Source organism: Scardinius erythrophthalmus, assembly GCF_964197995.2.
Source record: "Scardinius erythrophthalmus genome assembly, chromosome: 15".
NCBI lineage: Eukaryota > Metazoa > Chordata > Actinopteri > Cypriniformes > Leuciscidae > Scardinius > Scardinius erythrophthalmus.
Genome location: NC_138235.1, coordinates 4,220,577 through 4,292,665, shown reverse-complemented (window position 1 = coordinate 4,292,665; position 72,089 = coordinate 4,220,577). Strand labels below are relative to the sequence as shown.

Genomic DNA, 72,089 nt, shown 5'->3' with positions numbered 1-72,089 from the left:
GTATGAGTCACAAACTAGTCTGGGTCCACAGAGCCAGCGTTAGATAGAGATAACTTATGCCTGCAAGGCAGGTACTATAAGTTATAAGGTTTACAGATGCGAACGGAACGGACCAGCCGGCCGCCGCATAAATATCCTGTATAGGTACTGCAATAACTAGTCTGGGTCCATAGAGCCAGGGCCTAGATAGAGAGAATTCGTACCTGCGGAGCAGGGACTTCTGGGTTGTAATGTCTCACAGATGTGGACGAAACGGACTAGCCGGTCATCGCACGAATGTGCCAGAAGGAATGTCAAAACTAGTCTGGGTCCGCAGAGCCAGAGCTTAGATAGAGAGAACTCGTGCCTGCAGAGCAGGAACTTCTAGGTTGTAAAATCTCACAAATGTGGACGGGACGGACAATCCGGCCGCCGCACAAATGTCTTCGATAGGAACACCACTCGACCAGGCCCACGAGGAGGCAACGCCTCTCGTGGAGTGAGCTCTAACACCTATGGGACATGTAAGGCCCAGTGAGGTGTAAGCCAGAGCAATGGCATCCACTATCCATATAGACAGCGTGAGCTTCGTGACGGGAAGACCTTTGGTTCGGCCCCCGAAAAAAACAAAAAGCTGTTCAGACTGTCTGAAAGAGGCTGAACGCTCCAAATAAATTCTCAAAGCTCTGACAGGGCAGAGTGTGAGAGCATCACTGAACTCTTCCGAAGTGGGAAGAGTTGACAGAGAAATAACCTGGGCTCTGAACGGAGTTGAGAGCACCTTAGGAATATATCCATGTCTTGGCCTAAGGATGACCTTAGAGTCATTGGGGCCGAACTCCAGACAGGAAGCGCTAGTAGAGAGCGCCTGTAAGTCACCTACTCTTTTGAATGACGCCAGTGCCAAAAGCAGGGCGGTTTTCAGGGAGAGAGGTTTTAGGTCGGCTTACTGAAGTGGTTCAAAGGGAAGTCCCTTAAGAGCCCGTAGAACCAAAGAAAGGTCCCAGGCTGGGACAGATGGCGGCCGAGGCGGGTTAAGCCTTCTGGCGCCCTTAAGGAAGCGAACTATAAGGTCGTATTTTCCTAAGGAGGCTCCGGCTTCCAATACGTGATGTGCAGCAATGGCTGCTACATACACCTTGAGAGTGGAGGGGGAACGACCCGCATCCAGCATCTCTTGGAGAAAGGATAGCACTCTTGGTACTTCACAAGTGTGTGGGTCGAGGTTTCGAGCTAAACATCAGCTGGAAAACACTGACCATTTTAGGAGATAGAGGCGTCTAGTAGACGGAGCTCTAGCCTCCATAATAGTGTTTAGGACACCTTCTGGGAGATCCTGGGGTACCCGTTGAGTGGCCATACATGTAGGGCCCACAAGTCGGGACGAGGATGCCAGATTGTCCTGTTGGCCTGAGCCAGAAGGTCACACCTCAGTGGAATTGGCCAAGGGTCTGTTACAGACAGTTGCATCAACTCTGGGAACCAAATCTGGGTCCGCCAGAGAGGAGCCACCAAGAGGACCGCGCTTTTGGTGTTCCTGATCTGTTCGGTGACCTGAGGGAGCATCGAGACCAGAGGAAACGCATAGAGAGGGAGGTTGGGTCAGTCGTGGGCCAACGCATCCCTGTTCTTTGAAAAGAATATTGGGCAGTGACAGTTGTCTTCTGAGGCGAAAAGATCTACTTCTGCCTTCCCGAAGACCTCCCAAAGCAGGAGAACCGTCTGAGGGTGGAGAGACCATTCCTCTGGGGGAACTCTGCCCCGAAAGAGCATGTCTGCTCCTGTGTTCTACGTGCCTGGCACGTGAGCTGCCCTGAGCGAGCGCAGGTTGGTGTGAGCCCATAGCAGGAGCTGCGTGGCTATGGCAAGCAGGTTGTGGGACCTGAGGCAGCCCTGGCGATTTATGTAGGAGACCACTGACATATTGTCCGTTCGGACCAAAACGTGGTGTCCAGCCAGGTGAGGGAGGAAGGTTTTTAGGGCTAGAAAAACTGCTCTCATTTCGAGGCAGTTGATGTGTAGGCGTTTCTCTGAGCTCGACCAGAGGCCGGAGGCAGGCCTGCCCTCGTACAGCGCTCCCCAACCTGAGTTGGAAGCGTCTGTTGAAATCACCCTCCTCTCTGAGACCACCCCCATGCTTACGCCCTGCTGGTACCAGCTGGCGTCTTTCCAAGGGGCCAGGGCTTGAACACAGCGCTGGTTTACCTTGATAACCAAGTGGCCTGAATGCCAGGCGTGGGGTGGCACCAGAGGTGCTAGCCACAGCTGAAGAGGACGCATACGCAGTAGGCCGAGTTGGAGTACTGATGATGCGGAGGCCATGAGGCCAAGGATCCTCTGGAACGTTCTGAGGGGTACATAAGAGCCCTCTGTGAGCGATGCTGCGAGCTGCTGAATCGTTAGAGCACGGGCCGGTGTGGGCCATGCTCTCATAAGTACGGAGTCGAGAACTGTTCCCAGGAACGTGATACGTTGGCTGGGCAACAGAATACTCTTGGCAAATTTGACCTTGAGCCCTAGACATTCTAGATGTCTGAGGAGCCAGGCTCTGTGAGTATGTGACTCCGCCTCTGACTGGGTCAATATGAGCCAATCGCCGAGGTAGTTCAGGATGCGCATTCCCCGCTGTCTCAGGGGGGAGAGAGCTGCATCCATGCACTTCGTGAATGTACGAGGTGCCAGTGCCAGTCCAAATGGTAGGACTGTGTACTGGTATGTCTGCCCCTCGAAGGCGAATCTCAAGAATGGCCTGTGGTGGGGGTTCACTTGAATGTGAAAGTAAGCATCTTTTAGATCTATTGAGAAAAACCAGTCGCCTGGGCGAATTTGCGCCAGGATATGTCTGGTCGTGAGCATTCTGAACGGCCGTGACATGAGAGCCTTGTTCAGATGTCTCAGATCTAAAATGGGTCTCAGGCCGCCGTCTTTCTTTGGAACAAGAAAGTAACGGCTGTAAAAACCTGACTCGCTCTGAGAAAGGGGGATCTTTTCGATGGCCCCTTTGGCCAGCAGACTTAACACTTCGTTGCGGAGGACATGACTCAGTGTGCTCCTTACCATGGTTTGTATAACCGCACGGAAACGCGGTGGTCTGCGGGCGAACTGAAGCGAGTAACCGCGCTTTATGATGTTCATTACCCATTCTGAAACTCCGGGGATAGCTTGCCAAGCTAGAGCCCGCAGAGACAGAGACATTATCATATCTGGAACGCCCAGTGTTGGGGGTTCGAACTGACATGTATGTGAGGGAGAAATTTTGCTCGATTTGTACTTTTTGTGGGTCGCTGTTAAAACAGCGTTTGTGTGCAGGGGTGTGTGACAGGTGACGGGCCCATGTTCTGCATTTAATACAGCTCCAACCGCCTGAACCGAAGAGGGGGCTGAGAGTAGCACTCGAGCGATCTTCGGGGCTGGTCCGGCCGCGGCGGGACAATGACCCCTCTTTAAGCCGGTTAGGACGGCTTCTTGGGCTCGTGATCGAGCGTGAGCTTCGGCCGCGGGCCCTGGCGCTTAGGGAACAGGAACCGTTTTGCAGGCTTCATGCGCTGGCTAGTCTCAGCCACTGGGCGGGGCTGGAGGACTTGTGAAGCTACCCTCTCAGGTCGCGGCGTGCTCTTGGGGCGCCGTTGGACCGAACTGGAGCGTTTAGGGAGGAAATGCTTCATGGTGCAATCGAGCGTGAGCTTCGGCCGCGGGCCCTGGCGCTTAGGGAACAGGAACCGTTTTGCAGGCTTCATGCGCTGGCTAGTCTCAGCCACTGGGCGGGGCTGGAGGACTTGTGAAGCTACCCTCTCAGGTCGCGGCGTGCTCTTGGGGCGCCGTTGGACCGAACTGGAGCGTTTAGGGAGGAAATGCTTCATGGCGCTGGAGGCTTTCTGAGCCTCAGTGAAGCGTTCTGCGAAGCCGCTGACAGATGGGCCGAAGAGACCAGATGCTGTGACCGGAGAATCGAGGAAGGCGGTTTTGTCTGCGTCCCTGATTTCTGTCAATGTCAGCCATAGGTGGCGCTCTAAAACTACTAGGCTGGCCATGTTGCGGCCCAGTGCTTGAGCGGTGGTCTTAGTGGCCCGTAGCGCTAGATCTGTCGCACTTCTGAAGTCCTTAAAAGTGTCTGGGTTAGGGCCTGACTCATCCATGTAGCGGAGGAGCTTCGCCTGAAACACTTGGAGGGTCGCCATGGCGTGGAGAGCAGAGGCGGCTTGACCGGCGGCAGCATAAGCGCGGCTGGCAATGGCCGAAGTAGTTCTGCACGGCTTAGATGGGTGCACAGTCTTAGACCTCCAACTTCCTGCAGTGGGAGGGCATAAGTGTGCAGCGACCGCTTCCTCCAGTGGGGGGAGACACACATAACCTTTTTCTTCAGCGCCGTCAACAGTGGAGGGCGTTGAAGAAGCAGATGAGCGCGTTCGCGCTGAAAAGGGCGCGCGCCAGCTTTTAGTGAGCTCTTCGTGGACCTCAGGCAGAAATGGAGTGGCGCGCTGACGAGGGGCCAGTTGGCGCCCCGGCAGGTACCACTCGTCGAGGCGGCTTCTGGTAGGCTCAGCTGGAGAAAAACCAGTAGAGTCCCAGCTCGTTGACAGCGCGAGACATGACGCGGAAGAGTTCGGCGTCGATGTTCGCTCGAGTGTCAGAAGGGTCTAACTGAGACGGGGGGGAGGGGTCCGCGGAGCCCGACCAATCCTCGTTCTCAGATGCCGCCACGGAACTGCGTCATGCATTAACATCAGCAGATCCGTCAAAAGAGACGAATCCCGCCGCTTCAGACAAGGGGCGTTGGTCGCTCTGAGAGAAGAGCGTGGGGGAAGCACGTGGAGAGAAGCCCAGCGTACATCCGGTAAACTCACCGCGTTCAGGACGCCTCATGATCGCGCCGCTTCTTCCTACGGGGCTCGCGGGGCGCCGAAGATGGAAGATGGGCGGGATAACTCACCGACGAAGCGAGAGCGAGTCTCGAGCGGAGAGTAGAAACAGGCATCCCGTCGCAGAGAAGGCAGCCTATAGTGAGCGCTGACTCGGCGTGCTCAGGGCCGAGACAGGCAGCACACAGAGTGTGTGTCTGTAAACACAAGCAGGGGAAACCCGCAGTATTCACAGATAGAGAGCGGCATTTGAATCAACACCGCGCGCTGTGAAAACAGCGAATTTGCTCTTTTAGGATAGAGAGAAAGAGAAAAAGGATACTCGTCGGATGCCATAGGGAAACGCTCAGCTGGCAGATGCCGGGATGCGAAGCTGTTCCGCTGGACGGCTGTTCAACGACGAGCGGCTTCTATCCGGAGAGGATCAGCGACGAGGTGAGTCGAAAGCTGAAGGAGATAAAATCTGTCAAATGGCGGGTTCTCTGTATATTTATACTCTTCTGTCACGTGCAGTTTCGCGCGCTTGACTCTGGCAGAGTGCCAAGCGCCCTGATTGGTCCGCGCTCCTCTGCTGATCTGCCATTGGTTCGTGCAGTTGCTTTGCACAAGCCAATCAGCACGCTCACGCGAGCTTCTAGCTCTCGCATGTGCTGCAGCAATGCGTTTTAAAATAAAGGCTTCAATATTCTCGAGAAAAGGAGTTTTCCCACAGCGTTTGCAACGCAGTACGAGAGAACGTTCTCGTAAGGGAACCCCACAATCACCCAAAACCAGGCCCAACAAGTTAATTAGACAAGAATTATCCCGACAACGTTTTATCTGTACAGAGGTAAAGGGAAGGAGGCCTTCACAGGGGAGAGACTAGTTGGCACTTCAGCACTGCGTTGTCGTCGCGTCCAGGCGAAGGTCCTTCATCAGATCTGGATACGGCCAGGATCCGGCGGACTGCGGTAAACCTCAGGATAAACAGAGAGACTAATATTAGCGTTGACGCCATTCTTCTTATGATTTAACGAGTACATCAGGATTTATGGGAAGTGTTCCAGGTTCCGGCTGACCTAATCTATGCAGCCTAACATTGAATTATAGAAGTCTATAATGTATTATGTGAATGCTAGGTCAAAGAGATGTGTTTTTAGTCTAGCTTTGAACTGACAGAGTGTGTCTGCTTCTGGACAATGTTAGGAAGACTGTTCCAGAGTTTTGGTGCTAAATAGGAGAAGGATCTACCGCCAGCAGTCGATTTTGCAGTCGAACAGCAAAGGTCCTAACACTGAGCCTTGTGGTACGCCATACTGAACTTTTGATCGATACGACATATATGTGATATGATTTAAACCATGCTAATGCAATTCCACTAATGCTAACATAATTTTCGAGTCTATTTAAAAGAATGTTGTGTTCAATGGTGTCAAATGCAGCACTAAGATCCAGTAACACTAATAGAGAGACACAACCACGATCGGATGATAAGAGCAAATCATTTGTGACTCTAATGAGAGCTGTCTCAGTACTATGGTACGGTCTAAATCCTGACTGTAAATTTAGCTTAAAAGTTTTTGGTATGTATCTTAATGACAAAGATGAATTAATGATATTAAGAAGAGGATCTATGACCTCTGGGAGCATCTCTTTCAGTAGCTTAGTCGGTATAGGGTCTAACATACATGTTGTTGATTAAGATGATTTAACGAGTTTAGAAAATTCTTCCTCTCCTACAGCAATGAATGAATACAATTTTTGCTCAGGGAGACTACAATGCACTGCCTGATGCGATACTGTAGTAGATGGTTGCATAGTTATAATTTTCTTCCTGATATTATCAATCTTGTAAGTAAAAAGTTCATAAAGTCATTACTGCTGTGTTGCTTGGAAACGTCTGGGGTTGAAGCTTTACTTTTTTAGGCAAAACTGAGAATTAAAAACAAAACAAAAGGAAGGAAGGAAAGAAAGAAAAGTACGGTGTGGTAGTGTTTTAGTGAAGTAGTTAACCAGGACCAATCAAGAGCTGGGTATATGATATGTAACGCTGTGAAGCACTATATGTATATGACAATAAACTCATAAAGTCTATATCCAGCCTTTCCTTGGGCTGAAGGCAAGGCAAGGCAAGGCAAGGCAAGGCAAGGCAAGGCAAGGCAAGTTTATTTATATAGCACATTTCATACACAATGGCAATTCAAAGTGCTTTACATAGAAGAAATTAAAATAATAAAAGAAATAAGAATAATTAAAACAGTTTAGAAAAATAAAATAAAATACAGTACAAACAGTCGGACGAACATTGGCACAGTGCTCATTCAGTAAATGCATAGTTAAACAGATGTGTTTTGAGTCTAGATTTGAAAGTGACTACTGTAGGAGCACATCTGATCTCCTCTGGAAGCTGGTTCCAGCTGCGGCTGGCATAATAGCTAAAAGCGGACTCGCCATGCTTCGAGTGAACCCTTGGTATTTCTAGCTGATATGATCCTAGTGATCTGAGTGATCTGTTGGGTTTATATTCAGTGAGCATATCTGCAATGTATTGAGGTCCTAGACCATTGAATGATTTATATACCAGTAATAATACTTTAAAATCAATCCTAAATTTAACTGGGAGCCAGTGTAAAGACCTGAGGACTGGTGTGATGTGTTCATATTTTCTGGTTCTGCTCAGAATCCTGAACATATTTAATTCCGTATGTGTGTGTTTGGGAAGTTGCAGTTGCCTGTGTTTTGGCTATTAAAGAAATGTAATTTTGCTTTAGAGAAGAACTTTTACTTTAAAGTGCCCCTATTATGTTATTTTAAAGATTCATAATTTTGATTTGGAGGTCTCCTACAACATGTTTACAAGCATCAAAGGTAAAAAAAAAAAAAACACTTTAATATCTCACCTTATTTCTCAAAGACTCAAAAACGACTTTGTTGTGTTCTCTAAAGTGGGGTTTAATAATGCATTGAGTTAGTGTTCAGTGATGCATAGAGTTTGATTGTGCTGGAAGCATTCTGTTATGCCTGACGAATGTATACGTTCATTTACTTGGGTCTGAAAGGACAGTGAGATTGAAGTAAAAGTTACGATAAGTTGATGCTACTCTCTGTGTCAGTATGATCCTTACCAAACACAACATTTGGCGACGAGGATGGCTGATATCGCACTACCACCTCCTGCTCCTTTTCTCACTCTACCTGGCGAGCCTCCGATTCCCTGGACTCGCTGGTTATAGTCCTTCGAGACTTTCATCTTGGCAGTGGGGCTGACTGACGTGACCACAGCCTGCAAAAAGGCGCTGTTACTGCATTGCTTGGGAGCCAAGGGTCAGCGTGTGCTGGGAACGCTTGAGTCAGGCACCACAAGCGATTATGACACAGCCGTGGAACTACTGACAGCACACTTTGCGGCCCCACAGAGTGCGCTCTTGCGCCGTTTTCTGTTTCACCAAAGACACCAGCTGGGTTCATCAATCTTCTAACTGTATACATACTGGGAACTATATTCTCAGAAGGCAAAGCACTGCTACTTGGGCGGAGTGATTTGCTCGCTGCGCCTGAGAAGCCCCGTGGTGAGGAGCAGAGCCGGATTAACGCAAAGGCAAACTAGGCACGTGCCTAGGGCCCGATTGGCGGGATGGGGCCCAGACAGAAAAAAAAAAAAAAAAAAAAAAAGAAAGAAAAAAAAAATTAAATTTTTTTTTTTTTTTTACAAATGTCCCATCTACAATTTATTTCAATATTTATTAATTAACTAAAAATAGTGACGATGTTTATCTTAACCATAGACTGTTAAGTTACATTACGTCACATTAACGTCAGCCCATGACTGTATAGAGGCGCCAGCCAGTTAAGTACGAGGGGACGTCACGTCACGTCAGCGGCGGTCAGAGCGGGACAACTAAGCTAGAAGGCAGGTGTGTTTTTGACTAGGCTAACATTCAAGAAGATGCTTTCGGGTGCGGCAAAGCGTAAAAAGAGAAAAAATGAAGAGGAACAAAAGAAGAGACAGCGGGGGGCTTTACAGAAGTTTCTGTCGGGCAGCCGTCCGACAGCTGTGAACCTGCTCGAGTCAGCAGAGTCCGAGCCAGGCCCAGAGACACGGCCCGAAGCGGGAAATGCGGCCGAAGTCGCGGCGGGAAATGCGGCCGAAGTCGCGGCGGGAAATGCGGCAGCGCCCGCGCCGTCAACGTCAACATCAGCGCCGTCACAGAAGGACGAGCTGATCATGGAAAAACAGCAGGCAGCCAGAAGTGAGCCCAATATCATTTTGCAGCAGGAGCCTCTAGACCCAGAAAGGGTATTAACAAGCTACCCATCTGATCCTGCAAAGTGGGACCAAATTGATGACAGGATGCGTGAGTACTTTGCACTAAACCATCCCTGTCAAAATATTGGAGATTTCTCTGCATCACAGAGGAAATATGGAGACATTAACCGAAGCTTAACCAAGGAACATTTCTTTAGAAAAAAGCTAAATGGAGAAACCCTGTCAAGAAAATGGTTAGTGTACTCACCGTCTACTGGCACTGTATTCTGTTACTGCTGCAAGTTGTTCCGTATAAGAGACAATCAATTTGTCACTGGATTTAATGACTGGAAAAACTGTGCTAATCGCTTGCATGAACATGAGAATAGTATGGATCATCGTACTGCTGTGCTGAGTCTATCATCACTTGGAAATAAAAATGCACGCATAGATTCAAACATAGTACAGCAACAGGAGTCTGAGAGAGCATACTGGCTCAACATTTTGAAACGTGTAGTGGCAACTATTCAGTTTCTTTCTTCACGAGGACTGCCCTTCCGTGGGGACGATGAGTTAGTAGGATCACCCCACAATGGGAACTTTTTGGGCTGCTTGGAGTTAATTAGTCGCTTTGATCCACTTCTGTCAGAGCATCTAGCCAGATATGGAAACAAGGGCAGGGGACATACCAGTTACCTGTCCTCAACAGTTTGTGATGAGTTTATTCAGCTGATGGCTGAGAAAGTTCTGCGTGCCATTGTAAAAGAAGTTAAAGATGGCAAGTATTTCTCCATCATTGTGGACTCAACACCTGACGTCACACATGTTGATCAGCTTGCTTTGATAATTCGCTATGTCCTGAAGAAAAGTGGTGAGCCTGTCGAGAGATTTTTGGAGTTCATACCATTACATGGTCATACTGCAGAACACATGGAGGAAACACTCAAATCTGAGTTAAAAGAACTGGATATTGATTTGATGGACTGTCGTGGGCAGAGCTACGACAATGCAAGTAACATGGCAGGGAAATATTCTGGACTCCAAGCAAGAATAAAAAATAAAAATCCTAATGCTGACTTCATACCATGTTCTGCACATTCTCTTAATTTAGTTGGTGCATGTGCAGCAGAATGTTGCCTAGAAGCAGTTTCATTTTTTGGCTTCATTCAAAATCTCTACAACTTCTTCTCAGCTTCAACTCGGCGGTGGGAGATTTTAACAGGCCATCTCACAAAATGTGAGCGAGGTCTGACACTGAAGAGCCTTTCCGGCACAAGGTGGTCTGCAAGAGCTGATGCAACAAAAGCTCTGAGATTTGGCTACAAAGCTATACAGGATGCTTTGAACGAAATCAAAGTTGACCATGGAACCCCCAGAGCTGCTCAATATGAGGCGAGTCAATTAATATCAGTGATGGAAACCCTTGAAACTGCAGTTATGACAGTACTGTGGGATGAACTGCTGAGAAGAATCAATTTAACCAGCAAAGCATTGCAACAGGTACAGATTGATGTATGTACTATTCCTATTCTGTACAGTTCACTCATAGAATACATAGGACAGGCCAGAAATGATTTCGATGTCTATGAAGCAGAGGCCAAGACTCTCACAGCGACAGAGGGATACAAAGCAGATAGCAAAAGGAGACGAGTGAAGAAAGTTATGTTTGATGAGACTGCAGGTCCAGAGGTGCAGCGCTCAGGCCGTGAAGCATTCTTGATTGACACACATTATGTCATCTGTGACTGCTTGTCACAAGAATTGAAACAACGCAAAGACGCATACAAAAATGTGGAGGAGAAATTTGGTTTCCTTACTAAAACAAAATCAATGAACATTGAACAAATCCGTGCAGCCACAGAAAAGCTGAAGAAAATATACCCCCAGGATCTTGAGGAGGACTTTACAGCAGAGTTTTTCCAGTTCATCTCAATGGTAAAAGATGAAGAATCAGTCATGGCCATGTACAAGAAGTTCCTAGAGCTAGGCTTGAGGGATGCTTTCCCTAATGTGGACATTTGCCTTCGCATGTATCTGACATTACCGATTGCAAACTGTTCAGGAGAAAGATCATTTTCTTTGTTGAAACGAGTAAAAACATACCGGAGAGGAACAGTAACAGAAAAAAAACTGAATGCCTTTGCCCTGTTGGCAATTGAAAATGGATTCACAACTGCCCTGGATTTTGAAGACATCATCGAGGACTTCACCTCATCAAAACTCAGGAGAAAGCATTTGTAAATGTAAGTTTTCCATTTAAACATCTAAATCTGAATAAGTAAAATGAATATTTAAATCAAATGTAAGATGCATATAAATTAAATGTATAATATAGAGCTATACTTTCTACTATAATGAAATGAAATATGAGAAACAAACCAAGTATATTCAAATCTCAAACAGCTGTCTTATGTTTTTATGATTTCTCCACAAGATTGTGATGATGCCGTCAAGACGTGTTTCTGCTGTGATGGAGGCCTGTGATGCTGGAAGGCTGAAGATTATCCCTGAGTGGAGCATGCTAAATGGTTTCCTTAGTAAATGTTGCTTGTTTTTATTTATTTTTATTTTATTTTTTTCAAATATTTTTATTAATTTTTAAATAATAACAAACATAACAACAAAAAAAAAAACAGAAACATGTATCACTCACACACACATTCACATAATCAGAGACCTGCATGATTATTATATCATATCATCTTTTATTTTCATTTTGAATGAGATTTTCATGTAACTTAAAACTTGACATGGAAATGTTGTTTTACTTTATCTCTGATAGGTTATCAGAGATAAAGTAAAACAACATTTCCATGTCAAGTTTTAAGTTACATGAAAATCTCATTCAAAATGAAAATAAAAGATGATATGATATAATAATCATGTATGGCTCCCATAATTGTACAAAGTCCTTTATTTTACCCTTGGAGATATAAGTCAGCCTTTCCAGTCCAATGCACTCTGAAAGTTCTTTTATCCATTGTTTTATAGAAGGTGCTTCCATGCTCTTCCAGTTCAAAGCAATGGCTCTTCTGGCATGTAACAATCCAATGATTTGTTTTTGCGCCATTAAACATGCTTCAGTTCATTCAAATTCCTCTATTTCTTCTTGAATGTCTTTCCTCCATGCGTTCAATTTGTCTACAGCAGACTCTTTAAATTATAATATTTTGACAATTGGCCCTTTTCACCTCTTTTTCCAATTATTTCCTCAATTAATGACACATTATACATATGTACATAATATCTGTAGACCTGGAAGACATAAAACTTTTAAGCTGTGAATATATAAAAAAAAAAAAAAAGTTTTGAGGGAATCTGGTGTTTATCACACAAATCTTGAAATGTATCCTACTTCTTGAAAAGTATCCTATCCATATACAAGTCTTTAATAGTCTGAATACCTTTAGTTTTCCATAGTTTAAATCCTCCATCCTTATATTTATTATTATTTATTGTTAGACAGTTTCTAAATGGTCTTGATGAATGTGAAGGGGTGCCTTCTTGTTCCTAATTACAACATTTATAAATGTTGTAAGCTATTGCATTTTGCAGAAAATTTTAATTAAATGTGTTGATTAAATGTAAACAGAGCAAATAAACTTATTTGCTCTGTTTACAGAGTTTACCCCCTGGGGGGGGGGCCAAAAAAATGCAGCCTGCCTAGTGTAGTCCATTTATTTAATCCGGCTCTGGTGAGGAGCAGAGAGTTCACTCAGAGTTGGAGTAAATCACTCCGCAGAAGTAGCAGTGCTTCACCTTCTGAGAATATAGTTATATAGTGTGTATACGGTTAGAAGATGACTGTGTCTCATGTGACCTTGTTATTTGTACACGCTGTGACTATACAAATCACAACATGTATATAGGAAAATGTTGGCGTTATTTTGTCACTTATTGGAAGCAGTATGCTAGCTGGAGCCGTTTACCTCCAGTCTTTGTGCTAAGCTAGGCTAGCGGTGGGTGCGTCAGACAGAGTTACGGCACGCACGGAGATGAGAAGTGTGTGTATGGACTTATCTAACTCTGGGGAATACGGTGAATAAGCTAAAGTCCCAAAAGTCGGCATGTTCTTTTAATGCTATAATGGTGCTAATGTTAACTGAGCACTAATGTGAATGTCTGATGCAACATTATAAAGTTTGTAAAACAAATCTTGCTTCATCCTTTATCATTACTCAAAGTAGTAATAACAATAGACAATCTGCACTAATATACAGTTTTAGGTAATAGTGGCCCACAGCTGCTTAGCAGAAGTATTTCAGTAAGACAGTAAAAATGTGAGTTAGCCGGAGACCTACACAATATTAAACACAAAACTACATATTTTGAACACTTTGTAGAAAATATATGCATCAATAATAATCATACTTACAGGTTGTGATTTAGAGGAGCAAGTTGGTTAAAAAAAAAAAGTGGGTACGGTACCATCTTTAATGGATAAGCTTTTTGCAAATCCCAAGTTGACCTGGCAAGCAGTCGTCAGTAAAATAACGGGCAAGCAACAAAAGGTTTCACTGCTGTTGTATCACTGTGGCAATTTTAACCAATGATCATTCATATCCTCATCCTGTGTAAGTGTATACAAAGAGAATTTGATTTGTCGATCAGAAAAAAAGCGTCTTCTCGACATGCACAACACAAGCGATTCTGTCATGGAACAGAAGATGGCAAACACAGGTAAATTCCAAACAGAGTTTATTGAGAGACATAAGGGACTTGAGCAGGAGAGTAACTGGATTGCAGATCAATATGGTGATACTGGCAGGAAAGTGACAGTTCTTATCTGTTGCAGGCAGTGATGAAGAACGAGAGGAAAACCGGAAGACAAGATGATCCCAGAAGATGGATGAAGAGTAGTCAGGTAGGTGTTCAGCGTTGACAATTGTGAAGTGGAGAGTGCCTGCTTATGTGTGAGACTTGAGGAGGTCATCATTCGTGGCAGCTGTGATGATGGCGGACTGTGTGCAGGTGGGGACCAGAAGGGATGCTGGGAAGTGTAGCTCTGTGGTGATTGGGCTGGTGACCTTGTGACAGTTTGGGCAATTCAGAATCAATTCTTTCTTTTAGGAGACAATAGCTTTAATTGATTGTGCAGTGCACTTTGATCTTTATAACTTTGCAGATCTTTTACATTCACAAACAACTATTACACACTGCATGAAAGGGAATATCTGGAACAGCATAATAAGGGCACTTCAAATAAATGTTCATTTAAAAGCTGCCTACTTAAGTGTATTATATTGTCGTATCATCACGCTTAACACTGAGAATTAGAATAATTGTTATGTGACGATCGGGTGCAGATTTCTAAGTCAGAGAAATCATATAGGTTCGGGTGGATGATTTATTTTTAACAGCGGATCCAGGTGATGTTAAAGCTGATCTGCACATCTCTAATCCCAAATTTCAACATATCTAACAAAATAGTAACTGCAACATGTTGCTGCCTGGATTCCAGTTGTTTCTACGAATTGCAGCAATCCATTTGCTTCTCTTTTCTGTAGCTTTTGCAGTCTATAAAAAGATGGCTCTGATTTCTTCTTGAATCTATTTGTACAGTCAATCTCAAAGCTTTTTCTCATTTTAGATGTTTTTATGTGTTTTTTGCAGCATGCAAGCTGAATACCAATGCTGCCACTCAGTCCTTTTGACACTCAGTGGGTGTAACCGCTGTGGCTCCGCCTACTGTGATGTCATGTGCTTACCCACGATATAAAATGTGTATCTCAAACGAGCATACTGTCTGTTTCTTTATTAACTGGAGCTTCTAGCAGCAGCTGCAGTGATGAGATGACTTTAATAATTCACGGAAAATCTCGTTTTGTGTGTGAAGACAGATTACACTGTATCATGCCATGTCACACCACACCATTGACTTTGCCATTGGTTCTCAGCAGAAATTTGAAACACTAATGAGATTAAATCTATAGTGAGGGGAAGATTTGTAATTGATTAGTTAATAATGATTGAAGATTATTCTTCTCAGTGCATCCCAGTACCCAGAGGTGTAAAATACTTGAGTAATTTTACTTGATTACTGTACTTAAGTATTATTTTGGGGGATTTTTACTTTACTTGAGTACAATTAAAAATCAGTACTTTTACTTTTACTTAATTACAATTTTTAAGAAAAAAAAGTACTTTTTACTATTTTATTTACAGTCAAAAAGTACTTCTTTTTTGGAGATAACTTCATTCTATTTTTCCTTGCTATTACCAAACCAATTGATTTGCGCTGATGCCTAGTTTAATTAAGCTTAGTGTCTAGTCTAGTTTAATGAGATTTGTTTTCACATTTCACCAAATTGGTCAGACATGTTCATTGGTCCTTTGGAAGTGACGTCATGTCGCATCTATTACCACAATGCACAGCACCTTGACCTAGATATTAGAGAAATTATAACAGTCATTCTCAGGGGGGCAATCCAGCAGCCGAAGAGCGTACCACCCCCGGGGGCCGCCATTGGCTAACAAGCCATCACCTGCTGTTAGCATTCCATTGACTCCCATTCATTTTGGTAGGGGTGTAACGGTTCACAAAATTCACGGTTCGGTTCGATACGATACACTTGTGTCACGGTTCGGTTCGGTACGGTTCGATACAGCAAAAAAAAAAAAGAAATGCCAGAGAAATTTCCTTGATTACATTTTTTTTTTTTATTAAAACTAACATCATAAAGTATGATATTTTTGTACTTTGAGCAATTCTGGAGCTATAATTGACTCTTCTTAGGAGCATATAAAACAAAACAGCTCCTTGGAAAAAATGAAATTTAATAGTAGTATAGTAGTTAAAATAGTAAAATAATAGTAGTTAAAAACAAAGGTTTATTTTAGTTCAGATTAACATTTTAGGGCAGCAGTTGTATTCATAATGTCAAAATAAAACTGACGTAAGCATTATAGCCACTATTCCTGCCAAACTTACATGGTTGCAGTTTGTTACTACAGTAAATCCATGGTGAATGTTGCTGATCTGTGGACACTGGATAGTTCATTCATGGCACAATGTTTCTTCCTGGTTTCCACGTCAGCGCTGTTTGATCCGTTAATAACGGAGAAATGTGAATGTTTCTCACTAGATCTCGCAGCGATGTTGTTACTTCTGTGGCGAATTCAAATGCTTTTTTACTGGATCTCTTATTAGCGCTGTGTAGTAACAGTGTCGCTTGATCAAGATCGGCTCGCGCTGCACTGGTCCAAACTGATAAACGGCCCTTCAACCACACAATAGCGAGCAGTTTCATTCCGCTTGCATTACATTTGCCATTTGATGTTGGGCATTGTTGTGGTCGCGCCGGCGTCTCTTACATTATGAGCACGCTTGCCACGTGCAACACGCCTACATTTGAAATAACGAAATTTTGGTCGGCAGGAAAAATGGTCCAACGAACCAAACCGTTCTACGAATACGTGTATCGTTACACCCCTACATTTTGGCGTCACTTTGACAGCGAATAACTTTACATCTGAGGCGTTTGAAGACTCCATTTGTCCATTGTTTATGGTCCAAAATCAGCCACAGGATCAAGAGCACCAGTGGCTGTACCTTAGCGAATTCTTTTCTTTTAGTGGTAAAATCATGTTTAGTGGATTGTTTAAAGAGTGTTGCATACAGGCATTAGATAGTAGTATTATAGTTTGATAAATAAATACAATTAAATACAAACAGTTCTAAAGCAGGATAAAACCTTGTATGTGGTTCATTCACTTCATGTTTTTAGAGATTAAAATCTTAAACAAGAATCTCTAGTTTTCATTCTTGCTGTTACTTTTACTTCTTTAATACTCAAGTACAATTTTAATGTAGTACTTTTTTACTTTTACTCGAGTACGAATCTGGCCAGATACTTTTACTTTTAATTGAGTAAAATTTTCCCTCAGTACTTGTACTTTCACTTGAGTAACATTTTTTAGTACTTTTTACACCTCTGCCAGTACCCCCATTTACCCTCAGAATTATCATCTCCTTGTCTGCCAAGTGTGAAGTGCAACTAGCTCTCTAATTTGGTTACACCATCTTTTTAAAAAGCAAGATGAAGCTTGAGCTCTAAAATTAGAGATACCTTCACAGGCTTGTTTATTCTGTCTGAGACGCCAGAGGAGAGAGCGCAGCTCAGCGATGCACCTCAGGCAGCAGCGAACGCAATGATGAGTGCATTGACTGAAACTACTGATAGACATTTGGCACAAATCCAGCCTTATAATGTAGAAGAATCCCTAATTAAGCATCATGTGATGTTGGAAAGCGCCGCTGGCCTCTCTGTGGGCACAGATTCCACTCATCAGCCTAATTCAAATGCGAGGCACGCAAGTGGCGGTTTTATGAAAAGATCCATGGTGACAGCAACATGCACAAAGAGGGAAGGATCATTTTCTCTTCAGATTTAGGATGCTTCCCTTGTGTTTTTACTCCACAAATCCGAATGCAGCAATTGTGCACGCATGCCATTTTATAACCAATCAGAATGATCTATCAGCAGTCAATTATTACCCCACCCCCCCCTCGCGCTTTTTTGCATTCAGCATTACTTTGCTTTGATGCATTACACTACAATCATGAATCAATATCATAGTCACAAATACAGCAATGCTTTTTTAAATGCATGCTAAATTTAAATGCATGCTATATCTCTGACAGAGTCGAGAGGAAAATGCCTTATTTTTGTAAATGTTTTTGGGAGGGGGGAGGGGGTGTGCAGAATTGGAGCTGACATCATCAGCACGTGTAAATTTGCCTTATGTAAAAAGCGAAAAAAAGGGAAGCCTGTCTCCTGAATGAGGACTGAGCTCAGAAACTTGTCCGAAGGCTTGAGCGCATTCTCTCTGGGGCTGGAGGACTGCACGGGCAGAGCCGTGCCTTTGAAGCACATAAACCCTTTACAACCATGAAGAGCATTTTCATACACTTTAGCCAGAGGCAGGTGGTTAGATTAAAAGGGTTTCAATGTGTTAGCTAAAGTACGCCTTTTGTCCAAACCTCTGTATGTAAAAAAAAAAAAAAAAAAAAAAAAGGTCTTGCGGTTTTGTGTCAAATTTGCTGTGTGGATCTTGTTTAGAATTTGCAGAGTAATTTGAGAGTTGAGACTCATTTCAGCCTTAACATATGCTACACTACTGAAGTACTGAAGGATTTCTATTCTTATGCTGTTGTTTGAAGTCCTGTAGTTAGAACTACAGAAGAGACATGCTAATGTTGCTGTCGTCTACAAGAAACACTGATTCAGACCTCCATGTAAACATGCGTCACTGGACAATTGCTGACAGCATTTGCTGCATGTCTGTTCCAGTAGCGGCTGTGTGGCAAAAGTCAGTTTCCATAGTGATTGCGGTGAATGCAGTAGATTAGTAGCACAGTGTAGTGAGGAGAGAGTGCAGACGTTGTGACGTGCTCGCTGTTACACTGTGCCCGTAGTGTTCTGTGCATGACGAACCCTTAAAAACAGAAGTCCGCATTTCAGTGATTCATTCAAAACGATCGATCTCTAATGTTAGCAAACACAGCATGTGTGGTTTGTGCGCATAGATATTTATTAACAATGAAGGGGGAAGTATTTCAATTTTTTGAAGAATAAATGATGAAGCTAATTAAATTCTGGCTTAAACATTTAGGCCTTTCTGTAACTCGAGTGCAATTTTGAAGCCAATTTTTTTTTTTTTTTTTCAAAAACAAAAAATTAAAGTTTACTATTTGCTAATGAAAGGAGACACAAAACCTGAAGATATCAATGGGAGCAAACCCCAGCAGAAACACCAATATAACAAGGAGGCTGAGACCATTTTGCTGTTGCCTAGCAACACTTGAACAAAATTTTAAAATGATTTCGATGCCCCATACTGCTTTGAGGGATGTATATTTTTATATAGCCCTCCTGAATGGTCTGCAGTGCTCACACAGAACCTGGTTCACTTAGATCCCACTGCACGTATAACCGACAATATATTGGTCAAGATTGGCAAACTCAGGTCAGAGACGCTAGAGGGATTGATCACTCTCTTACAGCCAATGGGATTTGCATATTTCATTAGAACAAATTCAAGCCCAAACAAATCAATTATCTCGTCTTTTTTTCTGCAATTGCGCAAACTATGAAGACTTCCTCAATTTACAGAATAACTAAATAATCCACTTAAGATGATCTATACACAAGTCTGATAAACAATAAATAGATATAATAGTTATTTTAGATCATACAATTTAAATGTATTTTTCGGTTTATAATTTACACAATATGAAAGTGTATTTGTCTTGTTATGCTTTGTGATGACATCCAAATGAACAGGATTTATTTATTTTTTTACAACAAAATGACTGAATACACCTGACTGCATTAGGTTACGTCACAGAAAGTCAAATCACGGGTCGACACAATGGTCAAATCAGGTAAAACCATTTTTTTCTTTTCAAAAACACACAACAACAGACTCCAAACTACAGTAAAGTTCATTTGAAATCATTATTTTGAAGACCCTTGACAGGCAGCACTAAGATGATGATCACATATATCTCTCTCTAAATGAGTCCGCCTGGGAATATCATGGGTGTCACCAGCAAGCCAAAAGTACTCAAGCATCCACAGCAGGTGCATAAATATGTCATGTTTTCTCAGCCCATAACCGAGGGGAGATGCAGCCAGATGGAGTGCAAATACTAAATTTCATGTAGTATCATTAGTAGGTTAGTTCACCCCTCATTGGTTCACCATCTGCTTCCAATTGAGTTCTCCAGTCTGAGCCAAGCTCCGAGAGAGGAGGTGAAATCTATACCACTCTGACCCAAATCCCACACTGAGTTCATTCACTTTTCATTAACCAGTGTTTACTGACGTTCACAATTCTGTCCTTTATGGCTTTAGAATAAATCAAAAAGCTAACTAAAAAGTAAGTACTTGACATATATTCTGGATGGAATGTTGAAAATGCTTACCACATATTTCTGGTCAAGACTGCGCTGTGTGCCAGGACATTTATGCGTCCGATAAAAGATAGCGTCCCAGGCTTTCTTCCTCTGATGTGTCCTTAGTTTCAGATGAGGAATGATATTTCCCTGCTCACCTGATGCCGTGTCAGTGGCTTCACCTGTTCTGCTCCTCATCTGCCATATTTATGATGATATATTTTGGCATGAAGTGGGCTGGGTTTGAGGATTGCAAATCTTCTTCAGAATGAGCAGTGAATGCATGAGTTCATTTGTACCTCGTGGCAGACCCAGATGTGTGTGAGCAAATTAACGAAACACGTATTTTGCATTAAATTCCAAAATGTTGGTAATATTCTACTGAGATCAGAATCATTTTCTTTGTGTACGATGTTAACATATGCACATAAAGGTAAAGACTTGCGTGCCTGACCTGAAAATGTGTGTGTGTGTATCCGTTGGGGGGTGTTGACTTTCACATGACATTGACGCTCTGTAAATGTTGAGTAGCTGCTGATCTCAGACAGGATTCAGCACCAGTGGCGTGTGGACAGCTCCCGCAGGACCGCTTTACATGGACACAACACTCGTCTCTGGAAGTTTACAACTCAGAGAGCAATCCACGGACACCTCGCTGCATGACACACGGACACACTGCCTTTGGAAAACAGTCACAATTCACTGTAAGTAGATGGAAATGATTTGAAAATGTTTCACTGATTTGAAAATGTTCAAGTGTGTGTTTATGTGCATGCATTTAAGGGGTATAGCAATAGTAAATACATCAACACATAGACGAAAAAACATAATTGAGAAGCTAGATCGTTCTATCGAAAAGATATATATTTGAATTGACTGTCATGAAAGACAGTTCTGTCTCAGAGACGGCAGGTCTCTTAGTGTTTGTGTGTGTGTGTGTGTGTGTGTGTGTGTCGCCTTCGAATTCAAACCGCGGACTGCGTTTGCAGGGAAAAGCAAAAAAAAAAAAAAAAAAAAACACTGATTTCGTGTGATTCGGTGTCTTCAGGTTAACCGAAACTGTGTCGATCTCGATCGGGGGTTCGTGTGGATCTCTACTGCTGTCTGAAATCAGAGACATGGCGACAAACAACACCAAAAACACCGATGGACAAGTTGTGACGGAACTCAACGAGATCACAACTAACGACAAACCCAAGTCAGAGGACGCCAAACCAGAGAAGAAGAAGAAAGACATTCCGATCAGAGAAACTTGGGGTGGGAAATTTGATTTTCTGCTGTCATGTGTGGGCTACGCCATCGGCCTGGGGAACGTGTGGAGATTTCCTTATCTGTGCGGAAAAAACGGCGGAGGTAAGAGACGCTTCTCCAAGAGTCTGAGTCTGAGATGTTGTGCCAGGGTGTATGTGTGTGTGTGCTTTGTGTTGCTGTGCACAGCCCCACTTGGTGCTTTCATGTATTTCTGTATTGATTCCAGGGGCTTTCTTGATTCCTTATTTTTTGACGCTATTTTTTGCGGGAGTTCCTCTGTTTTTCCTTGAATGCGCTCTTGGACAGTACACATCCATTGGCGGCCTTGGGGTTTGGAAACTAGCTCCAATGTTCAAAGGTATATCATTTCTATTCAGCGAAATACGAGCTGGTTTCTTGAAGTGTGTGAGACCTTCAGTAAATGCAGTAGATGTAAATGCATGGGTCATGTTTTGTAAGTTTGATATCTGTTGTTCTAAAGATGCTCGCAGATCTTCCAGTTTGAAAACAAATGATCTAATAAGGCATCTATAATGCTGGATAAAAGCCGTACTGTATATGCTGGCTTTGACCAGGTGGTTCACATTCTGCTTTGAATGTAAGTTATAACACAATCTGTCATAACTACAGGTGTTGGTCTTGCTGCCGCTGTTCTCTCATTCTGGCTGAACATTTACTACATTGTCATCATTGCCTGGGCCATTTACTACTTATACAACTCCTTTACCACTGTAAGCATTCCTCGCCACGTGTGCTTCCATATATACAGTATATATATATTGGCATGTTTAGGTAATTATTCTGGGGTATTTATTAAATAAAAAATGTAAAGCATTGTTCTGCTCTTTGTAGGAGCTTCCATGGAAAACTTGTAACAATCCATGGAACACAGACAGATGTTATACAAACTACAGCATAGTAGACACCACCAATCTCACCAGTGCTGTCATGGAGTTTTGGGAGTAAGATCTGATGAAAAAATGGATGTGCATGACCTTCTTTGACCTTTGTACATTCAATTGTCTTGTTGTCAAGTGTAATTGTGTTGCATGATGTGCTTATACAGACGCAATGTGCATCAAATGACCGATGGCTTAGAGAAACCTGGTGAAATTCGTGCTCCACTTGCAATAACACTGGCCATTGCCTGGGTCCTCGTGTACTTCTGTATCTGGAAAGGTGTTAGCTGGACTGGAAAGGTGAGATGTCTTTGTTGGTCTGTCTTCAGGGCTTCGGTCTGGAATTTGAGTGAGTTCGTAATAATTTCACTGCATTAATTGTAAAGCACACATGATTGCAATAAACTGTGGATCTATGAGTTTCTTGTCCCGTGAAAGCAATGCACAATATTTCCTGCAGCTTCTTTTTTTTTTTTTTACAAGCATTTACCTGTACATGCTGAACAAATACACGTTGGGAATATCTGATAAAGAAATCAATGTTTTGCAGGTCGTTTACTTCTCTGCCACCTACCCGTACTTCATGTTGTTCATTCTGTTCATCCGTGGAGTGTCCCTGCCTGGGGCTAAAGAGGGAATCTTGTTCTATATCACTCCTGACTTTGAGAAGCTGAAGGAGTCTGAGGTAATTTCACACGTTTAATCATTCAGACGAGATCCAACAGACCCAGTCTAGCCGATAAATAGCTTGATTTTCCATCTTAGGTTTGGCTGGATGCTGCAACACAGATTTTCTTCTCCTATGGTTTGGGTTTAGGATCCCTTATTGCTCTGGGCAGCTACAACCCTTTCAATAACAATGTGTACAGGTATGAATGACGCAGTGACATGATCTTTTTAATAACTTGACCCTGTTTCAGGCCCCTAAACTTTGATTTTACCTCGAGCATTTCTTTTCTGATGCTGTGAATAATGTTTGCTTGAAAATGTGAACAAGCCAGCCTTATAACTGTGACTGACTGTCTTCAGGGAATTTGAGTGAGTTTGTATGAATAGTGAGAATTAATGTCAAATTAAACAGTTGATTCTGGATTTGGCTATATGTCGTTTACATAATCCATCTTCTCCTTAAATGCCAAATTGATGTGCAGCTTCCAGGTCAGGTATGTTTTATAGATGCTTATAGCACATTTGAAGACAGAATCGTTTCCCCCTTTCTTTCTGCAGGGATTCTATCATTGTGTGCTGTATAAATTCCTTCACCAGTATGTTTGCTGGATTTGTGATTTTCTCTATTGTGGGCTTCATGGCACATGTCACAAAGAGACCAATAGCTGATGTAGCTGCATCCGGTAATCAATTTGACATAAAATTTTACAATATTTCACTTTGAAGTACTGTTAAAATCTAGACACTTCTTTCCGATAACTTAAATGCTTTATTTTTTCATGGCTTACACAGGTCCCGGTTTGGCATTTTTAGCTTATCCAGAAGCTGTGACGCAGTTGCCCGTCTCCCCGCTGTGGGCTATTCTCTTCTTCTCCATGCTGCTGATGCTGGGAATCGACAGTCAGGTGAGAATAGCACATATTCAAGCTCTGACCTAGAAACAGAAGTGAACGGGATCTGTTTGGTACTCCCGCATATCCGTGGCGGTGTCCCTGGTGGCCACACAAGGAAACATAAGGAGCATTAAAAGACTTAATTAGCCCTCAGCCCAATCGAATCTTTTGATGCTGATTTCTGCCTTTATGGCTTCAAGATTTTAAACTGATGTTCTTTATCCCTTAAGCTGGAGTTTTGGTATTGTTTAGTGGCAATGTTCAAATAAAACCAAACTGAATCCCAACCCTGTGGCATAAAAAAAAATCCAAAAAATTAGTCAATGAGTTGTGTTGGTTTTTATTGTCGTTAGTTTTTTTTGGGAAGTCATAAAAAAGCTACAATCGAATTGGATAAGCCATGATCAAAGTGTAATAGCTAATACACACACACCTGTGCTCATAGGTTTATTGAATGCAACAACAAAGAGCCATGAAAAAAGTTTGCCATATAAATGCAATATAACAACATCGTTGTTGACACTGTCCTGCAGTTCTGCACAGTGGAGGGCTTCATCACGGCTCTGGTGGACGAGTTCCCACGGGTGCTCAGGAAGAGGAGAGAGATTTTCATTGCATGTGTTTGCGTTGTGTCCTACGCCATCGGGCTGTCCAATATCACACAGGTAATCAGTCTTGGATATGATGAGGAGTGATTGCAGGCTACAGGGACTTAAATGACACGCTTGTGTTTTTCTTGTGTTAGGGTGGCCTCTATGTGTTTAAACTCTTCGACTATTACTCAGCCAGTGGGATGTGTCTGCTCTTCCTGGTGTTCTTTGAGTGCATCTCAATCTCCTGGTGCTATGGTGAGTCCTTTTCCGTCCTGTTACACTTTGTCTGTGTTTTGCATTGTGCTCAACCTTTGCACTGTACAGCATTATAAAGCTGGACACAAATGCTTTGGTCGTCAGTCATAAATAGTCATCAATAATTCTGTCACGACAAAAGTGAATCCAGTGGGACAGGATCACTCTGAACGCAAAATTACGGTACATCAACACCATTACTGTGACAAAAAATGCTTTTGTTTACATTTGCATATTGTATATTTTTGTTAATTGCGTGTTATGTGTGCAAATGTGTGTGTATGAAGTTTTATTTTACCATGACAATAAATCTTGAATTTTGAATAGACCAGCCAATTAATGTGTACAGTTGGTACTCAACCAGAAGAATACTTTTATTATTATTATTATTATTAAAATTTGCGGGTGTGCATTTGCTGCCTTTTATCGCTAAGAGGCGCTACAATCACAGACTTTGAAAAGTGTCAGTTTATTCTCTCTATCTCAATGAGAGCGACTGAGAGCTGGTAGCAGATCAATTCAAGTGAAACATTGTTGTCAAACGAATTCATAATCACAATACTGAAATTACAGTACAAATGTAGAACTGAAACAAATGTAGGCTTCTATTATTGCATCAAATTTAAAGGGCACCTATTATGCCTCTTTTCACAAGATGTAAAATAAGTCTCTGATGTCTCCAGAGTGTGTATGTGAAGTTTCAGCTCCAAATACCCAACAGATCATTTTTTACAGCATGTTTAAATTGTCATTTTTTGGGGCTCAGAAAAACACACCGTTTTAGTGTGTATCCCTTTACATGCAAATTAACAGCTGCTGCCGGCCCAGGGGGCGGAGCCTCACGAGCTCACGCTTCAGTCAGGACAATCTCATCTGATAACATCAGAACAGAAACTCTCAGTTGCGGTGTTCATTTCGACCCGGAGTCGGACAATAATGCCCACAGAGCCAGGGCTGGACTGGGACAAAAAATCGGCCTGGGCATTTTGGCCCAGACCGGCCCACTATATGATCATAAACACCACCCATCTTTGCACGCCCTTAATTATATGCATACCAACTCCTATTCATTAAAACCACTAATGCCATGTAATGAGTGAGTATAGGAACGATTGAGAGTTAAAGGGATACTTCAGGATTTAGCATAAGCTTTGTATTAGTAGAAAACCTGTAGTATTTTCGAATTACCATGCTTTCCACCCTCATATCCCCCTGAGACGAGAGATTTATGTATTTTTTGTCTGGAAAAAATCCTCCGATGACGCAAAAATCGTCATTTTGCGTCATCGGAGGATTCTCTGGCCAGAGGCTAAAGACTACAGCCAGTAGAAGGCGTTGTTCCACATGTTTTCAGCCCGCCTATAGGAGGTGGGATCTCACTCACAGAATGTACACAGTGTCAGCCGTCTTTCTTTGGAAGCTAAGCTAGCAGGCTCTTGTTCTGTGGAGAAAGCTGAATAGTAGGAGAAAGCTGAGTAGTAGGGGTTACCAACTACCATCCTCCTTTTCCCGGACTTGTCCGGCGGGCGAGATCGTTCAAAATGTACGGGATTCAGCTTTTGCTTTCTGCGGTCGCCATTCATTGTTTACATGCACACCTTTTGTTTCAATCTAACTGAATTCATTCCGATTGGTGAATCTGAATGTAGTGTTTACATGAACGCTAAACAAGTGATCGGTTGATGTGCGTTTTACCATTGCTAAGAAAATTCCCGCTCCTCCGTGAGAGATACAAGACCGGCGCGTCTCAGTAATGACGCCACCGGCCTCGTGCCGTTCTCCCGCGGCCGTCAGCCTCGTCCTGCTCGCCACAGTAAACATGATAACGTTCTCCCGCGGCCGTCAGCCTCGTCCTGCTCGCCACAGTAAACATGATGAATGGCGACTGTAGAACGCAAAAGCCGAATCCCGGACATTTTGGGCGATCTCTAAATCCCTGGCAAACTCATCACTTAGGCTAGCCTTGTTGTTTGTTTTCAACTGCGCTCCCTTACCGGTAGGCGTGGCCTCCTAAGGCAGCGAAGCAAGTGCATTCTGGGAGTTGTTGTCTTTCATCCACATAAGCCAAAAATACATTTTCTGGCTTTTCTCAGTCTAGAAAGCTCCAAATTAAAAAATTTCTTCACATTTCTTCTACTTAAATGACCTATTTTAAATACACATTCATCTTCCCAGAGGTGAAGTATCCCTTTAACAGATGAAATAAGTAAAACTTTGACATTTATTAATACAGTTGAACTATACTCTACAGTGATGAATCCTAAAACAAGCTATAAGCGGCTCTGGCATAGCAATACAAGTGTTTCTTACAGTATTTTTGTTAAAACTGTGGTGGGTGGACCTCGGTCCTTCTAGGGGGGTTCGGAGGCATGCCCCCCCGTGAGAAAATTTTGTGCATTTTAATGTTAAATTCATCAATCTGGTGCACTTTGAGAGTTCAAAATTAAAAGCTCCAACCCATATTCAGTGTGCAAATTAAACAAAGAAAAATTCAAATCTCTTTTAGTTACAGTGTCTATTTACATTACACCTACTACATAATAATAGTTATAATATTAATCCAATGACAGTAATAGCCATATTTTGTAAAACAAATGCACTAAAAAATAAAGGAAACTTTCATAATTAGTGTTGTACCAATTTCTATACTTGAAAGAGATAAGCACATGATCTTTTATTTTGACGCAAACTGCGTCAAGCTTTTATTTTGGCGGAAAACATGGTTTACAAACGCGTCTCGTTAAATTTCTAGTGAATTGCGGTAATCGTCAACTATGCAGATGTGGAAATAATCTGTAACTGGGTTATGGGTTCCTACACTCATGACATAGCAAGTGTTCAAGTGTTCAAGTGTTTTGAAAGTAGTTCTGCTTACCGCGGACTCTACACTTTTTCATCTCTCTCCTGATCCTCCTCACTATCCTCATCATCACAGGAGCTGATGAAGGTCAGAAAACATATATTTTGACACAGTTTCCAGTGTCTGCTTTAAGGGCCTGGTTCTATTTTTCCACGCTATTTCTCTGCACATTCCTTGCGTTTCTTCTCCATCTCGCTGACTAGTTTGACAGATACACACTGACACTGCTGCACGCTCGCTCACTCGTTTAAAGTTGTGATTGGGTCAGCCCAGTGTCAATCAAGAAAAGAGCCAATGGGCCGCTGATCTACATGTTTCATGGGCTGGTCTGTCAGAAAAAAAAACTAACACTGACTTTTTTTGACCAATGCATTACACCGGCACAAACCCAGCGCCGCCAATTAAGCAAAACAAAACAAAACGAATGGGTGTACAAATTTTACGGGCCGTAAAAAAAAAAAAAATAATAATAATAATAATAAAAAGTATGTATGAGTATGAGATGTATCGGCCCAAAAAGCACGTCGGCCCACCGGGAAAATGCCCGGTATGCCCAATGGCCAGTCCAGCCATGCACAGAGCCAGAGAATATATGCTGTATAGAGATAGAACAGGTATAGTTTAGTTTAATTATGGTTATTTGTCATCTGCTTTTATCCACTATTAATACAAGCCTGTTGTAGCAGACCCCGTCCGAATGATGACCAAAATATACTGACGAGTTCAGTGAAGTTGATTGTACATCACACAAAAGATGAAGCATTAGTTTTACTCTAGAGAATCACTGTAAGAGCTGAATAAACATAGTATAAGAAGTGCGCATTAAAGTCTTATACATAAACTCTCTCTCTCTCCCTTTCATTATCATCAACATACACAGTGAAGTACACAAAACACTCGTTACAACTAACAGTAAACAAATATATACACACCTTTTCAGTGGGTGCTAAATCAACTGGTAAACTGTATATCCACGACTGGATGAGCTGTCATAAAGTGCGCGCTCTCACTTTCATTTCTGCCGTGGTCAGTAACGTTAGGCCTGTCGCTCCGGAGACCGTAAGCTGGATCACGAGAGCAGTTGTACAGATCCATCCTCGAGTAACAACGAGAGTACAGATCCATCCTCGAGTAACAACGAGAGTAAATGAAGACTAATGTTCATTCTTACATCCAACAACAAAACACCTCAATCGCTTAGGAGACATTCTTGTCTACAGCTGGTCAAGCGTCGAACAATGGCGGACTCTGTGTCCAGCTCACTCAGGGCGGGTCTATGCTCAAACTCCAGTGTCAATCAACAGTCGTGGGCGGGGCCTGTGCAAAGTGACGTCACATTGCCCCGAATCTAAGAAAAGCTCATTCTGAGACAGTGCTTATGATTTATGGGGATTTTAAAAAAGCACTGGGTGGATTTTTATCATTATAGGATGGTTGTGTACACACACTGCCAACACACATTTATGTTCAAACACCATTTAAAAATGAATTTTGCATAATAGGTGCCCTTTAGGCAAAGTAAGCTAAACATTAACATTGTGTCCAATTTTTCTATAATTTAGAAAGGTTATGCATGTCAATAGGTTATGTGTCTTATACTTTGTGTTATTTTAATTGGTCAGTAGATTTATTAACTGAAACATAACAGTGAAATAAATTAAACTAAATGATCGTAAAATTAAAACATTGATCAGGACTTGCTAACCGATGTTAGTCGGCAGCATTTGTGTTTTAGCATTCTTTATTAAGAATAAAATAGGCTAATCAGGTTGTTATGATTAGCATTATTTTCTTTAATAAATAATGAAAACATTTCAACATAAAACCTTGCAATTGAAAAATATTAGGCTACATCAATGAGGCTTTGCATGACCATAAGACGTTAAGCTCATTCTCAGATAGTGTTCAGACGATAGCGCTGTGGTCAACGCAACAACATGCGTCTAGCGGAGCTTCTACCGTTCCAAGATCGAATCTCAGCTCTACCATATTTATAATTTTGTCTCTAGTTTAATATTTGTTAAAAATAAAAACTTTTGAAATGTTAATTTATTGATTAGAAACACTTTTCGGAGATTTGTTGTGTTTGATTTAATAGGCGTTTGGACGATATAACATTGTAGCCTACGTGCTGTTAACCGATGTTGGTCGACAGCGTTTATGTTTTACCGTTCTTGATGCTTAAATAGATAACTGTTTATTAAAGTCAAGCGTTTTTGTTTAATTATCAATGGCACATTACAACATAAATTTGCTACATTCCAGTTGAGCCGCTGCACAGACGACACAACTGATGAAGGAAGATTATCAGCCGATCGCACCAGAAATGAAGATGAAGCTCGTCTTTAATCTGCTAAATTATTGTTTTGTAAATCATTCACGAAATTGAGATGACTGACAGTGATACCTGGCCATTGCAACGGAAGATTTTTTTTTTCAAAACAGATCCATTACATACACATAACAATACATTGAACAAATCAAAAAAAAAAAAATGAAAAAAAATTTCATTTTACCCTGAAATTTAAACATTTCAGGGTAAAAACACATCATACAGCTGATAATACTGTATGTCACAAGGTGTCATCCACACAAATCACGAAAGAAAAACTGTAACAAATTATTTACCTTTTATTGCTTCAAAGACACAGAATGCCTAGTTGAATTCACCTTACAGTAAAATGAGGTTGATCGTGAATTAAAGAGCTCTGTGTCTGCTGATAACTCACATTCTTTCATCAACAGTTCATGTTTAGATAATGCCAGATTGTTGACAATCATACACACTGCTCAAACATTCGAATACTCTACAAAACCAGTTGAAACAACTGTATTGAACTCTTCAGTTGAAATTTTGTGTGAAAAAACTTTAAATACAATAAATAAAGCTACAATATATAGGCTATAATTTAATAAGATATAGTATATAATTTTGCCTTTGCCTGCTCATCAGACTGGCTATCCGGTCAAAATAATTCAGCAGAAGCTGGGATGTTTAGACCAGAAGGAAATCCTCGTCCCCCCCTGGCAAATCGCACCTTGCTTACAACCATGCTTTTAAAACCTCTTTCTGTAGCCTATAGGGAACCCCAAATATATATATATATATATATAACAGAAATGCTTTTGAAATTACGATTGGAATTATTATACAGATCTAAATTCAGTCATTCTGTTGGATAATAATTGTTCCTTAGTGTAAAATGGAAATGCATGCTAATTTTATTATATATATATATATATATATATATATATATATATATATATATATATATATATATACTGTATATACAGGTGCTGGTCATAAAATTAGAATATCATCAAAAAGTTGATTTACTTCAAGAATTCAACTTAACAGGTGAAACTAATATATTATATAGACTCATTACATGTCAAGTCAAGTCATCCTGATTTATATAGCGCTTTCAATCCCATCACATAGAGCCTCTTTCACCTAGCTATCATCATATAGAGACTGTGTCTGTTCCCTGAATTTTGAAATCCAAAAAACGTTTAAACCCATATAAGGTTAACAATGTAATTGATGTTCAACAAATAAAAAACAGCTATAATACAGATGAGAGCAAATGCTAAAGCTTGGGTTGCTGAATAGTCGATCGCTTACTTCAAAAGCACTCGTTGTTAATGATATGATTTCAGATAATAATCTAGATGTGCTGTGTTTGACAGAAACCTGGCTAAAACCAAACGATTACATTACTTTAAATGAGTCCACCCCGCAAGATTACTGTTATAAACATGAGCCTCGTCTGAAACGCAAAGGGGGAGGAGTTGCTGTAATTGATAGTAATATTTTCAAAACCACTAAGAAATCAAGTTTTAAATATAATTCTTTTGAAGTGTTAGTACTTAATGTAAAAATATATAGTATAAATAATAAATCACGTTTGAGATTTGTGTTGGCTACTGTATACAGGCCACCAGGGCACCATACAGACTTTATCAAAGAATTTGCGGACTTTCTATCAGAATTAATATTGACTGCAGATAAAGTACTAATTGTTGGTGATTTTAATATACACATCGATAATGAAAAAGATGCATTGGGATTGGCATTTAAAGACATTGTGAACTCTATTGGAGTTAGACAGCACGTGTCAGGACCAACTCATTGTCGTAATCATACTCTAGATCTAAATCAATGGCGTTGAAATTCTGCAGCAGAGCGATGACATCTCAGATCATTATCTAGTCTCGTGTAAACTTCATTTAGCCAAGGCTTCAAAGCCGACTCCGTGTTTCAAATATGTTAGACCTATCACTTCTGCCACTAAAGATTGCTTTATCAATAATCTTCCTGATCAGTTTCATCATCTCAGCATCCCAGATAGCTTAGAAGAACTCGATATTGCAACAGAAACTTTTAACTCTCTCTTTTCCAGCACTTTAGACACAGTTGCTCAGTTGCGCTTAAAGAAGATTAAAGAAAATAGTCCAACGCCGTGGTACAACGAGCACACTCGGGCCCTTAAGAGAGCAGCCAGAAAAATGGAGTGCAACTGGAAGAAAACAAAATTAGAGGTATTTCGCATTTCATGGAAGGAGAGCTCGATTACTTACAGAGAGGCCTTAAAAGCTGCTAGATCTGCTTATTTTTCAACCCTATTAGAAAAAAATAAACATAATCCTAGGGTTTTTTTTGAAACGGTGGCTAAACTAATGAAAAAGAAAGCTTCAAGCCCAGAAGTTTCCAATCAACACAGCAGTAATGACTTTATGAACTTCTTCACTTATAAGATTGATAACATCAGGGATAAAATTATAACTATGCAACTCTCTACTACAGTATCGCATCAGGCAGTGCATTGTAGTCTCCCTGAGGGAAAATTTGATTCGTTCGTTGTTATAGAAGAGGAAGAATTTACTAAACTCGTTAAATCATCTAAATCTACAACATGTATGTTAGACCCTATACCGACTAAGCTACTGAAAGAAATACTTCCAGAGGTCATAGATCCTCTTCTTAATATCATTAATTCACAACTGGCAATGGGTCGTGTCCGGAGAGGCAAACAGATCTATCTGAGCGGCTCTGAAGATTCCCCATATCAGCTGGACCACCTGGGGATGGAGTCGCCATTCTCCCGGAAGTGGCGGCTGTCGTGAAAGCTTGTCGGCCGCACGATTGAGCACACCAGGGATATGAATGGCTCGAAGCGACCTCAGATGCTTCTGACTCCAAAGGAGGAGATGGCAGGCGAGTCGCGACATACGACGGGAGCGTAGACCACCTTGATGATTGATGTACGCAACGGTCGCAGTGCTGTCCGTACGGACCAGTACGTGCTTGTGCCTGAGAAACCCCTTGAGGCAACACAAAGCTGGGCGTACTGCTTGCAACTCTAGGCAGTTGATGTGCCAATGCAGTTGGGGCCCCGTCCACAGACCCGAAACTGCATGCCCGTTGTACGTGGCCCCCCAGCCGTTGGCAGAGGCATCTGTGAAGACCACAGCATGCCTGGACACCTGGACTAGAGGCACTCCGGCCCGTAGAAACGCAGGGTCCAACCAAGGACTGAAGGTTTGGCGACAGTGCGGGGTGATGTTCACCCGGAACGTGCCGCTCTGCCACGCCCATCTCGGGACTCGATCGTGAAGCCAGCGCTGAAGCGGTCTCATATGCAGCAAGCCGAGCGGCATTACCGCGGCTGCGGCTGCCATATGCCCCAGGAGCCTCTGAAAAAGTTTCAGTGGGACCGCTGACCTGCCTTGAAAGGACTTGAGGCAGTTGAGCACTGACTGGACGACCGAGTCCAGCTCCATACCGAGATAAGAGATCCTCTGCACGGGGCAAAGTTTGCTCTTGTCCCAGTTGACCTGAAGTCCCAACCGACTGAGATGGTGAAGCACCATCGCACAACAGGTCTCGCGAGTGAGCTATTATAAGCCAGTCGTCGAGATAGTTGAGAATGCGAATGCCACGTTCTCTCATGGGAACAATGGCCGCCTCTGCGACTTTCGTGAAGACATGGGGCGACAGGGCCAGCCCGAAGGGTAGGGCCTTGTACTGATATGCCCGACCCTCGAACGCAAACCGAAGAAACGGTCTGTGACGAGGAAGAATCGAGACATGAAAGTACCCTTCAGGTCGATCGCTGCAAACCAATCCCGGGGACGGATGCATTCGAAGATGCGTTTCTGCGTAAGCATTTTGAACGGGAGCTTGTGAAGGGCCCGATTTAAAACTCGCAGGTCCAGGATTGGCCGTAAGCCACCACCTTTCTTGGGTACAATGAAGTAAGGGCTGTAGAACCCAGACCTCATCTCGGCTGGAGGGACCGGCTCGATCGCGTCCTTCGCCAGCAGGACGTCAATCTCTTTCCGCAAGACAGGGGCATCCTCTGACCACACACGGGTAAAGTGGACGCCCCTGAACCTGGGAGGCCGGTGAGCAAACTGAATTGCAAAGCCGAGCCGGATGGTACGGGTGAGCCACCGGGACGGCCTGGGAAGGCTAGCCAGGCTTCGAAGAACCGTACCAGTGAGCCGACCCGGACCACCGGCGTACCCGGGGTGGGGCAGCGAGGTGGAAGGCAGGGACTCGACTCCGGAGGCCCTGGGGCGGCCGGAAGTGGAGTCTGGGTGTGACATGCAACACCAACCTGCTTCCACGCGGGGGCAATCGACAGCCACGGAGGTGTTCGGCTGTTCGTTGCCCTGAGGTGAAGGAGGGAGGGGAAACAAGGAGCGACGCCCGAGGGGATCGAGTCCAAGTATCCGCACCTCCCTGCCCAGTGGGAGATGAGAGTGATGAGGCCGAGGCGGCATCACTGTCATCTGAGCACTGGAAAGAGGGGAATGAGAGCAGCGAGGCAATACTGCGGCGCGCACTGTCATCCTGGCCCTCTTGGACGGAGGAGACTGAGAGCGGCGAGGCAACTGAGCGTCGTCCTGAACTACCAGTCTCGACCGTGTATGACCCAGGGGAAATAGAAATTGCTCTTTTGTTGAAACTTTGGGTACCACTGGTCTGCTGGCCAGCGGCGGAAAAGAAACAAAAGGAAACCAAAGATTCTCCACCCGGCCCTCCTCCGGGGTAAGGAGTGGTGCAGAGGCACCCTCCCGAAGAGCACAGGTATGTCCCCTGGGTCGCCTGTCTCAGGGTCTCTTCCCTCTCCTCTTGTCTGGAGGTTTAGAGGCGCTGGGAGCAGGCTGGGCAGCTCTCTTGCGGCTTAGGTGAAGGCTGCTGCCTAGGCTGAGCAGGGGTGGAGGCGGCAGGAGGAGGGCGCCCTCAGCGACGAGCAGCCGGAGGCGGAGCCGGTGAAGACTGGGCAGCAGCAACCCTTTTCCGTGTTTGATCACCTCCGACTGCTTCTGGGTGGCGGAGAACTGTTGGGCGTAATCCTCCACCGCATCGCAGAAGAGCCCACCTTGGGATATGGGGGAGTTCAGGAGCTTACTCTTGTCGAATCCTTCATATCAGCCAAGGTGAGCCACAGGTGTCGTTCCTGGACCACAAGAGTGGACATCGCCCGACCCAGGGAACGTGCGGTGACTTTCGTCGCCCGTAGGGCAAGGTCCGTCGCCGTACGCAGCTCTTGCAGCACCCCTGGATCAGTACCACTCTCCTGCATGTCACTGAGCGCCTTCGCCTGGTGAACCTGGAGAAGTGCCATGGCATGCAGGGCGGAAGCAGCTTCCCCACACGCACTATAAGCCTTTCCAGTCGGACCGGAAGAGAACCTACAGGCGCGGGAGGGGAGCGTGGGGTTACCCCGCCAGGTGGATGCGGTCTTGGGACACAGATGCATCGCCACAGACCGTTCCACTGGGGGGATACCCTTGTATCCCTTCAGTGCTCCGCCATCAAGAGTGGTGAGGGAGGAGGAGGGAGTCAGCCTGTGTCGGGCCACCAGAGGGGCCTTCCACGTCCTCGTCACCTCCTCATGCACCTCCGGAAAGAAAGGCACTGGAGCAGCGTGCTGAGAACCAGCACGGCCCGCGCCAAGATACCAATCGGCGAGCCGCGAGGGTTCGGGACGCGGTGGAGGATTCCACGCAAGCCTGACACTCGCGGCCGCCCGGGCAAGCAGAGCAGCCATTTCCGGGTCTGACTCGGGCAACACTACCACACCCGAAGGGGGCAGCCCAGCCGAATCGTCATCCCCAGAAGATGCCGCGATCGACATCTGGTCCTCCGGTGGAGCTCCAAAAGAAATAGCTGGAGTCACACGAGATGACCCAGCTGTCTCAATCGAAGACTCCGATGGCTGCGACACGGAGGATTGAGGGGCCCGTGGGGGTCTTTCACCCGGCGGGTTTTTCCTCACTGTAATCCAGTAAAGAACTGCAATAAAGCCAAAACAATCTCTGTTAAATTAAATTATACGCTTATCTCTGTAAAGCTGCTTTGAAACAATCCATCATTAGTGCTTTTGCTTTCCCTCTATCCTCAACTAAGGCCATTGGTAGGATTTCTCAGTGTTTGCCTCCTTTGCTGTCTGCTAGTTTGACATTTCAGGGAGGGGCCTATTTTTCCATGGATCTTCCTAGCATTTTTCCCATTAATCCAATCTGTCATTCATCAGCTGCCTGGGAAATTGTATTAGCTCCTCATCTTTGAGAGTAACGTGTCTGATATACAATGAAGCCTTTACAATTTTGAATCCAATTCAACCCTTTCTGTCCTAATCATGCATGCCCTCTTTACAACCACCCTATCACACATTTGTTTTTTGTTGGTTGAATGGCATTTCCATGTCTTTGCTCTTGATCAGAGGAACTCAAATTTAAATCTTTGTTGTCCATTCAACAATCTTCTACTGAGCTGAGGGTCCGCAGACTCCACAGGACTATATTACAGTCAATATTATATTACAACTATATTATATCTCAATATGATTTTCTCGTCTCGTTAAGTTCTTTTTTTTTTACTTCCATGTTTAATGGGTAATTTTGCTCAAAATACATTTGCTTTGATGATTTATAGTGGTGCTTATTGTTAGCACTCTTAACAATCGCCACCATCTCGGTGCAAATAAAGCACATGCTGTAGGTTTGGTGCTTCTTTTGGTAAGAATGTCTTCCAGTCTTTTGCGAATGCACAATTTTCCTTGTTAAGTCAAGTCAAGTCACCTTCATTTATATAGCGCTTTTAACAATATGAATTGTTTCAAAGCAGCTTTACAGTGATAATAGGAAATTACAGTAACAGAGATTGTTTTGGCTATACAGCAGCTCTAGAATAAAGTTATTGTCCAGCTAAAGTTAGTTTTGATCGATTGATTCACTTCCGTTGCGAAGATTATTAGTTATTAACTTAGGGGCCGCTAACAGAAATCGACACCGTTCTAACAGAAATCCCTTAACGCGCTCCGGCCCGCTCATCCGCACAAAACAGTGCCTGGTGGCTCGAGAACGCACTCCCTGTAATAGGTTCCAAGGTGCAAACAATTATCAGTTTTCTCTGCGCAAACCTACGCAACCTGTGCGCAAACACCGACGTCGCACACATACGCATCACGTGTTCAGTCCATAGGTATGCGCGTTTGAATATGTGTGCGCAGGCGTGTAGTCCTTCTTTACAAATCAACCCTCAACAAACTACTTGTCTGGCCGCGTCTGCGTAGCCACGTGGTGACTCAGTACAGATAAAACGACAACGCTTTATCTGTACAGAGGTAAAGGAAAGGGAAGGAAGCCTTCACAGGGGAGAGACTAGTTGACACTTCAGGACTGCGCTGTCGTCGTGTCCAGGCGCAGGTCCTTCATCAGATCTGGATATGCCCTGGATCCGGCGGACTGCGGTAAACCTCAGGATAAACAGAGAGACTAATATTAGCGTAGACGCCATTCTTCTTATGATGTAACGAGTACATCAGGATTTATGGACCTAATTTAAGACCTAATCTATGTAGCCTAACATTGAATTATAGAAGTCTATAATGTGTTATGCTAGGTCAAAGAGATGTGTTTTCAGTAGGGCTGTCAATCGATTAAAATTTTTAATCGCGATTAATCGCATGGTTGTCATGAGTTAACTCGCGATTAATCGCATTTAATCGCACATTTTTTATTTGTTCTAAATATACCTTAAATTAATACTTTTCAAGTTTGTAATACTCTAATCAACGTGGGCATTGATAAATATAGATGCTTTATGCAAATGTATGTTTATTATTGAAACCATAGTCAATATAGCATGAAGACGAGACATGTTTCAAAGGTCATAGATGTTTTTCAAAGAACTTGTTCATGTCTATTAGACACATGTAGAAAGAAAAAAGAAATACCAGGTTCCCATTACTTCTCTTTCTTTGCACTGAGCAATTTACTAACACAAACATGTTTAGTTTTTTGCATGACAGGGCAGCTCTTCTGAAAATGCTAAATGTACATTTAGCATTTATTATTACATTGTAGTTTGTCTCTCTCTGTGCCCATTTTGATGAAGCTAAATTCTCAATACATTCTCAATAAAACATATATTTTACTGTTTCTGTTGTCAAACAACGGAATGAATTTGAAATGGTGACTGAAACGCGACCAAATAAACATAACCAGCTCTCCCTTCCAAGACGTTAATCTGCACAAAAATTCTGATAATCGAGCCGTCGTCTGGTGAAATCAAATACACATAAGCTAAAGACAATATCCGTGCTCTGATTTCGGCTATATTTGTAAAATTAGAGAAGCAACATAATATCTGTGTTTAACTGAATTAAAGCGCTGCTCCTCCGCGTGAGACGCAGAGAGAGAGAGAGAGAGAGAGAGAGAGAGAGAGGCGCGCGCGCGTGCTGGGAGAGCAGTACCGGCGGTACCGGTATATTCTCAGAAACTAAATAAGGTTTGGGCGCTTTGTTGAAGGGAAAAAAATCGCTAAAGGGGTCTGCAATGTGGCTAAGTTGCCAACACTGTGTATCTGCATTTCTCCAACTAGGTTTTGGCCCACGGGTCAAACAGAAAATACGCGCTGCGTTAATCGTCCGTTAAAAAAATTAGTGCCGTTAATATGATTTTGCGTTAACGCGTTATTAACGCGCTAAATTTGACAGCCCTAGTTTTCAGTCTTGCTTTGAACTGAAAGAGTGCGTCTACGTGCAGACTAAGTATCACTTCTTTAGCTGCCCATTTCGCTACTTCATCTGCAAGTCTGTTTCCATTAGCCTCATCTGATTCACCTGTTTTATGACCAGCTACTTTAATGACAGCAAGTTTCGATGGTTGCTGTGCTGCACTTATGAGCTCGGCCACAATGTTATGGTGTGAAATTGGTTTTCCGTCTGAGGTTTTGACATTTCTTTCCTCCCACAATTTAGCAAAGTCATGGACTACGATGTATGCGTATTTAGAGTCAGTGTGTATATTGATGCACTGACCTTTTGTCAATTGACAAGCTCTCGTTAGAGCAATTAAGTCTGCAACTTGTGCTGATTTACAGTATATGGCAAAGAATACGCCTCGATTAGACGATCAGGTAATTCAACAATAGCATAACCACACAAGTATAAATTGTCATTTGGCTTGAAGCAGGATCCATCGATATACCAATGCTTCCCCTCCTCCAGGACAGATGTAGACACATCTGGCCTGCAGGCAGACGAAGTTTGGATTCTGGTCAGGCAGTCGTGGTCATCACTCTGAAATTCACCTTGTGTCAGCAACCTGTGCAAATGTACAGTAGGGCCATGAATAACAGAAGTTACTTTCAACGTTAAATTAGCAGTAGCTAACAATATAGCCTCATAGCCTGAACGGCGTTGGGCAGTCATGTGTTGAGTAGAAATGTTATGCATAATGGCTCCTACCTGGTGAGAATTGTGAACTGTGAATGGATGCGATAAAACAACCTTTTCAGCATCCTGTACCATGATCGCTGTAGCAGCCACTGCATGCAAACAGGCAGGGAGTCCCCTAGCCACTGAATCAAGGGTTTTAGACAAATAAGCTATGGGACGAAAGGTGCCCCCATGCTCTTGGGCCAGGATTGCAGCGGCTGTGCCTCCACCTTCATGCACGTACAGGTGAAACTCTTGCGTGTAACAAGGAAGGCCAAGGACAGGAGGCCTTAAGAGGGAGGATTTCAAATGTCTGAATGTTTGATCCATCTCAGTTGTCCATGTAATGTCCTCTTTATCATCCAGCATAGCTTCTCGCAGGATTTTGTCATACATGGAGCAATTAGGCACCCATAATCGACAGTAATTGACCAGTCCCAGAAAGCTTTGCATTTGCTTCCGTGTTGATGGATGCTTGAACTCTACGATGGCTTTGACCCTGTCAGCAGACAGACGAACTTTGCCTTGTGACAGTTCATGTCCGAGGTAATTGACTTTACTCTGCACCCACTGAAGTTTCTCTTTAGATCCCTTGAAACCAGCCTCTGCTAGAATGTTGCAGACAATTGTGGAGGCAGCAGCACACATGTCCTCAGAGGCACCAGTCACTAGAATGTCATCAGCGTATTGGAGCAGGCAGGTGTCTGGAGGGACTGTGCGACACAGCGTTGTGTGCACTACAGCGGAGAAAACTGCCAGAGAATCTCTGAACCCTTGTAGGAGTCTCGTCCATATGTATTGAAAATTCTGAAAACAAAATGCAAAAAGCGTCTGAGTTTGGCAATCCACAGGAATAGTGAAGAAGGCAGAGCTTAAATTAATGACAGAATAGAATGCATGTTTTGAAGGGATAGAATTTATTATAGTTTGTACATCTGGTACAATAGGAGCAAGTGGTTTTATCAAATCAATTTTCCTCAGGTCCTGCGTTAAACGCCAAGAACCATTTGCTTTCTTAATTGGATTGATTGGTGTGATATAAGGTGAATGAGTGTGAACCAGAATGCCTTGATCCAGTAATTGATCAATGAGGGGTCGAATTCCCTCCTCTTTTTCCTTTGAAAGTGGATATTGCTTTTGAAACAAGTCAAGTCAAGTCAACTTTATTTATATAGCGCTTTTCACAATACAGATTGTATCAAAGCAGCTTCACAGTATTAAATAAAATAGTACATCAGTGTATGTTTCTGGTGTAAAACATCCACGTTTGGTAATGCAGATCAATAGCACTGTTGAATCGATTAATCAAATTAAGTATCCCCAACTGAGCAAGCCAAAGGCAACAGTGGCAAGGAACCGAAAAACTCCATTAGGTGACCTAATGGAGAAAAAAAAACCTTGGGAGAACCCAGGCTCAGTCGGGGGCCAGTTCTCCTCTGGCGTTTATGAAGTAGAGACCGGATTTAACTGTAAGATTAAAATATTATATGAATGCCTGGCTGAAGAGATGCGTCTTTAATCTAGTTTTAAACTGGGAGAGCGAATCTGAGCAACGAACAGTATCAGGAAGGCTATTCCAGAGTTTTGGTGCTAAATGTGAAAATGCTCTCCCTCCTTTGGTGGATCTGGATATCCTAGGTATGACCAGAAGCCTCGAATTTAGTGATCTTAAAGAGCGCGATGGATTATAGGGCGATAGAAGATCCGTTAAATAAACTGGAGCTAAGCCGTTTAGGGCTTTATAAGTCAGTAGCAATACCTTGTAATTAATACGGAACTTTATAGGTAACCAATGTAGTGATGATAAAATTGGTGTTATATGGTCAAACTTTCTTGATCTAGTAAGAACTCTAGCGGCGGCATTTTGGACTAACTGTAGCTTGTTTATTGAGGATGCAGGACAACCAGCTAATAAAGCATTACAGTAATCTAGTCTCGAGGTCATGAATGCATGAACTAGCTTTTCTGCATCAGAAACAGATAGCATGTTACGTAATTTAGCAATATTTCTAAGGTGAAAAAAGTCTGTTTTTGTAACATATGAAATATGATTTTCAAAAGACAAGTTACAATCTAATATAACACCCAGGTCTTTTACTGTAGAGGATAAAGTAACAGGACACCCTACTATGTTAAAGTTGTATTGAAGGAGGTTTTGTGGGCGGTTTTTTGAACCGATAAGTATTACCTCTGTCTTATCTGGATTTAATAAAAGAAAATTGTGCGTCATCCAATGTTTTATATCTTTAACACACTCTGTCAATTTGGATAATTTAGCGTTTTCATCCGGCCGTGATGAAATATATAGTTGAGTGTCATCAGCATAACAATGGAAACTAATTCCATGTTTCCTTATAATATTTCCAAGTGGCAGCATATATATTGAGAATAATAGAGGGCCTAACACAGATCCTTGCGGCACTCCATAGTTTACTGGAGTTATGATCGATTTTTCTCCGTTTAAATAGACAAAATGGTAGCGGTTAGATAGGTATGATCTGAACCAGCTTAATGCTTGTCCTTGAACACCGGTATAGTTTTGTAGCCGATCTAAGAGTATTGTGTGATCTATAGTATCGAACGCAGCACTAAGATCAAGTAAAACTAGTATTGAGATACAGCCTTGGTCAGAAGCCAAGAGCAAATCACCTGTGATCCTAACGAGCGCAGTTTCAGTGCCATGATGCGGCCTGAACCCAGACTGAAACTTTTCATAGGTGTCATTTTCTTGCAAGAAAGAGCCCAGTTGGGCAGACACAACTTTTTCTAATATTTTGGACATAAAAGGAAGATTTGAAATGGGTCTATAATTTGCTAGGTTATTTGGGTCTAATTGTGGTTTCTTAATTAGTGGTTTTATAACTGCCAATTTAAATGTTCTTGGAACATGACCTAAAGATAAAGACGAGTTAATAATATTGAGGAGAGGCTCTTCCACTATAGGTAACACTTCTTTCAATAGTTTAGTTGGTATGGGATCTAATAAACATGTTGTTGTTTTAGAGGAAATGATAAATTTATTTAACTCTTTTTGTTCTATAGTTGTAAAGCACTGTAATTGTTCTTGCGGGGTGATAATCGAGGCTGAATTATAAGGCGCGATTGAAGATTGAACGTTTACAATTGTGGATCTGAAACACAGGCCTATTTGTTGTCAAATTGGCCACGTATGGCTTTACATCAATGAGTCCTACTTCATCCTTATGGGCCACCCACAACTTGGGATTGACAATCAGCTATGTCCTGTCTGAGCTCAGTTGCAGGCACATCCTCGAAGAGAGCACTTCCTGTGTCGGTCGCAGAGGTGGGTAGAGTATCCAAAAACTGTACTCAAGTAAAAGTACAAGTACTTATAGAAATATTTACTCAAAGTAAAAGTAATAATCTTAATAGTTACTTGAGTAAGAGTAAAAAAGTATCCAATATATATATATATATATATATGAAGACTTCATGATGCAAAAGCCTCTGAGTGCCATCTGACATTTTTTTCTAAAACAATCATTTTTATCAAGCTTGTATATTTAAGTTCAGTAATTTCACTTTAATGACAATTAATAGGTAGGCTACTTTTCATTGCCATTTAAGTGTGAACATAAACATACAAGCTTGATAAAAATGCTCTTTTAGAAGAAAATTTCAGATGGTACTTAGAGGCTTTTGCCTCTGAAGTCGTCATATATATAAAATTATATTATTTAGATTTTGTTTATTTAAATGACTATTATTATCAGCTATCTTTGCAACAAAAACAGAAGAGAGACGTAAGCATTATCTCTGCCATCTGTATAGCTCGAAAATCATTGCCTGTCCCCTGGTTTGTAAAATAGTAACTTATACAACTACATTTGGATTATTAGACAATGTCGAAATAAAGTGAATCTGCAGAGTGTTGCATTCAAAGGCATGTTGTATTGACAGAAGAGTTAAAAACTCTTCACATGTGCTCGCGCTCATGACTGCTACTGAACATCTGAACACAAAAAAAAACAAATAAAAGTACATCGACGGATCTTCTTCTGACTGTTCTCCAAAATATAATCAAATGTATATTTCTGCAAGCATGTTTAAACTGGTTAACTGTCTACGGCAGGCAAAGGCATTCGTTTTCAAGTCGAGTTCGCACGCCACTGCGCAACAATGCACACAAACTACCGCGGGATGGCGGGTGTTCATAAACTGTGAACAATGGTAGCTTTATTTAATGTAAATTTATGTATATGTCCAAAAAACGGGTAATGTCATACTTTCTAGTATCGTGGCGTAATAATCTGTTTGGTTGTAAAATGTATTACCTGAGTGAAATGAAATCGTATATATCGTCCTGACTCCTGTGGAATCATTCATTCACAGACAGCTTACGAAGATGTTCAACTAATAAAGATCTTCATCGCTGGCAAAAATATGATGCATTTGCAGATTTGCTCTCACTTGATTGACTGTAGGTCCACTGCCACTTCATCTGACGCTCTTGATGTGCTTAAATCTTCCTGTTACGACTCCGAGTCCTGTGTGAATTGAAATCGCTTCAGATGATTCAGTGCATGCAGGGAACTGAACAGAATCAGGAACTGAATCATTCAAACTGATTCGCGAACCGACTTAGACAGATTTGCCAACTTGTTTGATGAAGTCTTTGAACAGAATCGACTCAAAAGAGTGATTCATTTGTGAATTGAGCATCGCTCAAGTCCAGAAAAAAAGATACAGCGCGCTTGGAATAAACTACGCATTTAACAACACATATTGCATTAAAATAAAGTAATGAGAGGAACGTCGCCCAATGTAACGAAGTAAAAGTACAGTTTTTTCATTAGAAATGTACTCGAGTTAAAGTAAAAAGTACCCACATTCAAATCTACTCTTAAAATTTAATTTTTTCTAAAAAAGTACTCAAGTAAATGTAACGAAGTAAATGTACTTCGTTACTACCCACCTCTGGTCGGTCGTGATTGAAAAGGCTGCAGGAAACATGAGTTGCAGAGAGTCAGCGTCAAAAGCAAGTTTAATACCCAATTTATGCATCAAATCTCTACCTAACAGGCAGAATAGAGAATTTTGATTAACGTGCATTTTGAACAACAATGGGACATCATTGGAAAGATGTTGTCATTTCACATTTCACAGGGATGTTGTTAATTCCCACAGAGTTGATCTTTTTCCCCATGATTGAGCCCTCGTAGACATGGGAAGACAGCGATGAGATTGAGGCACCGCTGTCGACTAGAAAAATGGTTTACGATCAACATTTAATTCAATAAATGGCAACAGTTGACTTATTTGGATAACTTATGTAAATCAGTGAAACATTTTCAGAAAAGGGCTCAGAACTCTGTGGGCTGCTTCATTGTGACCCCCATTCAGTCGGATAACAAGGCCTCTGCCTTTGGGTGGAAGAAAGCAAGGGAGAGGGCTTTGTCCTGGAGCCATCAGAGCACCTAAACATCTGATTCTCATTTGTCTGCTGAAGTCTCAGAGCTTTTTTTCTACAAAAACGCTCAGTAAATCCTAATCTGCCACAAAAAAATTAAATAAATTATGGCCTTTCTGGCATTCGTTGATGGGCGAATTTAGTATTTGCTGCATGCGAAATGTCTTGTTTAGCTGAAGACAGCTTCAGTAAAAATGCAGTTAGTTGTTTTAAAAAAACTTTGAGTTTACCTGAGCTGGCCCATATCCAGGCTTTATCATCATCATCATCATAATCTGTCACCTTAACCCTCTGGGGTCTGGGGTGTTTTTGGGGTCCTTGAGATGTTCTGACATGCCCTGACATTTGTGCTTTTTTCAGTTGCTTATAAACATATCAATGGCAAAGGTGTAAATTCACTCTATATAGCACAAACAGGACTACCATAATATGTGAGCCACGTGTATGTACATGTTTTCATTTTTGAGAGAATAATGTTTATGCATGGTTATTGAAAAAACTAAAAAATGAAAGTTTCTGAAATAAGGCCACAAAACACATACTAAATATGTGGCAATAAGACTTTTGACTAATGGATGTCATCGCCTAGATTTTTTTCTTCAAAATGATGTGAAAATCATCCTGCCTAATCATTCACAAAAAACGATACATTGATTTTAGTTTTGTGAAACACTTTTAGTTTGGAAAGCCAATATGTGGATGGGGCGTAAACGCTCCAACAGCATCATGCATATTTAGTAGTTCACACCTGATGTCCCTGCATACTTAATGAGCCATTCATTCAGGTGTGTCACCTATAGCTAACTTAAATATACAAGCTTCATAAAAATGATCATTCTAGGAGAAAATTTCAGATGGCATTTAGAGGCCTTTGCATCTGAACTCTTCATATATACACACACACATATATATGCATGCACATACATACTTTATAATCTTTTCAAAACTAGTCAACGTCTTTCAGAACTAAAGTATACATTTTATCATACGTATTTCAAAGTAAAGGATTCATTAGTTAGTTGATGACTTTATTTTTGACAAAACACATACAGTATATATTCCTCATCTCAGTATAGCAATAGAGTTTGCTAAAAGCTGTTCATTCAATACAGCAGTATTTGAAAATTGATCATATTTTGTAAAATTACATTTATATTTGCATTTATGTCAAAACCTAGACACTTTTAAACATCAAAAGGACATTTATTAATATTAGTCGAGTCCCAAAATAGATAAATAGCCCTGGATAAGATGCAGTAGGCATTTTTGAGGAAAAGTACTTCAAGTGTTGTTTCTATATGATTTTTAGGTGCTGAATCCATTTCTGCCGTATAACAAGTTGTAAACATCACGGTTTTGGCATAAACAATAAAAACAAAATGGCTGCAAAAAAAAAAAAAAAAAAAAAAACGTTTTAATGCATTTATTGCAGTTTAAACATTAAACATTAGAACTAAACTATGCATTCTCAGAATATTTAAACATGTAAACAATGAAACAACATTAACATGAAAGGGACAGTTTTTAATGGCTGCTGGAATTATGCCAAGGTACCAAGGTACACTGGGAAGCATTTATCAGTGGAAATATGCAATTATGCCCAGCCCGAAGGGGGGGACTTGGAATACACATGACCCCAGGGTGTCCAGCCACAGGTGGAATATTTCAAACCCAGGGGTGGCAAGGTGGCTTGCCGAGGGAAAGACACATGCTCAGAGAGGCTTACAGTGGAATACACACGTGGGGGTCGCCCAGAGGCCGTGTTAGGTGTTGCCCAGCCTGCAGCTCTACAGATGTCTGTTAGCGAGGTGCCATGCGCTAGAGCCCAAGAGGATGCCACACTCCGGGTGGAGTGGGCCGTCACACCAAGGGGGCATGGTCGACCTTGCTGCTGGTTAGCCAAAGCAATGGCGTCCACTATCCAGTGAGACAACCTTTGCTTGGAGAGAGCCTTTCCCTTCAGCTTCCCACCATGACAGACAAAGAGCTGGTCTGAAGTCCTGAAACACTGCGTTCTGTCTACGTAAGCACGGAGGGCGCGTATTGGACAGAGCAGTGCCAAGGCTGGGTCTGTCTCTTCCAAGGGCAGCGCTTGCAGGTTCACTACCTGGTCTCGAAAGGGTGTGGTGGGAACATTGGGCACATATCCAGGCCGGGGTCTCAGGATCACATAAGTGTTAAATTCCAGGCACGCTTCGTCAACCGAAAATGCCTGCAGGTCCCCTACCCTCTTGATGGAGGCCAATGCAACCAGGAGTGCTGTCTTCATTGACAGGAACTTAAGCTCCACTGATTGCAGAGGCTCAAAGGGAGCACTCTGCAGGGCAGTTAGAACCACTGAGAGGTCCCAAGGAGGGAACGAGAGGAGGGCGAGGAGGATTCAGTCTCCTCGCTCCTCTCAGGAACCTGATGATCAGGTCGTGCTTTCCAATGGACTTACCTTCAACTGCGTCGTGATGTGCGGCAATGGCGGCACCATACACTTTCAGGGTGGAGGGAGACAGCCTTCGCTCCAACCCTTCTTGCAGGAAGGAAAGCACAACACTGATCAGGCCTTTCGTGGGTTCTTGAAGTTTAGAAGAACACCAATTGACGAAGAGGTTCCAATTCAACGCATAGGCATGTCTCGTGGACGATGCTCTAGCGGAAGTGATGGTAACCATCACCGCTGGTGTTAGGGTACTCAAACCTGCCTCGTCCCGTCCAGGAACCACACATGGAGGTTTAAAAGATCGGGACGAGGGTGCCATAGGGTGCCCCGTCCCTGAGAAAGCAGGTTCTTTCTCAGAGGAATTGGCCAGGGAGGTGCTGTCGCGAGGAGTACTAGTTCTGGGAACCAGGTGCGGTTGTGCCAATACGGGGCAACCAAAATGACCTGCTCCTCGTCCTCCCTGATCTTGCGCAAAGTCTTCGCAAGAAGGCTCACTGGGGGAAACGCATACTTGCAGAGGACCCGCGGCCAGCTGTGCGCCACTGCATCCGTGCCGAGCGTGCCCTCGGTCAGAGAATAAAACAGGTCGCAGTGGGACGAGTCGTGGGAGGCAAACAGATCTACCTGTGCGTCCCCGAACTGATCCCAAATCAGCTGAACTGACTGGGGATGGAGTCTCCATTCTCCAGTGAGAGGCCGAAACCGAGACAGATCGGCTGCACGGTTCAGGTCTCCCGGGATATAAATGGCTCAGGATATAAAATGGATATAAAGTGACCTCAGATGCTTCTGACTCCATATGAGGAGGTGGCGGGCGAGTTGCGACATACGGCGGGAGCGCAGACCACCTTGTCACTTGATGTACGCTACTGTTGTGGTATTGTCTGATCGGACTAGTACGTGACGACCCCTGAGCAATGCACAGAAGCGGTGCAGGGCGAGACGTACAGCCAGCAACTCGAGGCAATTGACATGCCAAAGGCGCTGGGGTCTTGTCCAAGAGCCCGCGGCAGCATGTCCATTGCACATGGCACCCCAGCCCATTGTGGAGGCATCTGTTAATACAACAACATGCCAGGAAACTCGTTCTATGGGCACTCCAGCCCATAGAAAACTGAGGTTCGTCCACGGGGTGAAGGTCTGACGGCAGGTCGAAGACACTGCGACTCTGAGCGTGCCATGCCCACCTCGGGACTTGATCACGAAGCCAAAGCTGAAGCGGTCTCATATGAAGCAAACCGAGCGGCGTTACTGTGGCTGCGGATGCCATATGCCCCAGGAGCCTCTGAAATAGTTTCAGTGAAACCGCACTCTTGCCCTCGAACTGACGAAGGCAAGTCAGCAGTGACTGCGCGCGCTCGCTCATAAGCTGCGCGCACATGGCGACCGAGTCGATTTCCATACCGAGAAAAGAGATCTTCTGCACGGAGCAGAGTTTGCTCTTCTCCCAGTTGACCCGAAGGCCCAGACAAGCTAGGTGCCGGAGCACTAGGTCCCTGTGTTCGCAAACCTTGTCTCGAGAGTGAGCTAGGATCAGCCAGATCCTGAAGAGGAACAAGGGCTGCCTCGACAACCTTTGTGAAGACGCGAGGAGACAGGGCTAGCCCGAAAGGGAGAACCGCGTACTGGTATATATATATATACTAGTATGCCTCATTTGCATATGTAAACATGACATTTCAGAAAACTTGTAATACAAAAAATGTCTGTCTCTATGTAAGTGAAAAACTGGAAAGGTTTTATGGTGATATCTTTAACTTAAAAATTTTACCCTATCCACCTGTAGTTTTTCGTCTGTGAATAATGCACCTATTGTTTCGATAACAATTACAAGAAAATGGGACCCTTATTTCAATGTTATACGGTGGATCCTTATTCAGGAGACATTGAACTTTCTAAAAATGTGGTATAACAACTTTTCCTCAAAAATGCCTACAGGGTTACACAATCTTGAAGATTCGGACCTGACTATATGTATTCGTGTCAAAATGACAAATAAACAGATTTTCCTATTCAATTTTGCATGGAAACGCTTCCAAGACGCTTTGCGTGTCCCGTGAAAAATAGGCGTTGGTTCTATTTCTAGAATGCACGCGTTTTCCACGCGGCTCTCACACAGGCAGTGTGCAAACTCTAAACTGTTAACATGGGAGCCGAAATAAAAACGGACACGCCACGCAGCTGAGACGCTTACGCCACGCATCCAGTGTTTCACCGGCCTTATCCAGCGGATGTGGGCGTTTCACAGGTTTGTATGGATCGCCTCACATTTGCGTTTGAATAGCGCGGTCTCCGTAGGCGGAGTCACATTAAAACTTAATTAGCTGAGATGAGAAAGACTGACATCTCTTTCTTTACATACATATTACATAAACTGTGAATATTTGTTTTTTATAAAAATTACTTCATTTAAAAGAAGAGAATTCAAGCTTCATGCCTGTGTGTTTGTATGCCTGTTTGACTGAGTATTCGCTGAGTTACAGTTCATTTTCGGACGCGTTTCAGAATTGACTTCACTGACGGAGAGTAGGCAGAACTCGCATCATGTTTATTTTTCTTTATTTAGCGAAAAGCACAACACTTTGTTTTTATTATGAGCACACACAAAAAAAATACACACTAAACAGGATCGATTGATGTATAACACAAGCATATAAGATAAAAATTAATATTTTAATTTTATTTATTTTTTGCACTCATACGGAAAAAAACGAGCCAGCCGACCCCAGGGGGTTAAGTCCACGTGAAAAAGGTTTAGACAGATCAACAGGTTCCGAATCTTTTAACACAATGCTACGGGCGGTGCATCGTTAACTGGGTCTAAAAGGTCAACCAATTAGTTCTAGAACTTTTAATTAGAACTTCAATTAGTTCCTCCTCTGTGATTTCGGCAGGCAATGTTTTAGTCAAAATAAAACGGTAATCTCGCACAGTCAGTTGGCTGTACGCTGTTAACCGCTTCAATACCGACACATAATGATGCGTAGATCTCGCTGGATCCGGTAATTCTTTATAAATTGCCATTACTACGAATTTTAAATCCGTCTGAAGTTTCCACAAAGGGAAATGTGGTTGCGGTCTTCAGGTCAGGGTACAACCTATTTTTTATGGGTTCCGAGACGGCAGACATTTGAATACTCTCATACCTCGGAGGGAGGGGTGCCTTAATTTCTCAGGCTGTGAGAGGCTTTTTTCCTTCTCAGGCTGTGAGAGTGAATTGAGAGAAATACTTTGTTTCCGCCCAGGCTGATCTGCCTGAGAGCGAATGGGAGAAATATGTTTGTCTTTTTCTTTTTCTGGACCGCGGTTCCAGTAAGATTGCATCTTTTTCCAAGTCTTATAAGATTCTTTCATATAATCAAAATCCCAATTTGGATCTCCCCAATTCCCAAAGACCATATCTTTTGCTTTACGCATATCTTCATCTTTAAATTAGCCGTCGCGAAGAAACGGATCTAATTGTGTTTTTCCTTCCGACCAACCTGCCAAATTGGATAAATATGGTTCTGCGAAAAATGCTTGATTATTCCTGATCATAAAATCTTTCGGAGATTCATCAATTAACGGCGGACTAATTGTATTCAATTATATTATCACATATGCATGTGATAATATTAGATCTAGAGTATGATTACGACAATGAGTAGGTCCTGACACGTGTTGTCTAACTCCAGTAGAGTTCAGAATGTCTTTAAATGCCAATCCCAATGCATCTTTTTCATGATCTACTTGTACAGTATTATTTAAAATCACCAACAATTAGGACTTTATCTGCAGCCAGTACTAACTCTGATAGAAAGTCAGCAAATTCTTTGATAAATTCTGTATGGTGCCCTGGTGGCCTGTATACAGTAGCCAGCACAAATCTCAAACGTGATTTATCATTTACAATATATATTGCTATATTAAGCACCAACACTTCAAAAGAATTATATTTGAAACTAGACTTCTTAGTTATTCTGAAGATATTTCTATAAATTACAGCAACACCACTCCCTTTGCCTGTCAGACGAGGTTCATGTTTATAACAGTAATCTTGCGGGGTTGACTCATTTAAAGTAATGTAATCGTTTGGTTTTAGCCAGGTTTCTGTCAAATACAGCACATCTAGGTTATAATCTGTAATCATATCATTAACAATGAGTGCTTTTGAAGTAAGGGATTGAATATTCAGCAACCCAAGCTTTAGCATTTGCTCATCTGTATTATATCTGTTTTTTATTTGTTGAACATCAATTAAATTATTACCCTTGGGTTTGGGAGATTTTGTATTTCCTATTTCAGGAAACAGACACAGTCTCTATATGATGATATCTAGGTGAAAGAGGCTCTATGTGATGGGATTTATCTGACCTTGGTGACGCGAGGCCGCTAGCAGACAGTCGGTTTAGCCAGTCTGTCTGCTTCCTGACCTGAGACCCAATTCATGTTTGAGCTCTAAGACTATGTGCCATATTACTAGAGAGAAGAGCAGCACCATCCCAGGAGGGATGAATACCATCTCTTTTCAACAGGTCAGTTCTGCCCCAAAAACTTTTCCAATTGTCTATGAATTCTATATTATTTTGCGGACACCACTTAGACAGCCAGTCAGCCATTAAGTGAGGACAGTTTACTAAGTATCTCATCACTCCTGCGAACAGGAACGGGGCCAGAGCAAATTACAGTGTCTGACATCGTGCTTGCAAGTTCACACACCTCTTTAATGTTAATTTTAGTGATCTCCGACTGTCGAACATCATTAGTGCCGACGTGAATAATAATATTAGAGAATTTACGATTAGCATTAGCCAGCACTTTTAAATTTGTTTTGATGTCAGGTGCTCTGGCTCCCAGCAAACATGTGACTATGGTGGCTGGTGTCTCTATTTTCACGTTCACGTTAGGTTTGTCAACCTTACTTTTCTTCAGATCTGACAATTTGGCCATTGTCAGCTCATCCGACATTTACTATTTCGCTAACAGGACCTACCTGAGATATGTCAATGTCTCTACATTAGGACCGAAAAAGAGTGTAAGATTGTCATAGTTTATGACATTATGCTGCTCTGATTGGCCACTGTGAAAGTTATTTTTGCTTCTTTTTTTTTACACTATCATTTTTTTTTTTTTTAAGCTGTCTCTAGGGTGGGTCCCTTTCAGAAGGTACTGACATGTAGCATTTAGGCACTAATATGTATCTTTTTTAGGTACAGTATTAATATGCAGCCTCTAGAGTTAAATAAGTTACAAAAGTGTACCCTTTAAAGGGGTCATGACATGTTCCCTTAGGTGCAATTATAGTATTACTATAACTTTTTAGTATTAAAAAAACTTTTAAATTTGAGTGATTTATGACCTTTTCCCACCCTGTTTCTCATCCTCCGATTCAAACAGTCTGTTTTGGGTGTGTTTCCCCTTTAAGAGTTCAGTGTTAATGCCCACTGTTATGATTGGCTAATGCCATTGGCTAAAAGTAGTTTTAAGATGAAATACATTACTTACAGTTTGCTGCGTCGTTGTTGGGCCCAGAATAGTCGGCACGGCCTGATCTTTAAGCAAAAGTTTCCTGGCAAAGCCAGCATCATACTGCAATTTGTTCTCAAAACAGTCATCCTTGAAATGCAGTGAACACACGCTTAAATTAACACTGCCGTGACTGGGACGTCCGCAAAAAATAAACTGCATCCATTTTTCCCTGACGTCTGGATTGTTCGGCAGCATATTCAAACATTTTGTTTGTCCACATCCAGGAACAGCACATTTGCGTCATCGCAATCTTCTTGTAAACAGACCCACTCGCTGCACGTCGACTGAACACCTGTGGGCGTGACAACGATGCGATGATGTGAAATGAGGCGTAGTTGTCTTGCGCTGGAGGCGGTCATATGCAAACGACTGGTACGTCACTTCGTACCGTGACGTCACTTCGTACCGTGACGTCACTTCGTACCGTGACGTCACTTCTTACCATGGATCCCCAACGAGCTGTCATTAGAGCTTAATTAAATAAATGCTTCGTTTATAATGGGGAGGACATCTTAAGCTATGAAACTTGTTGGAAGTTTTAATGGTACAAAGACCTCTTATATACCAAAAGATCAAGGAAAATTTGGTTTCTCATGTCATGACCCCTTTAAAAGGGTTCTATAATGGGGTTACTGTAGCTTAATCCACAAGGAAGATGCGTGATGCTTGATATACTATTTTTATTAAACACGGAGATAACTTAAACACAACAATCCATAAACGTTAAAGTGTTAGTTCACCCAAAAATAAAAATTCTTTATTCAACAATTTCTTCTCTTCTGTGTCAGATCTCCTACGCTATTTGCGTAGTAAACACAGTACAGTACTTCCGGGTTCTACGCCAGAATGTCGGCTAATTATTGGCTGACGCTGTTCATATAAGCATAAAAACACGTGTGTGATGCTGATGCAGGAGCCGGCCAATACTGAGCCAGCGTTCTGACGTAGAACCCGGAAGTGCTGTACTGTGTTAAAGGGATAGTTCACACAAAAATGAAAATTCTGTCAGTAATTACTCACCCTCATGTTGTTCCAACCGCGTATATCAAGTATATAAAGGATGCTGCTGCAATTTTTACCCTTGCCTTGACATCAGAGTCTCTTTCCCAAGTAGCTAACTTGTCCAAGTTGTTTTGCAGGGGTCTCCTGGACCATGTTAATTCTAAGTAAGGCAATGCATTTTTATGTTCTGACAGAAGACCCTGAAACCATGCGCGAACTAGGGGACCATTATCACCTAGCACCTTCTCTGAAGTGTCAGCAATTCCGCTGTAAGCGGCAGCGGTCTGACAGAATTGTTCTGTGTACTCACAAACAGTTTCACCCTTCTTCTGTACAAAACCAGTGATTTTTGACCAGTCCACTTTCGGTCCAACAATGTCCTTTAACACTTTCAGAACTTCCTCTCTCAATTCATCTTTACTGGCTTGTTGCAGTTCAGAATAGTTTACAGCACTTTCAAAATCATTGAATTCTGACTCAGTCAAGATCTGTGATATTAGCTGGGTGACTTCAGCTAGAGTCATATCATAGAGCCGCATCTTTTTGGACAACTCTCTCCTAAACTCAGAAAAATTGATTTGCACTGATGGCAAACTTTCAGAAATTCTCTCAATATCTTTAGGACCTAAAGATGTTTTGACTGCTTGTGGCTGCAATATGGGGGTTGCAAATTAAACTGTATTAACACCTTTTCCCTGAGGCTTTTGTCTAGCTACGCACACTTCAACTGCATTTACATCTGCATTGACATTGTCCTCTATTCTATCAAAAGACTGTAAATCAGGATAGCTTTCATCTGACTGTTGGTCTTCTAAATCACATTTGGTTGAGGCTTTGTTATGGCCCACCTTTGTCTTGAGACAGGACATGTGAATCTTCAATTGTTTGTTCTGATCGTTTAACTTAGCAATACACAGAGCTTGTTCTTGTGCAATGGATAAGCTAAATTCTCTGTGACAACAGATAATGCCTTTTACATTTTTCTTCCTGATACATGCACCCAACACTTTCTTGCAATCTTCAATTGACCATACTTTGTCTGCATCAATGTCAAATTTCTTTGTTAAATTCAATCTGACTTTCTCAGTCACGATTGTGTCCATGTGCTCTGATAACAAAGACTTAAACTCATTGTCTGTCCATAACGGTGTAGCTCGTCCAGCTTTTTCAGTTGTGGGAAATAGTCTTGCATTCCTTCTAATCATTTTGTGAGTTCCTTTGTTACTTCACAATCACAAAACACTAAAACTTCTCTCTACTGTCTTATAAACAGAGGGTACAATCTTGTTAACACAGCTTAACTATTGTTAACTTTCCAAATTACCACACTTAACTTCCCTGCCGACAAGAACAGAGGATCAACAGAAATAACTAGCACGTAAAGCTAATTCTTCTCTGCCTAAAGCAAAGGATACCAACTATTAGCACTTGATGCTAACTTCTCTATCAAGAGCATACACACAATATTAACATGTAACTGTTAATCTTCCCTGCCAACAACAGAGGATAAATTTCATCTCTAAAAGAAAAACTTTTTTAGAGGCTTATCTTTAGTTAACCAAACTCTACGTTTGTTAACTTCTTCTCTGAACGGCGCAGAGGAGAAAACACATTTGTACTGGTCTGCATTGGTTCTTTGAATGGAGTGAAACTCACCGAGTCGTTGGTTGTACAGAAAAATTTCGTCTGGAACTCAGTCAGCTTTGTTGAGATCTTTGAGCTTGAAGTTTCAAGATTCAGTCTGGAACTCAGTCAGCTTTGTTGAGATCTTTGAGCTTGAAGTTTCAAGATTCAGTCTGGAACTCAGTCCGGCATTGAGATCTTTTTGGAGCTTGAAGTTTTCAATCTGGAGGAAGCTGGAAAGATTCAGTCTGGCAATCTTTGTCAGATCTTTTGTTGAACTTGAAGTTTCAAGATTCAGTTCTTTGAGCTTAAAATTCTTTGAGTTTCCTTCTTCTCCATCCGGGTCACAGGGCACCATCTGTTGTAAAGTTTTCTTTCATCGACGCAAGACCAAAAGACAGTTGGGATCGCGTTCAACAGAAGTTATTCTTTATTGAGAACTCTGCTGTACGTGGCTGCAGAACTTCCAACATTATCTAATCTAACATAACTTTACATGGTATCTTATAGGCATTTTAGGAGGAGGGACTTTTGGGGGTGGAGACAAATTCAAACAAAGCATGTAAATGAGTATACAGGTTAAGGTAACACCCTAGACCAGGGGTGCCCAATCCTGCTCCTGGCGATCGACTGTCCTGCACAGTTCATCTCCAACCCTAATCAAACACACCTGCCTTTAATTTTCAAGTGATCCTGACGTGCTCTGAAGACCTTAATTGGTTGCTTCAGGTGTGTTTGATTAGGGTTGGAGATGAACTGTGCAGGACAGTCGATCGCCAGGAGCAGGATTGGGCACCCCTGCCCTAGACTGTGAGGGTCTGGCCAATCCTAATTCAATCAGCATAAGGCTCCAAGAGCCATTTGGGTCCGAAAGCCATTTGCAGAACAAAAGGTGAGATTCTCAGTGAATCATTCGTGTGCTAATCCCATCAGTCTGAGTGAAACTGGGGCTCGAAGAGCCATTAAAGAAAACAGGAATTGCAACTTTGCTGAGATCTTAACCTTAAAAGCTAAAATCAGTATTCTTCACCGTGATGTTATGTAAGGAAGCATATCTGAAATAGATTCTTAAATTTGTAACCCTTCACACCCCACAGAAGTGGTAATTGTCCATTTTCTCCTCAAAATTCTGACTTCATATGTGTGCCTCTTTGTGTATGTTAGGGTATATTTAATTTATTTAGTTTGTATTTCTTTAGACAGAATCATCATTTCTATTCATGGGATCTGCTGTTATGACTTAGAGGAAGATCATTCGCTTGCTCATATCTCAATCATATTACGTGTTCATCATAACCTGCCCTGTCTTTTCCTATGACAAAGTTCCATTACACTTCTGCGTTCTTTTCTGTGCATACTAGCTCAGAGAAACGTTTCTATACATGACTGTACTGTAACTAATATTATTTCTGAAATCTTATTAGAAACTAGTTACTACTAGTTGCTGCAAAAAGTAATCTTATTACTGTAACCCATTGATAGTAACACATTACTGCCCAAAACTGTATGTTTCGAGTATTCGATTTCGGACACAACAAATGTCTTGGTTCGGATTGTATTGAGTACCCCTGAATCCTCAGCACTGCTACAGATAAAGATGAATGGATTGATAGATGGATGTATTCCAGTCTATCCGTCAATCCAGTTGCTGAAATATAGTTGCAGTGAATTGATCTAATCCCTATTCAATTTTATGTTTTTTTCAGGTGTGAACAAGTTTTATGATAACATCCAGGAAATGATTGGATACAAGCCTTGTATATGGTGGAAACTGTGCTGGGTTTTCTTCACCCCTCTAATTGTTGCTGTAAGTAACCTACTTTATTCTTTTTAATGTGATATAATATTTTCTAAAAGCTCTTGCCATTTTTGTGACAAACATTAAAATAAGTGGATAAAAGTAGAGTATACTGTTAAATCCCAATTTATTTATTTTTTATGTGTGGAAAATTACTGTAAGACAAAGTTAAAGTTAGTCAAGTCACATTTATTTATAGAGTACTTTATAATATACAGATTGTTTTGTGAAGCAAAGTAGCTTCACATTAATAAGCAGGAAAATAATACTGTTAATATTGCAAATTACGTCAATTATATAAGTTCAATTTAGATAAAATATAGCTATAAGCAGCTCTACTAAATGCAACAGTGTCATTATTCAGCTCGAGTCAGTTCAATGTTGATGCAATTCAGTTCAATAACAGTACAGATGTTGCAAGGTTATTCATTGTCCAACTCAATTCAGTTCAAAATTAGTTGTCTTGCAATAGTTTCAGTGCCAGTTAATCGGCTATTCATTATTAAAGTCTTTATTTGCGTATAAAAATGAGACAAAATTCAAGATGCTTCTTCAAAAGTAAAAAGCCTTGTTGTTTCCAGCAAGCAGCGTTCCAAGATGTTTCCCTCTGATTCATTATATGCATGTTAATGAGGGACACATAAGAATGTCCCTTGTCCTTAATCAAAACGACCAAACTTCCAAACTGTCACATTTAGTATTTGTTTGTTCATGTTTGGCTGTTAATTTGACCCAGTTTTCCCAGTGTGTCTCTTTGATTCAGTATCCTGTTTACCTGTGCGTCGTTAGTCATGTCAGCTGTGTCTTGTTTTCTTGATTTAGTCCCTGTGTATTTAAGCCCTGTGTTTAGTCCTGTCTAGTTGTCTGCCGTTGTCTGTATTATATGTTGGTTGTTCTGTGCCTGAGCTGTTCAGAGTGTTTTGGTTCATTTTGAGTTTGTTCAATGAAAGCCTGCTGCATATAGATCCTGCATCCTCTCTGCTTCAACCTGCATGTGGCAAAACGACAGACCTTTAAATTATGGATCTTCACTGCTTTGGCCTGGAAGGGTCTCAACTTTGGGGAATACTCTGTGGAGTTCTGCCATCTTGCCATTCTCTCCCTCTATTATGACGAAACCCTCAGAACACTATATTGGATCAGGGCCGACTACTACCACCAAATTGAACTTCCAGACACCCGAGGACTTCCCTGGAGGGAGGCCTCTCAAGTGTCTGGAAGACATGTACCCCCGATCCAGAAAACAGCCAGCTCCAGAGTCTCGTTCCCTCATGGCCACCGCCACGCCTGAGCTCTCGGTCAAGATGGCCACCGCCACGCCTGAGCTCTCGGTCAAGATGGCCGCCGCCACGCCTGAGCTCTCAGTCAAGATGGCCGCCGCCACGCCTGAGCTCTTGGTCAAGATGGCCGCCGCCACGCCTGAGCTCTCGGTCAAGATGGCCGCCGCCACGCCAGAGCCCTCTGCCAAGATGGCTGCCACCACACCTGAGCTCTAGGTTAAGATGGCCACGCCTGAGCCCTCTGCCAAGATGGCTGCCGCCATGCCTGAGCTCTAGGTTAAGATGGCCGCTGCCACGCCTGAGCCCTCTGTCAAGAGTGCCGCCGTGGCGCTTGAGTCTCAAGCAAGATGGCACGTGCATCCCCATCCCCATACAGAGACGACTCCAGTCCCCGAGCTCACCCCATAATCCCTCTTGGCCTACAAACACCTAGCTCCCCCAAAGAAATTTGGGGGGCCTATATGACCACTGCCATAGTGGCCGGGCCTGGGCAAGGCCACGAAGGCGGATAATCTCAGGTCTCCCGTGTTGCCGGCTCCACCCTGTTCTCCCGAGTTGCCGGCTCCGCCCTGAAGGCTTCCTGCTCTGTGTAAGCCACACCCTCGCTAGCCTCCAGAGCCCCCACGCTCCCAACTGTTGATGTAATATGGCACAAGGCCGCACCTTGTGGGAGGGGTTGTGGTCTGTCATGTTTAGTGTTTGTCAGTTCATGTTTGCCTGTTAATTTGACCCATTTTTTCCAGTGTGTCTCTTTGATTCAGTATCCTGTTCACCTGTGCCTCGTTAGTCATGTCAGCTGTGTCTTATTTCCTTGATTTAGTCCCTGTGTTTAGTCCTGTCTAGTTGTCTGTCGTTGTCTGTTTTATGTTCTTCTGTGCCTGAGCTGTTCTGAGTGTTTTGGTTCATTTTGAGTTTGTTCAATAAAAGCCTGCTGCATATAGATCCTGCATCCTCTCTGCTTCAGCCTGCATGTGACACAAACATGATCGATTGTGGTTTATGGTAAATAAAAATGTTGTTTACAGCTTGATACCTAACACAAACCTAAATTTGCAATAATATTTAAAATAGAACAAAATCTTAAGGGTTAATTTGCCATACAACAGTGTTCATTTTACTACACCATTATTTGTCCTATTGACTCAGTTTACTGGGTATCCAGTGTAATTACAGCTGTAATACATTTTTGTAATGACAATTTTACTGCTGACCTTCCCCTACACTTTAACCCACCCTTAAATCTGTACCAGCAAACCTGCCCATGACCTTACCTGTATCCCACCTCAATAGCACTGTACATTGTACTTATTTTTTTGATGCAAGTACTTAGTAGTTAAAGACACCTAATATAAAGTGGCACCATGTTTCTAAAGTCTTGTAAGCTTCACTATAAAAGTAAGAATCGTTACAGATTATGGTGTGCAGTAATTGTGTGAAAACTGCAGTATTTTTAAACAGAGCTTTCCTGCAGGGTGTGTTCATCTTCAGCGCGGTGCAAATGGTTCCTCTTAAATTGAACAACTATGTGTTCCCTAAATGGGGGCAAGGAGTGGGCTGGCTCATGGCTTTATCCTCTATGGTTCTCATTCCTGGTTATATGGTCTACATGTTCCTCACCCTGAAGGGAACATACAAGGAGGTAACTGTTTTCATTTACGTATAAAATAATGAACAAAGATAACACAGGCATTACATGGTATATCTGTGCTTACTGGTGCTGGTTCTGGGGCCTTATTTTAGCGGATCAGGATAATGCTGCAGCCTCCAGCAGTGAGGCGTGCTCAGGAGAATGGGCCAGAGCAACAGCAGCTTCAGTCACCGCCACAGCTGCCGGAGCAATCACCGCAACAACCACAGCAACCGGACCAGGCACAGCAGCAACCGCAATCACCGCAACAACCACAAGCACCACAGCAACCGCAATCACCACAGCAACCGCAATCACCGCAACAACCGCAATCACCACAACAACCGGACCAGGCACAGCAGCAACCGCAATCACCGCAGCCAGAGCCGCAGCCGCAGTCTCAGCCTCCATCTCAGCCTCAGTCTCAGTCTCAGCCTCAGCCTCAATCTCAGCCTCAGTCTCAGCCTCCATCTCAGCCTCCGCCTCAGTCTCAGCCTCCGTCACAGCCGCAGGTGCAGGCTGATAGTTCATCTCCAACTAACCCTGGTAGCGATGCCAATGTCTAAAAGCAGTAGAGGTGAACCCCAGCAGAGAGCAATCAACGATTAACAGCACAGAAAACTTCCATGTTTATACAGTAATAGAATCATCTACCTCCAGGGGTCATAAATAATCAAAGTAAACATAAAATGTGACAGAAAATAATTAAAAACACAAACAAACAAAAAACACTTGCATTTGTAAAACTTACACACAAACACAAACTCTGTAAGTTTTCCAAATGTGAAGCAACGAGTGTCAGTGTTAAAAAAAATGAATTAAACTATGTATTATGTGAATTTGTCTCTACTAAGGTTATACTGTGAGTTAGATTTAAGGACAGTGCATTGTTTTGCAATGCATAAGCTATTTATGTAAGGTATAAACAGTTTCTATGTTGCACTGGGACAAAGCAGGAGTCCATGATTATGATTATGTTGTATTGTGGGTCATTTGGAAAAACCAAGGTGCATCAAGCAAGCCCTGTGTCCGAAGCACAATGAATCTTTATTCGGTAGAGCCCTTGGATGACCCATTATATGTTGTTGAATATCTTTGTTGAGAGAGACTGTTATTATCTTTTTCTTTTTCGAGCTAAAAAAGAGAAAATACTTGTATGTGATTTTTAGAATTATTTTTAGAATGCTTTGTACTTCAATGTTGAGACCAAGGACCAAAATCATAGACTAAAGCAAAAACGAATCTATGCCTGGCAGTGTGTAGTTTGTAAAGCACAGGGTACAAAAATACAGAAAATGAGAACACCGCAAAACACAGGGTGAACATTTTTGCCGATTATTCTACAGATTACTGATGAGTGCTGTCAATTCAGTGTCCTGTTTACATGTCCCCTCAGGAAAAAAAAAAAAAAAACTCAGATATGTCTCTGACCCTGAGTGCATATCAGCTCCTTAAGCCTGTGATTTATGTAGTCGCAATTTGCATGACCATTAGTTACTTCATGTGCCAAAATGTTGAATCGTTAAAACAAAGCAGAAATGCACACACGAACTGGCCACTCGATAGCAATGGTTTACACTATACTATATTGTGCCATACCTTTTTGAAAAAGGATACAAAATATTTCTTAATAGTTAATACCATATTTTAAGTAAGTAGCATATACTAAAACATAATAAGGGCTTTTCGGCCCCCCTCCCCCCCAAAAAAACAAAAGCACAAACCCTAGAGTACAGGGGCAATGATGTGCTGACAGGTTTCGTCAAAGGCAGCTACACGTGAAAAGCATTCGGTCATGTTAAACATGTTTACTAAGAGGAGATACGTACCTACATAAAATGTGAAATGGCTATGTCCTGTGAGTTTTGTACAAAGATACTTTACTGCAGTTTTATCTGGAACTTTATTGTAAAATTGTATTGTGTAAAACATGTAACCGTGAATGTCTGTACTCCATTAAGTTTTTTGTCTAAATGTTGAAATATTTGAAAAACAATTGCTGTTTTCTGCAATAATATTTTGAGCTCTGAAGCACATACCTTATGGAAATTATGAGTGATGATTATAAAAAGGATTATAAAACAAATAAGATTTATGTCTCGTAAGAAAAAATATTGTTTTGTATATTTTTAACTGTTACACTGCCTACAATTATAACATAGGACATGTATTTAAATGGTGTCATATGAAAAAGCACGATTGTTATGTAAAATGTATGAATAAACAGAAAATATTCGTAGTCTATAATCTGTGCGTTGATTCTCAGTCTTCACTAGAAGCCATTCAGAAGTCTGTATGACAGCCCAATTGTTTCAAACAGTATCCCTTTAAAAATGCTACAAATAAAGACATCATACAGTCAGTAACCAATAAGCAGTAATTAACTGGGCTGAAAGAATGAATGAACATGACATAAAATCCGGCTCTTTCTGTGGTATTACTTTGTTTTGCAGGGAATCATAGTCTCATGAGTAATTATCAAAGGAAAGAAACAATATGCAGAATACAGAGTAGTGTTTGCATTTCAACAAACACACTGATCGAGCCAGTTGAACAGTTCTCAAGCTTTATCAGAAACAAATGAACCAACCAGTGAATTTAACACTGTCATGTTAATTTGGTTACCATACATTTTTATTGTGTGTGTAGTTTGCTCTTGCTGTGCCCTCTCCTCTGGTCTCACCGTGGGCACATCTACATTTTAAAAATAGGGTCTCGACCAAACCAAGAAAATGCTAAATACCAAACCATGCCCTCTGTTTTCATTTTCAAATACCTTTGCTCCTGGCAGATTATTTAACATTATGCAATACATAAAGCTAAAGGCATTTATGGCCCTTCCTAATGTGGATTTTGATGTGACTATTTGCTGTGATTATTTCCAAATTACTTGAATATGCATTGTTTTTGAGAAGAAGTAAAAAAGATGGCATGTAGCTAATGGAAGTACAGTGGCAAGAATAAGTTTGTGAACCTTAAAACCAATTCACATTTATTTGTATAGTGCTTTTCACAATACATATCGTTTCATAGAAGTTTTACAGAAAATGTAGGTTTCTTCATTACAATTTAATACAGAGTAATCTGTTATCATCTGTTACTATGTCATAGAAATGTCCATATACGTCAAAAATGTACAGTTCTAAGAATACAAATCATGAAGTTAGCTAATATGCGTTTTTTTTTTTTTTTACAGAAACATTGTGCTCATTAAAGCAATTATTACAAGTTGTGATCGTAATGATTACAATATATAGATTTGGCAGTGGTATCTAGATTTATACATTGATTACATTTAATTAGTGGTCGTATCTTCATCTCAAAGTCACAATTATATACAAATACAATCTAATTAATCTAATAATACACTAACAGTTGTATAGGGCAGCCAGGAGGTATGTGCGTGTGATTGCGGTGCACATGTACCTGTAAAATGCCGCCACCTTGAGGAACTGTCCAAGACTCCCATTCAAAGCCTGTAGTTCACGTCATCAATGATGGCAAAAGGTTGCAGGCCAGGCATTAAATAGAATAGAATAGAATGAGGCATTTATATAGCGCTTTCATATGTACTACTGTACACCCAAATCACTTTACAATCATATCAGGGAATCTCTCCTCAACACCACCAGTGTGCAGCATCCACTTGGATGATGCGACGGCAGCCACAGTACAACGGCGCCAGGGCGCTCACCACACACCAGCTATAGGTGGAGAGGAGAGAAAGTGATAGAGCCAATTCAGTGGATGGGGATTATTAGGAGGCCATGACTGGTAAGGGCCAATAGGTGGAATGTGGCCAGGACACTGGGGTTACACTGGCACGAGAAGTGCCATGGGATTTTTAATGACCACAGAGAGTCAGGACCTCGGTTTTACGTCTCACCTGAAGGACGGTGCTCTTTGACAGTATAGTGTCCCTGTCACTACACTGGGGCGTTAGGACCCACACAGACCACAGGGTGAGCACCCCCTACTGGCCTCACTAACACCTCTTCCATCAGCAACCTGGTTTTCTCAGGAGTCTCCCATCCAGGTACTGAGCAGACTCAACCCTGCTTAGCTTCAGTGGGCAACCAGTCTTGGGCTACAGGGTGATATGGCTGCTGGCAATATCGAGAGAGACATGTATGTGGGTAGTCTCGACTCAGCGCATCATGTACACATCACGCGGTGATCACACCGATCTGCTGCTGCATGATCCCATCAGCCCTTGGACAAACCTTGCATTTCTACACCCAGGGGTTCCCTTAGAACAAGTGTCTAAGCATGTTGTGCACAACAGACGCATCCAAGACAGGCTGAGGTGCTGTGTGCAACAACCTTGGGCTCCTGGACAGGACCTCGACTGCATTGGCATATCAACTGCCTCAAGTTGTTAGCAGTATTGCTGATCCCCAGAGGTTTCGGCCACTGATCCAGGACAAGTACATGTTGGTCTGGATGGACAACACGGTGATGGTGGCAGATATAAACTACCAAGTTGGTTTACGCTTACGTTGTATGCCGTAACTCACCCGCCATCTCGACGAAGCACAGGTAGCCTTGTTTGCTTCCCAGCACAGACGTGCTGATACATAGCTGGCCCCAGGGCCTACGCAAATATGCACCCGTGCTCAGACCTCTGGCCCCTGGACGAGACAGGGAAGAACCAAGTGGTCTTTCACCAGCGGTCAGGTGGTGACACTACCACTCAAGCCAGAATGCCCTCTACGAGTAAGCTGTATGCTTTGAAGTGACATCTGTTCATAAATTGGTGTTCTTCCCGAGGTGAAGACCCACAGAGATGCACCATTGGGTTGGTTCTTTCCTTCCTGCAGAAGAGGTTGGAGGGACAGCTGCCCCCCTCCACCTTAAAAGTGTATGTGGCCGCCATAGCGGCACATCATGATGCAGTGGACGGTCAGTCCTTAGGGAAACATGACCTGATCACCAGGTTCCTCACAGCTGCCAGGAGGTTAAACCCTCCAAGGCAGTGCCTTTTCCCTCTTGGGACCTCTCTGTAGTCTTGCTGGGCCTACAGAGAGCTCCTTTTGAGCCCCTGGAGTCAGTTAAGTTGAGTATCCTCTCTTGCTGACGCTTGAAGATGGCCCTCCTGACCACGCTCTGTATTTTGGTACTGATGTTTGAATGGTTTCTTATAGGTAAAACGTAGGAAAGCTTTTGCTTGTGAAAACAGCACATTTTTGTATTTACCATAAAAGTCAGTCTGGTAATTTTACAGTAATTTACCAGGATAACGTGTGAAAGGGGCTATAAAAGTAGAAGGGGACCAGAGGCTTTCAACTTCTAAACAAAACAAAAAAGCTCCATAAAGTTTCATAAAAATGTGAAGCCCTATGATAGCTTTGTGTGAGAAACATGCTAAAACACTTTATCATTATTCACTGAAAATCTTTCTTGACGTCTATGATCACGATTCACTCTTATTGCTTATATGTTCAACAATAAACAGCAACATTAGTTTTTCCATGGATAAAAAGGTCTCATATTTTTATGTGAACCAGAGCACGTGAGAAAGTCTGCAGCGAACGATTATTTTTATTGTCGATTAATCTGTCGATTATTTTCCCGATTAGTTGACTAATCTAATGATTATTTTTTGGATTTGCTGATTCATCGCTCTTCCATTCCGATTACCATAACAAACAGGTTCCACCCACTCAGTGAAATACCCACTGAGAATCCTGTTGAATGTTCTCTAGTTATTGGCGATTCTATCACATGGAACGTGAAAATAGAGACACCAGCCACCATAGTCACATGTTTGCTGGGAGCCAGAGCGCCTGACATCAAAGCAAATTTAAAGTAAAAATAAAATTGCTGGCTAATGCTAATTGTAAATTCTCTAAGATTATTATTCTCGTCGGCACAAATGATGTTCGACTCCTCCAGTCGGAGATCACCAAAATTAATGTTAAAGAGGTGTGTGAACTCGCAAGTATGATGTCAGGCTCTGTAATTTGCTCTGGCCCCCTTCCTGTTCGCAGGAGTGATGAGATAGTTAGTAGACTGTCACTCAATGGCTGGCTGTCTAAGTGGTGTCCGCAAAATAATATAGAATTCAAAGACAATTGGAAAAGTTTTTGGGGCAGAACTGACCTGTTGAACAGAGATGGTATTCATCCCTCCTGGGATGGTGCTGCTCTTCTCTCTAGTAATATGGCACATAGTCTTAGAGCTCAAACATGACAATCTGGGGCTCAGGTCAGGAAGCAGACAGACTGGCTAAACTGACTGTCTGCTAGCTGTCTCACGTCACTGAGGTCAGATAAATCCCATCACATAGAGCCTCTTTCACCTAGGTATCATCATATAGAGACTGTGTCTGTTCCCTGAATTAGGACATACAAAAAACTTCCAAACCCATCTAAGAGCAAAAATATAATTGATGTTCAACTAATAAAAAACAGATACAATACATATACAATACAATACAAATGAGCAAATGATAAAACTTGGGTTGCTGAATATTTGATCCCTTATTCCAAAAGCACTTATTGTTAGTGATATGATTACAGACTATAACCTAGATGTGCTGTATTTGACAGAAACCTGGCTAACCCTATTTTCAAAATTACTAAGAAGTCTAGTTTCAAATATAATTCTTTTGAAGTGTTGGTGCTTAATGTAACAATATATAGTGTAAATGATAAATCACGTTTGAGATATGTGCTGGCTACTGTATACAGGCCACCAGGGCACCATAAAGACTTTATCAAAGAATTTGCTGACTTTCTATCAGAGTTAGTACTGGCTGCAGATAAAGTACTAATTGTTGGTGATTTTAATATACACATCGATAATGAAAAAGATGCATTGGGATTGGCATTTAAAGACATTCTGAACTCTATTGGAGTTAGACAACACGTGTCAGGACCTACTCATTGTCGTAATCATACTCTAGATCTAATATTATCACACGGAATTAATGTTGATGCCATTGAAATTCTGCAGCAGAGCGATGACATCTCAGATCATTATCTAGTCTCGTGTAATTTGCATTTAGCCAAGGCTGCAAAGCCGACTCCGTGTTTCAAATATGTTAGAACTATCACTTCTGCCACTAAAGATTGCTTTATTAATAATCTTCCTTATCAGTTTTATCATCTCAGCATCCCAGATAGCTTAGAAGAACTCGATATTGTGACTTTTAACTCTGTCTTTTCCAGCACTTTAGACACAGTTGCTCCGTTGCGCTTAAAGAAGATTAAAGAAAATAGTCCAACGCTGTGGTACAACGAGCACACTCGGGCCCTTGAGAAAGCAGCCAGAAAAATGGAGCGCAACTGGAAGAAAACAAAACTAGAGGTATTTCGCATTTCATGGAAGGAGAGCTCGATTGCTTACAGAGAGGCCTTAAAAGCTGCTAGATCTTCTTATTTTTCAAACCTATTAGAAGAAAATAAACAAAACCCTAGGTATTTATTTGAAACAGTGGCTAAACTAACGAAAAATAAAGTTTCACGCCCAGAAGTTTCCAAGCAGCACAGCAGTAATGACTTTATGAACTTCTTCACTTATAAGATTGATAACATCAGGGAGAAAATTATAACTATGCAACCGTCTACTACAGTATCGCATCAGGCAGTGCATTGTAGTCCCCCTAAGGAAAGATTTGATTCATTCATTGCTATAGGAGATGAAGAATTGTCTAAACTCGTTAAATCATCTAAATCAACAACATGTACAGTCGTGCTCAGAATTAATCATACCCCTGGTAAATACGTGTTTTGGAGAAAAACATTTATTTCATAATGTGATCCCACCCCCCCCCACTTTCAATTATTTTACTTCAATGAAAGGTTAGATTTTTGCCACTTTTTTTAATGAAAGATCAAAAGGATAAATGATGCAGATTTATTTTTTACAGCCATTTTTTATCATATTTACCAGGGCTATAATTAATTCTGAGCACGACTGTATGTTAGACCCTATACTGATTAAACTACTGAAAGAGATGCTTCCAGAGGTCATAGATCCTCTTCTTAATATCATTAATTCATCTTTGTCATTAGGATACGTACCAAAAACTTTTAAGCTGGCTATGATTAAGCCGCTTTTTTAAAAAAACGCAACTTGATCCTACAGAATTAGTCAATTACAGGCCAATCTCGAATCTACCTTTTCTGTCAAAGATACTAGAAAAGGCAGTATCCTCACAACTATGTTCCTTTTTAGAAAGAAATGATATCTGCGAGGATTTCCAGTCAGGATTTAGGCCGTACCATAGTACCGAGACTGCTCTCATTAGAGTCACAAATGATTTGCTCTTATCATCCGATCGTGGTTGTATCTCTCTATTAGTGTTACTCGAATTTAGTGCTGCATTTGATAGCATTGACCACAACATTCTTTTAAATAGACTCGTGGAATTGCATTAGCATGGTTTAAATCATACTTATCTGACTGTTATCAGTTTGTAGCAGTAAATTAAGAGATGTCTTATCGATCACAAGTTCAGTATGGCGTACCACAAGGCTCAGTACTAGGACCGTTGCTGTTCACTCTGCTACCCTTGGGAGATATCATTAGAAAGCATGGAATTCGTTTTCACTGTTATGCCGATGATACTCAGCTCTATATTTCTTCACGCCCTGACGAAACTTACCAATTACCAAAAAACTGGATGACTAGTCATTTCCTAATACTTAATTCTGAAAAAACAGAGATTCTAATTATTGGACAAAAAACTTCCTCACGTAATAACCTAGAATACTGTCTAACACTTGATGGCTGCTCTGTCAAGTCTTCGTCGTCGGTTAGGAACCTGGGTGTGCTCTTTGAGTGTGTCACGTGTCTAGTATCTGTAAAACCACATTTTTCCATCTTAAAAATATATCCTCATATGCTCAAATTACGTCATATGCTCTCATTGACACATGCGAAACAATTAGTCCATGAGTTCATGACATCATGACATCAAGGCTAGATTATTGTAATGCTATTATGGGTGGTTGCCCTGCACGCTTAATAAACAAACTACAGCTAGTCCAAAATGCAGCAGCTCGAGTTCTTACCAGAACCAGGAAGTATGACCATATTAGCAGTGCTTAATTTGTAAAGTGGGAGGTCCCGGAGCGCAGAGGGGGGGTGGATCCGGCGACTCAAAACTGGGGTTGGAGGTAACAAAAAAAAAAAAAAAAAAAAAAACGTACACTGCCTATAGCTTCTTTGCAGGGGCGGCTCCAGAGAATTTTTAACGCATGTGCTGAGGGTGTGCTAGATCATTTACGGGGGGAGCTGCGCAAAACTTGGCCACTAAATATTTAATATTTAATTATTTTAATGATCACAATTAAAGTTTTAATTGTATTAAATTGAACAAGCGCAACATTCAGCATTAAATTAAATATTCTAAAAGATGTAGGCTATTATTACTGATAATGTTATTTCAACATAATATCTCGTTATTTCGACATAATATGTGTGCATGCAACAAGCAAGATGTGCGTTTGTAAATCCGGTGACGCGTGTATTCATTTTTATTAATAAACTAGTGTTTTCTGACAGTGTCAGCTGCAAAGATGAATTTGACGATCGCCATATAGTGAACGCGCGTTACGCGCCTAGAGAGAAATTATGCACATAATTGATAACATAATCAGAGAGTAGCCTTTTTCCTTTTCGTTTTAAATTATTTCTTTAAAGACATTTCAAGCTTTGTGTATTTGATGTATTTATCATGTCTGTGTGAGGCATACACTGAGTTTCGTTAAGTTAAGATGAGATGCGCTCCAGTTAACGTGCAATGCAAGTGACCGCGCAGGCGCCTCAATGATTATTGTCTGTTATATTTGCTTCTTATTCATTAGCCTAAATCCAGGCAATTGGTTGATGAAAAATTGATTAAAATTAAGATACAATTAATACAAAACGAAATTCACTTTAAAGAAACGCTTTCTACAAAAATAATAATAATGAAGTGGTCAAAATCATGTCTGACCCACTCGTTTCATACACTATACTGACACTATACTGCTGTGTCCACCGTTTCCACATTCTTGATCAGCGGAAACGATTTTTGCTTGTTTGGGATCTGACGTATTTGAAAAAGTTAAGCAAACTTTGCTGTCTTTTTGACATTTCATCGACATTTGACGTCATTTTTGACATCGAGGCTAACAGCAATCTCAAAACACAAGATTTTTGTAGAACTTCAATGGGGAATAAAGACTAACCAGACAAATAACAACATTGAACACTACACAAACAGTAATTTTATTTTTTTAATTTAGGCAATTCATTTTCCATAGTGACACAGGAGGTGCCGGATCCAATAAAAAAGGTTCCGGATCCAACGTCGGAGGTGACGGAACATGTTCCGGCGTGTTCCGGCTCAAATTAAGCCCTGCATATTAGCCCCGTTCTGTCAAAACTGCACTGGCTCCCTATTAAACATTGTATACATTTTTAAATATTACTGATTACTTACAAAGCACTAAATGGTTTAGCTCCGCAGTGCTTGAGCGAGCTCTTAACGCATTATAGTCCTTCACGTCTATTGCGATCTCAAAATTCCGGCCAGTTGATAATACCTAGAATATCAAAGTCGACTGCTGGCGGTAGATCCTTCTCATATTTAACACCAAAACTTTGGAACAGTCTTCCTAACATTGTCCGGGAAGCAGACACACTGTCAGTTCAAAGCTAGATTAAAGACACATCTCTTTGACCTAGCGTTCACATAACACATTATAGACTTCTATAATTCAATGTTAGGCTGCATAGATTAGGTCAGCTGGAACCGGGAACACTTCCCATAAATCCTGATGTACTCGTTACATCATAAGAAGAATGGTGTCTACACTAATATTAATCTCTCTGTTTTTCCCGAGGTTTACTGCAGTCCGCCGGATCCAGGCCGTATCTGATGAAGGACCTGCGCCTGGACACGACGACAGCACAGTCCTGAAATGTCAGCTAATCTCTCCCTGTGAAAGCCTCTCTCCCCTCCCTTTACCGCTGTACAGATAAAGCTTTGTCGGGATAATTCTGGTTTGCGTGGCTATGCAGAAGCGACAAAAATTCTGTATTATAAATTTTAAGGCCAGACAAGTAGTTTGTTGAGGGTTGGTTTGTAGGGAAATACTACACGCCTGCGCACATATATTCAAACGCGCATACCTATAGACTGAACTCGTAATACGCATGTGCACTCCATCAGCGTTGTCACGGGTTCACGTTTTTAAAGTTTGCGCAGAGAGAACTGAAGAGTTTACTGTTAGAACAGTGTTGTGTTAGCTGCCCCTAAGTTAATAACTAATGATCGTTGCGACGGAAGTGAATCAATCAAAACTAACTTTAGCTGGACAATAAATTTATTCTAGAGCGGCTGTAAAGCCAAAACAATCTCTGTTACTTTAATTTCCTATTATCACTGTAAAGCCGCTTTGGAACAATCTGCATTGTGAGAATCTTGATCTTGGTTGTGGCCAGTGTCTTCTTCACCATTACTGTGCTCATCTGAATCCGAACCGAGCAAAGTGTCAAGCAGAGACACTGGCCTCCTCTCTGAAAGTGTTGTATCTGCACTGAATGAGTCATCCTGTTCCCCACCTTGATGTTGATGCGTTTGCTCCCTCTCTCTTCTTTTCTCTTTCAGTGCAAGAGCTTGAACTTTGAGGTGAACTTTTAAACTGACCTCTGCTGGCAGGAATTTTAGTTTGTGGAATCTGGGTTCAAGGGCTGCTGCAACAATACATTTTCTCTGAATGTAGTTTCCTGCTCCCATCTTGATGTCGTCTCCTGTGCAGCAACATCTTGGAAAGCCTTGACAGCTTCGGTCTCAAATAATGTGCTCTGTGCTTCCTCCACTTCCACTGGTCATTTTTTAAATCCAGGAAGCGCCTCCCTTATGGTGTAACATCAGGATCTGAAAGTGTTGCTGTCACAGGCCACCTCGGTTCAAGCAGGCGGCTGATCATTTGCAAAGTACTGCTCCATGTTACGGATACATCTTGTATTAGTGTATGCTTAGGGGCACCCATCTGTTGCTGCTTTGCTTTCAGCCTTGTGATGGCCAGCTCAGTTTCTTTTAAATGTTCCACACGGCCCTTCACCGCCCTCAGTGCCCTGCTGATCTGGGGATCCTTTAGAGCATGGTTGACAACCAACTGTAATGTATGACCAGCACACCTGAGAGAAGCAATCCCATGCTTTTCTTTCAAAATCTGTAGAGCACAAACAACATTCGCGGCATTATCATGCACAACAACCATTACATTGGTCATGGATCTCTCAAACTTCTCAGCTGCTTTTTCCACCC

General features: G+C 42.1%; 1 protein-coding gene across 2 annotated transcripts; it reads left to right on the top strand.

The window, feature by feature from the left end:
• Window positions 1-21,081: 21,081 nt before the first annotated feature.
• slc6a1a (solute carrier family 6 member 1a) lies at window positions 21,082-60,387 on the top strand (the record flags this gene model as incomplete). 2 transcript variants are annotated; one of them, XM_081386300.1, is made up of 15 exons in its annotated part: window positions 21,082-21,316; window positions 21,441-21,572; window positions 21,845-21,945; window positions 22,067-22,176; window positions 22,281-22,413; window positions 22,664-22,798; window positions 22,879-22,982; window positions 23,341-23,465; window positions 23,575-23,687; window positions 24,209-24,340; window positions 24,421-24,523; window positions 56,823-56,923; window positions 59,666-59,833; window positions 59,935-60,174; window positions 60,316-60,387. In XM_081386300.1, the coding sequence occupies 15 exons, from the start codon at window positions 21,082-21,084 to the stop codon at window positions 60,385-60,387; spliced, it is 2,004 nt and encodes a 667-aa protein (XP_081242426.1). The 2 variants fall into 2 exon arrangements, with proteins under 2 accessions (XP_081242426.1, XP_081242425.1); XM_081386299.1 differs by having other exon boundaries at window positions 60,310-60,387.
• Window positions 60,388-72,089: the final 11,702 nt, after the last annotated feature.